This window comes from Rhinopithecus roxellana, chromosome 10 (assembly GCF_007565055.1).
Source record: "Rhinopithecus roxellana isolate Shanxi Qingling chromosome 10, ASM756505v1, whole genome shotgun sequence".
Classification (NCBI taxonomy): domain Eukaryota; kingdom Metazoa; phylum Chordata; class Mammalia; order Primates; family Cercopithecidae; genus Rhinopithecus; species Rhinopithecus roxellana.
In genome coordinates this window covers 123,988,092-124,060,180 of record NC_044558.1, presented here as the reverse complement: position 1 = coordinate 124,060,180, position 72,089 = coordinate 123,988,092, and positions in this window count along the sequence as shown.

Below are 72,089 nucleotides of genomic sequence, written 5' to 3'. Positions count from 1 at the left end.
ACAAGAAAGATTTGTTACAGGGAAGAATAAAAATAATGGCAAAATTAGACTTTCTAATTATTCATGGATTTAAATTATCCTTGCTATTGTGGTCTTTGTCCCGTGACAACTGGCTGTAATTGACGTATTAGGGTTTTCTTTTCTTTAAGGCAAATAGAAGGATGTAGTTAAACATTAGGTTTACCCTTTGGTAATAAGAGCACATGGCAGATAGCCACAAAATAGGGGTTTAAAAGGATTTACTTACTTGGGATAAATACAGTGCCATGGAAGGAATTTAAAGAAAATTCAAAGCAACCCACGGATAACAGCCTTATGTTATATGGACTTAGCACAACTTGATTTAATTTCCCATAAAGGGGAATTAAACAAAGTAGTATAACCTATTATTTTTTTTAGCATTCTCACTGATGTTTTAAAAGAAAAATTAGTTTTTCTCTTTTGTGGAAGTAATGTTTAGAGGGCCGCTGTATAATTAAATCTAATCTTCATTTTATCTTTGGGATATAAAAATATTGTTGGGTGTGTGGTGACATATTCCAAGCCAATCGGAAATGAGTCAAAAATTGTAAACCTACTTGACATGACAAGATATAATATGCTTTAAGGCTTTACCGCATTACAGTATTGTGTCAATATTATAAGGAAGGGTTTCATCTCTAGACTGTTACTTATTATTAGCTGTGTGATCCTGCACAAATCAATCTGCTGGTGCCTCAGGTTTTTGTCCTATAAAATGGGAATGCTTATAGTACCTACTAATGCATAGCAAGTACTCAGAAGAATGCAAGACACATAATAAATATTCAAAAAGTGTTAGTTATTCTTGCTCCCCAACAGTACTCCCAATGACAGAAAAGTGAGAGTAAAATAATAAGTAGAAAACAGTTGCCATTGTGGTGTTGTTGGCATCAACATTCTTTCCCTGTAAGAGTCAAGAAAATCCTATTTAGTTACAAATTACTGCCACTGTGATTGACTGAGTTAGATTTAAAGAATTTAAATATAGTCAGCATCAAATATTTGTGTTTGCTTTTTTAACAGGCAAATTAAAACATTGGCAAGTGCCTTTAATTTAATTTTTAATTCTTATCCCTTTGGAGACTGCACATAAAATATTCATTTGTCTTCAATTTCAGTTTGGTAATATATGCTTGGCAATTAAGAACTTGATGTACTAAAAGATAAATGTATTTAGGTTAAATGTTAGTGCTTTGTGTAAAGTCTACTTTGAAGGAATTTTGTATACTTCTCACTCTTTGGAAAAGGATGAAGCCAACCCCTAATTTTTGGATCTTTGAAAATGCCAATGTGTCCCTTCCCTACCCTCTTCAATAAAACTGCTGACCTGAAGAACTCTACCTTAATTTTACTGTTTAAACACCAAATGCTAAGCACTTAAAAGGCTCACAGCTCACTCTTGATTCATTGCACTGATATTACAGATTTGGTTGGGAAGATTCTATGGCTCTCTAAGACTGGTCTTTGTTGTTGTAGGATATTGGTAATTAGGAACCAATAATGGATTTAGCATTTTCCAAAATTGGTGTCTATCATAAGGATCAGCCCAAGGTTTTTCACTTTCTATTCATATCATTTATGAATGAGTGATTCAAAAGAAAATCACACTCTTTATATAAAAATAAATGAATCTTAACAAATTCACACATACATACAAATAAAAACATTCGTATTTGCTAAAGCAGAATGGCATAAAACTAACACCTGTAACAGTGATGTGCACTAGATTTATAAAATCAATATTACCTATAATTTACCTATTAACTTGTTTTTCTTCTTTTCCTTTCATTATAATTTATTTCACTACAATTTCTTAATTTGTTATAAATAACTAAATTAAAGTTCATTTAAATTATCAAAAAATCAACATGGGTAATCGATCATGTATCAAAGTAGAAGCCAAGAGATGGGGTTTTGTTCAAGGTATTTGTCCTTTCTAAGTACCAGATGGCCTATATGTTGAATGAGTAGTTGGTACTTTGAAATAATTTTAGTTGCTCAGGTATCCCAATGAAAGTTTACATTTCTAAACATAATTCTGCATAAGTTATAATGCATCAGTTTCTTTGTCTTTGGCTGGAATTTTATCACTTATTGGTATCATGTTGGTAATCTTATACTGCCCCAAAACAGTGATAAAAAGCTTAATTTCTTTGATTAATTTTAAATGAGACCAATATTTACCCCATAGTATAACTTGGTGTGTGAGAAAACCCATACTACAGGAAACGAGTTTGAGAAGTAGATAGGAGAAGTCAGAGACAACCTAAGGACTATTTGGTAGTAAAAAGTATGAGAAGCCTGGAATGGGGTTCTAGGATCTCTTCCAACTTACATCCAACATTACTTCAAGAATACCTCAAGGTAGACATAAAAACAGAGTATATTTTCCCCTAAATAGCTTTATTCTTTATGAGGCTATAACATACAGATGTTATAGGCAACCATTAATATATTTATTATTTCCAAAGTTTTGCCTTTTGGGATTGTCATTATAGTTGGAATCACACAGTATATACTCTTTTATGATATTAATGCTCATGTACAGTTCATGAAATTGAAGATGTGTGCATATTTGAATATAGGTTATTGAGTCTTTGGGAGGTTTGACTGTTAGAGGTTTAATAACTTCATATGTGCAAGTGTTAGAGGTTTAATAACTTCATATGTGCACTGAGTGAAGGTAAAATTATTCATCTTATCTTTATATAAAGCCTCCCTACTTTCAACTTACAGTGTACCTGCATACTCAGTTTTATTTGATTGATTTGATTAATATACATGTTTATGTAATATAAATTGTTCTTAATTTTTTCATTATCACATATCCTAAGGAAATAAGCTTTGTTTAAAGATGTTTATGAATATTATTGAGAGTAACACAATTGTGACACAATCTAAACGGTCAATGATTGTTAGGAAAAAAAAAAACTATTGAGTGGAATGTTTCCCATCTACTTAAAACAATATTTCTTTTTAATGGACAAATTCTTGTCATTATGCTAAGTGAAAAAAAAAAATGCCAGGGTGCCAGATTGTAAATATAATAGGAACATAACTATGTAAAATAAAACCAAAGAAAAGACATTAATTTTTAAAAAGCCATAAATAAAGATAGTGAAATGTAAATAGTGGTTATCTCTATGTGTCAGGATCATCAGGACATTTATTTATGTTTCCTTATATTATTTTACAGTTTTTGTGGTGAACATAAATTGCTTTCATATCTGAAATTATATATATACTTTATTTTTATAAAAATAATCCATTGGTTTTAAGAAGTGACTAAAAGAGTATAATATTTAATAGTCGTATGTTATAAACTGTGTATAAGGCATTGTTTTATACGTTGAATTTTCAGCAACCAAATAAGCTAATGTATTATTATTATTTGATAGCTACAAAATTTAGAGCCAAAAAGGTTAAGTAAAATGCCCCAGCTTAAATGATTAGTAGATTATAGAGCCTGGATTTAAAACTAAGATATATGGCTTTGGTCTATGCTATGCAATGACAATGAAGTTGTGCAACTTAAAAATTATATACATATTTACATCTATTTATTTATTTAATATTTAAGCATGACAAAAATATAGATGTTATTACAAATACCCATGTACTCACCACTGAGTGCTGATTTTTTGAAACATGTTTATTTAAATCAGTATTGCCACCTTAAAATGGATCAACGGGAATATGTCACTTTCAGATGATGATGTTATTTTTATTATTTTAGTCAGAATAGCTATTGCTTACTAAAATCTTCAGGCAGATATAAGTCTAACAAAATATGTACAATATCTATATGAGAAAATTGAAGACTCTTATGCAAGAAATCAAAGAAGACCTAAATAAATGAAGCAATATTCCACATTCATAGATAGGAAAACTCAATATTGTCAAGATCTAAATTTTTCTCAACTTAATTTATAAGTTTAACACAATTCCAAACAAAATTTCAGCAAGTTATTTTGGGTATATTGACAAACTGAACTCTACAATTCATATGTGGAAGCAGAAGACCTAGACTAGTGACAATATTTAAGGACAAGAATAAAGTAGGAGGTCTGACACCGTCTACTTCAAAATTTACTCTAAAGCTACTGTGCACAAGACAGTGTGGTATTGGTGAAAGAATAGACAAATAGGTCAATGAGACAGAATAGAAAGCCTGGAAATAGACCCACACAAATATAATCAACTGAGCTTCCACAAAGGATCAAAGGCAATACAATGAATAAAAAAGTAATCTTTTCAACAAATGATGTTAAAACAACTGGACACCTACATGCAAAACAAAAGTATTGAATCCACATACATGCACATCCTTCACAAAACTTAACCCAAAATAGATCTTGTATCTCAATGTAAAACACAAAACAGTAAAACTTCCAGAAGACAACATGGAAGAATATTTAGATGACTTTGGACGTAGTGATGACTTTTCAGAAAAAAAACAACAAAGGCACAATGCTTGAAAGAAAAATTGATTAACTGAACTTCATTAAAATTAAAACCAGATGCGTTGAAAACATATCCACATAGAAAAACCTGCACATGGGAGTTTATAGTAGTTTTATTCATAACTGCCCAAACGTAGAAGCAACCAAGATGTCCTTCGGTAAGTGAATAGAAAACTGTAGTACATCCAGACAATGAAACATTTTTCAGCACTAAAAAGAAATGAGTTAGAAAGCCATAAAAAGACATAGAGAAAACGTAAATGCTTATAACTACGTGAAAAGGTCAATCTGAAAAGGGTACATACCGTATGATTCCAACTATATGAGTATCTGGAAAAGGTAAAGCTTTGGAAACAGCAAAAATGTTAATTGTTGCCAGCAGTTAGAGAGGAGTAAGGGACAGAACGCAAAGGATGCTTAGGGAAGTGAAACTATTTTGTGTGATACTATAATGGTACATACACGTCATTATACGTTTGTTCAAATCCATAAAATGCACAGCAGCAACAGTGAACCCTAATGTAAACCATGGACGTTGGGTGATAATGATCTGTCAATGTAGATTTATTCATTGTAACCAACGTACCATTCTGCTTTGGGATATTCATGGTGGGGGAGTCTGTGCATGTGTCAAGTAAGAGAATATTTGTAACTTTCCGTACTTGCTGCTCGATTTTGCTGTGAAGATAAAACTACGTTTAGGAATAGGAACAGCTCCAGTCTCCAACTCCCAGCGCGAGCGACACAGAAGACCGGTGATTTCTGCATTTTCAACTGAGGTACTGGGGTCATCTCACTAGGGAGTGCCGGACAATCGGTGCTGGTCAGCTGCTGCAGCCTGACCAGCGAGAGCGGAAGCAGGGCGAGGCATCGCCTCACCTGGAAGCGCAAGGGGGAAGGGGATCCGTTTTCCTAGCCAGGGGAACTGAGACACACAACACCTGGAAAATCGGGTAACTCCCACCCCAATACTGCGCTGTAAGCATACAGGCACACCAGAATATATCCCACACCTGGCCGGGAGGGTCCCACGCCCACGAAGCCTCCCTCACTACTAACACAGCAGTCTGCCGCGATCTATCCGCAAGGCAGCAGCGAGGCTGGGGGAGGGGCGCCCGCCATTGCTGAGGCTTAAGTAGATAAACAAAGCCGCTGGGAAGCTCGAACTGGGTGGAGCTCACAGCAGCTCAAGGAAGCCTGCCTGTCTCTGTAGTCTCCACCTCTGGGGACAGCGCACAGCTGAAGACCAACAGGGGAAGTAGCGGGAGCCGGTGCAGATGCGAACGACTCTGTCTGACAGCTTTGGGGAGAGCCGTGGATCTCCCAACGCGGAGGTTGAGATCTGAGAACGGACAGACTGCCTGCTCAGGTGTGTCCCTGACCCCTGAGCAGCCTAGCTGGGAGAAATCCCCCACTAGGGGCAGTCTGACACCCCACACCTCACAGGGTGGAGTACACCCCTGAGAGGAAACTTCCAAAGGAAGAATCAGACAGGTACACTCGCTGTTCAGCAATATTCTATCTTCGGCAACCTCTGCTGCTGATACCCAGGCAAACAGGGTCTGGAGTGGACCTCAAGCAATCTCCAACAGACCAACAGACAGTCCTTCTGACTGTCAGAAGGAAAACTATCAAACAGGAAGGACACCTATACCAAAACCCCATCAGTACGTCACCACCATCAAAGACCAGAGACAGATAAAACCACAAAGATGGGGAAGAAGCAGGGCAGAAAAGCTGGAAATTCAAAAAATAAGAGCGCATCTCCCCCTGCAAAGGAGCGCAGCCCATCGCCAGCAACGGATCAAAGCTGGTCAGAGAATGACTTGGACGAGAGGAGAGAAGAAGGCTTCAGTCCATCAAACTTATCAGAGCTAAAGGAGGAATTACGTACCCAGCGCAAAGAAACTAAAAATCTTAAAAAAAGAGTGGAAGAATTGACAGCTAGACTAATTAATGCAGAGAAGATCATAAACGAAATGACAAAGATGAAAACCATGACACGAGAAATACGTGACAAATGCACAAGCTTCAGTAACCGACTCGATCAACTGGAAGAAAGAGTATCAGCGATTGAAGATCAAATGAATGAAATGAAGCGAGAAGAGAAACCAAAAGAAAAAAGAAGAAAAAGAAATGAGCAAAGCCTGCAAGAAGTATGGGATTACGTAAAAAGACCAAATCTACGCCTGATTGGGGTGCCTGAAAGTGAGGGGGAAAATGGAACCAAGTTGGAAAACACTCTTCAGGAAATCATCCAGGAGAACTTCCCCAACCTAGTAGGGCAGGCCAACATTCAAATTCAGGAAATACAGAGAACGCCACAAAGATACTCCTCCAGAAGAGCAACTCCAAGACACATAATTGCCAGATTCACCAAAGTTGAAATGAAGGAAAAAATCTTAAGGGCAGCCAGAGAGAAAGGTCGGGTTACCCACAAAGGGAAGCCCATCAGACTAACAGCAGATCTCTCGGCAGAAACTCTACAAGCCAGAAGAGAGTGGGGGCCAATATTCAACGTTCTTAAAGAACAGAATTTTAAACCCAGAATTTCATATCCAGCCAAACTAAGTTTCATAAGTGAAGGAGAAATAAAATCCTTTACAGATAAGCAAATGCTTAGAGATTTTGTCACCACCAGGCCTGCCTTACAAGAGACCCTGAAGGAAGCACTAAACATGGAAAGGAACAACCGGTACCAGCCATCGCAAAAACATGCCAAAATGTAAAGACCATCGAGGCTAGGAAGAAACTGCATCAACTAACGAGCAAAATAACCAGTTAATATCATAATGGCAGGATCAAGTTCACACATAACAATATTAACGTTAAATGTTAATGGACTAAATGCTCCAATTAAAAGACACAGACTGGCAAACTGGATAAAGAGTCAAGACCCATCAGTCTGCTGTATTCAGGAGACCCATCTCACATGCAGAGACATACATAGGCTCAAAATAAAGGGATGGAGGAAGATCTACCAAGCAAATGGAGAACAAAAAAAAGCAGGGGTTGCAATCCTTGTCTCTGATAAAACAGACTTTAAACCATCAAAGATCAAAAGAGACAAAGAAAGCCATTACATAATGGTAAAGGGATCAATTCAACAAGAAGAGCTAACTCTCCTAAATATATATGCACCCAATACAGGAGCACCCAGATTCATAAAGCAAGTCCTTAGGGACTTACAAAGAGACTTAGACTCCCATACAATAATAATGGGAGACTTCAACACTCCGCTGTCAACATTAGACAGATCAACGAGACAGAAAGTTAACAAGGATATCCAGGAATTGAACTCATCTCTGCACCAAGCGGACCTAATAGACATCTATAGAACTCTCCACCCCAAATCAACAGAATATACATTCTTCTCAGCACCACATCGCACTTATTCCAAAATTGACCACATAATTGGAAGTAAAGCACTCCTCAGCAAATGTAAAAGAACAGAAATTATAACAAACTGTCTCTCAGACCACAGTGCAATCAAACTAGAACTCAGGACTAAGAAACTCAATCAAAACCGCTCAACTACATGGAAACTGAACAACCTGCTCCTGAATGACTACTGGGTACATAACGAAATGAAAGCGGAAATAAAGATGTTCTTTGAAACCAATGAGAACAAAGATACAACATACCAGAATCTCTGGGACACATTTAAAGCAGTGTGTAGAGGGAAATTTATAGCACTAAATGCCCACAAGAGAAAGCAGGAAAGATCTAAAATTGACACTCTAACATCACAATTAAAAGAACTAGAGAGGCAAGAGCAAACACATTCAAAAGCTAGCAGAAGGCAAGAAATAACTAAGATCAGAGCCGAACTGAAGGAGATAGAGACACAAAAAACCCTCCAAAAAATCAATGAATCCAGGAGTTGGTTTTTTGAAAAGATCAACAAAATTGACAGACCGCTAGCAAGGCTAATAAAGAAGAAAAGAGAGAGGAATCAAATAGATGCAATAAAAAATGATAAAGGGGATATCACCACTGACCCCACAGAAATACAAACTACCATCAGAGAATACTATAAACGCCTCTACGCAAATCAACTAGAAAATCTAGAAGAAATGGATAATTTCCTGGACACTTACACTCTCCCAAGGCTAAACCAGGAAGAAGTTGAATCCCTGAATAGACCAATAGCAGGCTCTGAAATTGAGGCAACAATTAATAGCCTACCCACCAAAAAAAGTCCAGGACCAGATGGATTCACAGCTGAATTCTACCAGAGGTACAAGGAGGAGCTGGTACCATTCCTTCTGAAACTATTCCAATCAATAGAAAAAGAGGGAATCCTCCCTAACTCATTTTATGAGGCCAACATCATCCTGATACCAAAGCCTGGCAGAGACACAACAAAAAAAGAGAATTTTAGACCAATATCCCTGATGAACATTGATGCAAAAATTCTCAATAAAATACTGGCAAACCGGATTCAGCAGCACATCAAAAAGCTTATCCACCATGATCAAGTGGGCTTCATCCCTGGGATGCAAGGCTGGTTCAACATTCGCAAATCAATAAACGTAATCCAGCATATAAACAGAACCAAAGACAAGAACCACATGATTGTCTCAATAGATGCAGAAAAGGCTTTTGACAAAATTCAACAGCCCTTCATGCTAAAAACGCTCAATAAATTCGGTATTGATGGAACGTATCTCAAAATAATAAGAGCCATTTATGACAAACCCACAGCTAATATCATACTGAATGGGAAAAAACTGGAAAAATTCCCTTTGAAAACTGGCACAAGACAGGGATGCCCTCTCTCACCACTCCTATTCAACATAGTGTTGGAAGTTCTGGCTAGGGCAATCAGGCAAGAGAAAGAAATCAAGGGTATCCAGTTAGGAAAAGAAGAAGTCAAATTGTCCCTGTTTGCAGATGACATGATTGTATATTTAGAAAACCTCATCGTCTCAGCCCAAAATCTCCTTAAGCTGATAAGCAACTTCAGCTAAGTCTCAGGACACAAAATTAATGTGCAAAAATCACAAGCATTCTTATACACCAGTAACAGACAAGCAGAGAGCCAAATCAAGAATGAACTTCCATTCACAATTGCTTCAAAGAGAATAAAATACCTAGGAATCCAGCTTACAAGTGATGTAAAGGACCTCTTCAAGGAGAACTACAAACCACTGCTCAGTGAAATAAAAGAGGACACAAACAAATGGAAGAACATACCATGCTCATGGATAGGAAGAATCAATATCGTGAAAATGGCCATACTCCCCAAGGTTATTTATAGATTCAATGCCATCCCCATCAAGCTACCAATGAGTTTCTTCACAGACTTGGAAAAAACTGCTTTAAAGTTCATATGGAACCAAAAAAGAGCCCGCATTGCCAAGACAATCCTAAGTCAAAAGGACAAAGCTGGAGGCGTCACGCTACCTGACTTCAAACTATACTACAAGGCTACAGTAACCAAAACAGCACGGTACTGGTACCAAAACAGAGATATAGACCAATGGAACAGAACAGAGTCCTCAGAAATAATACCACACATCTACAGCCATCTGATCTTTGACAAACCTGAGAGAAACAAGAAATGGGGAAAGGATTCCCTATTTAATAAATGGTGCTGGGAAAATTGGCTAGCCATCAGTAGAAAGCTGGAACTGGATCCTTTCCTTACCCCTTATACGAAGATTAATTCAAGATGGATTAGAGACTTAAATGTTAGACCTAATACCATAAAAACCCTAGAAGAAAATCTAGGTAGTACCATTCAGGACATAGGCATGGGCAAGGACTTCATGTCTAAAACACCAAAAGCAACGGCAGCAAAAGCAAAAATTGACAAATGGGATCTCATTAAACTAAAGAGCTTTTGCACAGCAAAAGAAACTACCATCAGAGTGAACAGGCAACCTACAGAATGGGAGAAAATTTTTGCAACCTACTCATCTGACAAAGGGCTAATATCCAGAATCTACAAAGAACTCAAACAAATATACGAGAAAAAAACAAACAACCCCATCAAAAAGTGGGGAAAGGATATGAACAGACATTTCTCAAAAGAAGATATTCATACAGCCAACAGACACATGAAAAAATGCTCATCGTCACTCGCCATCAGAGAAATGAAAATCAAAACCACAATGAGATACCATCTCACACCAGTTAGAATGGCAATCATTAAGAAGTCAGGAAACAACAGGTGTTGGAGAGGATGTGGAGAAATAGGAACACTTTTACACTGTTGGTGGGATTGTAAACTAGTTCAACCATTATGGAAAACAGTATGGCAATTCCTCAAGGATCTAGAACTAGATGTACCATATGACCCAGCCATCCCACTACTGGGTATATACCCAAAGGATTATAAATTAGTCTACTACAAAGACACATGCACACGTATGTTTATTGCGGCACTATTCACAATAGCAAAGACTTGGAATCAACCCAAATGTCCATCTGTGACAGACTGGATGGAGAAAATGTGGCATATATACACCATGGAATACTATGCAGCCATAAAAAAGGATGAGTTTGTGTCCTTTGTAGGGAAATGGATGCAGCTGGAAACCATCATTCTTAGCAAACTATCACAAGAACAGAAAACCAAACACCGCATGTTCTCACTCATAGGTGGGAACTGAACAATGAGATCACTTGGACTCGGGAAGGGGAACATCACGCACTGGGGCCTATCATGGGGAGGGGGGAGGGGGGAGGAGGGAGGGATTGCATTGGGGAGTTATACATGATATAAATGATGAATTGATGGGTGCTGACGAGTTGATGGGTGCAGCACACCAACATGGCATAAGTATACATATGTAACAAACCTGCACGTTATGCACATGTACCCTAGAACTTAAAGTATAATAAAAAAAAAAAAAAGAAAAAAAAGAAAAAAAGAAAGGAAAAAAAAAAAAAAAAACTACGTTTAAAAATAAAGTCAAAAAGGCCGGGCGCGGTGGCTCAAGCCTGTAATCCCAGCACTTTGGGAGGCCGAGACGGGCGGATCACAAGGTCAGGAGATCGAGACCATCCTGGCTAACATGGTGAAACCCCGTCTCTACTAAAAAATACAAAAAACTGGCCGAGCGAGGTGGTGGGCGCCTGTAGTCCCAGCCACTCAGGAGGCTGAGGCAGGAGAATGGCGTAAACCCGGGAGGCAGAGCGTGCAGTGAGCTGAGATCCGGCCACTGCACTCCAGCCCAGGCGACAGAGCGAGACTCCGTCTCAAAAAAAATAAAATAAAATAAAATAAAGTCTATTCTTTTAGTGGGAGGGAGGTATACTAGAATTGTCACATGTTTATTCATTTAATTCCTACAATAGTCACATTAGTAGGAACCATTGTTTCCCCATATTACAGGTGAGATTATAGACATAAAAGGTTTATATACCTAGGTCATTAGACTCCAGAGTGCATACTTGCTATCCTCACAAATTCAAAACATTTTCAAAACTTTCTTGAAAGTATACAGAAGATTCTTTCTGTGTATCATCAACAAAAGCAAAATATTCACTCTCTAAGGACAGTATCATTTTCTTTTTAATTATGAGTTGCTTTTTGGAGAAAAGCCTAGTGGTGAAGTTGGGTAGTAAAGCTTGTAATTCTGTTATGAATTAAAAAAAAAAAAAAAAAAAAAATGTATTCCTGGCTAACACAGTGAAATCCCATCTTTACTAAAAATACAAAAAAGAAAAAAAATAAAATAAAATTAGCCAGGCGAGGTGGCAGGTGCCTGTAGTCCCAGCTACTCGCCAGGCTGAAGCAGGAGAATGGCTTGAACCCGGGAGGCAGAACTTGCAGTGAGCTGAGATCGCGCCACTGCCCTCCAGCTTGGGCGACAGAGCCAGACTCGGTCTCAAAAAAAAAAAAAAAAAAAAAGGATTAAGGCAGATTCACCAACTTGTGGTCCTTGGGCCGTATTTGCCCTCTGGGTATTTTGTGTTTAGTCTACTCTGCTATTGGCAAGATGTTTCACATACAGCTCCATATATTAGGTTCACCTAAATAACCATGCAGAAATTCTTATGTAGCATCAATGAGCTAAAAATGGGTTGTAGCTCATCCTCTTAAGTGGCATATAATCTCTTCAGTTGCTTGGTACCCACCATCCCCCATTTTCTCTTTGCCACTGTGGTCAAGTATTAGGTATTTTTTTATCATAGTACTCATGCTGTTATTTTTCATCCAGTAAAATGGAAGGAAATTTGTCTTGTATCCATGGCTCTGCAGGAAACATAAGATAAGGCAAGAGGGCCCATGTTTTATGAAAAATGAGAATGTATATTTATTTGTGGAAGTGTTGAATATTCTAAGTGTTTAATATGCCAATGTATCATGTCTATGTCAAAAGATTACCACTTAATTTGCTTATATAAAAAAATTCTGACCAACTCATGAAAAAATGTATGGTAAAATGTTTAATTAATTGAAAAAGACTGATATTTAAACAGGATTTATTTTGAAATGCAAATAAAAGTGGTGATGCTGTAGTAAAATGGAAATGTGTATTAACTGAAAAAAAATGGCTCTGACATCAAAGCCTTTTATAGCTGATAAGTTCATAAAGAAGTGTCTATGGAGGATAGCAGAAATTATAAGCCCCAAATAGAAACAAGTATTTGCAAATACAAGTGTGGCTGAAAATGGAGTTCAAAGTGTAGAAGACAGACTTGAGAACTACGGAACAAATTAGTTTGAGCTATCTCTTACAGTTGATGAAAGTCCAAATTTAAATATTAACACCTATGAAGCAATATGATTCATGCTGTAGATGAGAATGTTGACGTCTCCAAAGGACTTTAAGTCCTTGGTACCATGACAGGCACAAGTTCAGAACATTATTTATTTTGTGAGAAAAATCCTGAAGAGATGAACATAATAATTTAATTGATGAGCATGAATAAGAGCATTGCTCCTGCAGTAGTATGAAACTTCAATCTAAGGCAGCAATGTCTTACTAGGACAGAGGCCAGAGACTTTACATGTGTTCACAGTATCATTCATGAGGCATCTTTTTGAGCTAAAAAGTTAGCAATGAAACACACCATGAAGAGAATAATGAAGAATTTCTGCTGGATATGCTCCTATAATTTGAACCACTGATATTTTGATGCTTTGCTTGATTTGGAAACCCAGTTATTAGTCTGCTCTACTACTCAGAGATTCATAGTTTTTATATGGCACAATGCTGATGACATATGTGTATATACATACACACACACATATGCATGCATACACATAATGGATTGAAAATAATGCTTGTAATTCTAGTAACTTAACACCTGTCACCAGTGAAAACCCAATCAAAAGCATGGCTTTTTTTTTTTTTTTTTTTTTTTTTGGTATTTTATCCGTCAGAATTGCTTAAATGTCTTTGCAATAGTTTTTGCACTAGTTGCACAAATTTATGATTTGAATAACTCACTCTCAGAGAAACTTTATCTTTGGGAAATTTAAATGGCACAGGACATTTGGCTCATTTTTCTATGCCAAGATGGTTCTACAAACACAAAAGATATGGACTGAACACATTTCACAAATTCTGTATTTAAAGACCAAATTCTTGGCCGGGCGCGGTGGCTCAAGCCTGTAATCCCAGCACTTTGGGAGGCCGAGACGGGCGGATCACGAGGTCAGGAGATCGAGACCATCCTGGCTAACACGGTGAAACCTCATCTCTACTAAAAAATATAAAAAACTAGCCGGGCGAGGCGGCGGGCGCCTGTAGTCCCAGCTACTTGGGAGGCTGAGGCAGGAGAATGGCGTAAACCTGGGAGGCGGAGCTTGCAGTGAGCTGAGATCCGGCCACTGCACTCCAGCCTGGGCGACAGAGCAAGACTCCGTCTCAAAAAAAAAAAAAAAAAAAAAAAAGACCAAATTCTTAAACAAAAAGAAGCTAGTATGCATGAAGAGTTACAAATGATCTGCTGCTGAAATACCATGCAATATAGTTCAAAAATCTAAACATGATGATGCTAAAAACCAGAATTCAACAGATTACACAAACTCTTATGAAAAAATTTTATACATGTTGGGAAGTACCTATATTTGAGAAAATCTGTTTTCCATTGTAAACTGAAGCAAACTAAGCATTGCTTAATATTGAAAGATGCCTTTCAACAGAATACACAAAAACCAATGTTGACACTACAACAAAAGAAAGTAAAACATTTTTTGAGTCCAAACAAGATTAGTAATTAATGAAATATAAAGGTAATTGAAGTAATTAAGCATATCTTATATTTTAGGTATTTGCTTCCTTTTTAACTAAAAGTAAAACAAAATATTTAATGTTTTATTTGTATAACATTATACAATAAAAATATCTGGACTGTGTTTTCAGTGGTTGATTTTTTCCATCCATACAATTTTATGCATTTCTATTGTCCGTCTGGCCCAGTGCTAGGAAATGAGACATGACAGTTTCAAATAAAGAGTTTTATTATAACTTGAAAAAAAAAAAACATGCAGTCTACTAGCTTAACTTCTTAGAAAAGGACCACACTAATTTGCATATAACTATAATTTTTACATGTCTTTATTTTATAGTCATGTTTAAAATTGCAAAATTAGTGTGTCTGTTAAAATTACAGGAAAATTTGGGAAATAGAAAATATAAAGTTCCTCAATTTCAAACCTTGAAAAAATTAATATTGTTTGGTCCACATTTATCTGCTAACAATAATTAGAAGAGTGACAATGTGTAAGTGGAGTTATAAATTTGTTACAAACCTGCAGCGCAAACAGTACTAAATACTAACTACAAAAGCCAGAATTTTACACATCTCAGAAATTAGGATTGTTCAAAGATTCTATCCATGTTTGGAAGTAGAACTTTTCTTCAATAAAGAAAAATAGTTAGAGGCCCTTCCAAAGATAGCATTATCTTCTCATTAAAAAACAGATTTTATCTTTGGTTCCAATTGTTCTGAAACTCTATAAGTTTATGTTTCTCTTACATTGACAATTAATGTTAAAGTCTCCATTTAAAATTATAATATTCTTTTCTGTCTAAGAAAACTCTTTCATATATAAATAATATCTCAATTATCAAGGTTATGATGAATTATATTGTAAAGGGTAACATTATCCATGTCTGCTGAAGATAAACTAAATTAAATGAGCAAAAAGATTAGATATAAAGAAGGATATTAAGAGATTATGGAATTGCTTCCCTCAAGATCTTTAAAAACAGTCCAGATACCCATCTGCCTACAATAGTTTAGGTAAAGTTTGCCTGAAGCCAGCAGGATGAAGCAGAAAGATAACCTCTAGAGGTTTTCTGCAACCATATTTTTTTTCTCAAATTTCACTCTTTTGCCCTCTAAATGTACTGACATCTTTTCAGTTTTTTGATGAAGATTCTGGGCAGCATAGATTTTTTTCCTTAATGTTAACACAGTGTCACTCTAGTGTTTAAGTTATGTTTTTCAATGAGAAAGAAAAGTAGCCCAAAGAGAAGCATTAGCAAAGTTCAGACTTTGTGTAAAACAATTAAGTACACTCAGTGCAGGTGAACATTAAGTCAAGACTGCCAAGTTAAACTTTGTAAAACCTTACTGCATTCTTCATTACTAAAACCTCACTGCCAAATATTCAAATGATGCAGTATTTCAATAAATTTTTTAAACTTACATATAAATTTAAAAACATAGATTTAATAAACTGAAATGTAGTTAATGCTAATGCTTAACTCAATCCTATAAAGGGGTTAAAATATCTGCCTTATCAGAAAGAAAATACAAATTTATTGGGTAGTCCTAAGTAATAATAGAATTTAGTCAAGGCAGCCTTATAAAGCCTTTCCATTTGGGTACTTCCAAAAGTCTGAAATAGGGAGGAGGGATTGCTATATACCCAGAAACCGGGAAAGGAATGACACCCCCTGAATTAGGGCAGGCAAGACCATCAGGAACAATTGTGGCGGCACTGAAATGACCGCTCAGTCATGGCCTACTCCTTTCATAATTGTTTTTGTGTTGATTGATTATACAGAATCATAGAAACTTGGTTTGAATACGTGCTGATTATTTATGTAATAAGTTGATCAGTAGTTCAGTATATAACAGAATCTTAAAAGATAGAGTTTCTTTCTAAAAAGCACCTTTTCAAGTTTGGCCAATCCCTTTTTCCCATTAGTCATTCATTCACAAAAATTTTGATCGTAAATTACCTGTGATACTGATAATACTTTTAACTGGGTCATATCTCTAAAATTGTGACATTTTACAAATATTCTGATAGTTTTATTAGCTTCACAGGTAGGAGGAGAAACCTCTTGCTCCATAACATGTATAATAATGGCTTACGTAATGAATTCTTGCACAAGATATTAACAAGTACTTGGCATTTTACTTGGAATGGTTTGCTAGTTATTTAGGTTGTAATTGCACATGTTGTTTAGGACTGAGGTTTTCTATAGTGAAATTTGTTTATTCAGTGAAAGATTGATCAGAAGAGATTGCAAGACAGCACAAGTCAACTACTTAGCAGGTATTACAATGAAGACCCATCCAAGCACATGGATAGTTCAATACATTTCTGCTAGCAAAAACACTGTGAAGTATGTGTGGCTAACAATGGTAAATCACTTGAATATCATATGTGGTTAACATTGTTCAGTGAAGAGGCATGAGGAAAGACAGCATTCCACTGAAAAGTATATGACAAACTTTTCATAATTCAAACGTCCTCATTTTACCTACCTTCAAAAAAACTTTGCTAGCTTGGTGACAGACACCTAGGTAAATGGTGGCTTGTGAAAAATGTATAGGAATCACAGCCTCCAAAAGGCATGATATTGTTTAAAGCTGTTACAATTTTCACATTTTTATTTCATTCATCAGAAGAAAATATTTGTATTTCACAAAATAAATACATATGGTGTAGAATAGAATTGAGGCATTGTCATTTTATAATTATAAGTAATATGTAATAGAAGATGTATGTTCCTACTAAATCATTTGTAATAGTCATGAAAAGTAAAACAGAATATTTCGGTTTCATGTAAGTGCCCAAACTGCAGTTTATTGATAAAGTAAATGACTACAAATGGATATTTCTTTAACTGAAATGGTTGTAACAATTTATTTTTAAAACTCCAATTTTAAAAAGACAGATATCATCACATGCATGACTATATTTCATTTTTAAAAAGACAAGTGAAAGAGCTGCCTATAGTAGTTTATATACAGCTGCAGAAATGGCTTCAGAGCTAGAGCCACTCACTGCCTTGTTTCTCTTTCAGTTATGCTCTAATCATTGAACAAGAAGAAACATTGATCACATCTCTGATCTGATCCAAGAAAAGACCAGTTATCCTTAAGTTTTATACTTTTTTCATAAGGTATTGAATCTATTTATATGACACATTGTAGCCACCTTACTATTTCCACATAATGCACACATCACTTTCTACAAAGAATTCAATAAATTAACAATATTTCTGGCCACTATTCAGAGGAAAAAGAAAACCTAAAGCATACTGTATTAATCACTAGTCCAGTTTAACATGAATTAAATGCATAAAATCCATAAGTGTTTCTGGAATTTTGCCCAAAACATTTGAAAACCACAAATAAAGAAAACGTGATGTTAGTTTGATTTGTGAAAGATTCTCTTTTCCTTTATCTTTCAGAAAGATAAAAACCTTGAGTTAAGTGATAAAAATAGTTTAAATGTAAGACGTAAAATAAGTCTGTTTAGTAAAGTTTAGAACTGGCAGGAGACTTGGCCATTCTATGTTTTCATTTTATGTTGTTCAAGATTTCCTTGTAGTACCTGGAAAATGTGTATATATGCTAAGAAACATGCAGTTTATAGTATTCATTTCAAAACAGCCTGCATTTGAAAACAATGTTTGGCAGAAGAAATCAGCAAAGACATAGGAAAAATATTAAAATCACTGTGGGAATGACAGCAAAAAGTGGAGGGAGACAGCTTCCTCCAGTCTGATCCTTTATGATTCTTTTCTAGTTATTGAGTATATAAATTTCAATCCCTTAGTACAACTGAAGGTGGAAAACATGATTATCATATCACTCAAAGCTGCCCAACTTTGAATTCAGCTCTGAGATAAATTCACTCTGTGTAAAATGACTTTTAATATTTTGTTCCTTAACATAAGTATTAAATTTTGTATGATTAAAAATTTATTTACTCTCTCTTCCTTAATTTAAGTTTTTATTTGCTAGTATTGCCTTTTCTAAGCTAGCTTGGCAAAAATATCCTTCTGTACATGAACAGAGGAAGTTTTAAAGTAAAAGGTATCTTTAGACTTGCACATAGTTAGACTTTCAAAGTAATTTTTGGTAAAATAAATATGTGAAGGGAAAGTGTTGTGACCACTTCAGCATCTTAGCTCCACACACAGGCATCATGATGTTTCACAAGAAAACAGAATTAGGAAGAAATAAATAGACATTATTGAAATTGTTTCTTTTAAAATTTTACTTAATAGTTATTAGCTAGGTAGAAGCTATAGGTCTGAAATGAGGGATTCCTAGTACATCGGCCCCCTACAAAGAAAACATCTTTCTCCCTGCTAGTATAAACAGATCCTGCAAACTGTTTCTAAAACAGAAAAACAGAAGACAGCACTAACAAGTTTCTCAATACAAAAGATAACCTGCAGAACTGAGACAGATCCAGGCACAAGTTAGTGGAGAGCAATGTGGTACTCTTGTTCATTTATTCTTCTAGTGCTCTAAAGTCTTCAATGACCACAAGTAGTTGGCAGTATTTGCAGAAGAGCTTTGGGTACAACCAAATGACAGCATTTTCAGAAGAGCTTCCCTCTTTGTCATTCAGGAGCAATTGCTCTCACTGCTGGGTTAGAGAAAAGGGGTGCCTTCCATTGATTGGATTGCTAACACCTTTCAGTATTCTGCTTATGATGATCTTGAAGACAGTGCTATCAAATTCTAGACATTTTAAATATCTTATCTGTTTAATATACTTAATGTTTCTTAGTTCTTAAAGAGTCTATTCTGCCTCTGATACATGTGCTCGGCTCTCATCAGTGCTAATGGATATTAACAACAAAATGGGCCCTTAATCATTTATCTTACATCATAGAAAGCCATGATTTGCAGACTTGATTAGGGCTGTAACTGAACAAGATATTATAAAAATTTGATTCTCTTCACACATGTCCATTGCAATAATTCAACTGGAAATTTAGTATAAAATTTTTTTCTCCTAGATATTTTACCATTGTGATCCTTATTTAAGCATATGACCAAGATACAAAAACATTAAAGGTGTTTGAATATCTGTTATTTATAAAAATAAAGATATGCATTCATAGTTTATATTTCATTTGACATTCATTTAGCATTTACTTGGTATACATCAGTTTATAACACTTAATGCTTCTGAAAGTGAATAGTTTTTTCTTATTTATCCAGAAAGCATTGTGTGAGAAGTATTTTCACCTGTTCTTACTAGGTTTAAAGTTTTTAAGAGATACAGACTTTTAGAAAACCTTACCATTTGTGAGGCTCATATTTCGAAATTCAAGCTGAGAAAAATACTAATCTATATAAATATACCGTAGGCAACACAGAATGTGTATTCCTTGGAGCATAACCAAGTGAGATCTGGGAATTGTTGTAGATTTCAGTTATCCTGATGCCGATTATCTGAGAATACCTACTTTCCAAGTGGCTTCTTGCTGTCTTTATCTATCCTGCTTTCCTCCACCTAAATGATGCACAGTTTACTTCCCCGAAGACATCTCTGCTCCCACCAAGCTACTTTATTTTACGACCCCCAGCCAGAAATGTTTACTATTGCCAGAAATAATGTTCCTCACTTCCAGTCTTAGATTTCAGTATTTTTCATTGTAGATAGTATATCACCATCACATTGTAGGAGAAAAGAGTTTGGGTAAAGAATACAGATTTTAGAAGATTATAAACATGGTTCAGTTTTTTTCGTTTGATTGTCTTTGTGCCTATTGAGTATTGTTATCTGAAATAATTTTACTTAATCTATTAAATTTCAAAGTCTTTTAAAAGTTCATGCAAAAGAGCTATGCATTAAACAAGAAGCAGAAATGCTGTCTATATGTGGATTCTGGAAAATCTGTTATACCCAAAAAATAGTTATCTAACTATCAGAAAGATGGCTGCAAATTATTATTAAATTCAAATTATTGATTTGCCTCATTCAAAGATTCAAGAAAATGTATTTAATCTCATAAATCATGCAAAAATAGTGAATGTCAATAACTAGAAAGGAAATATAATATAAAAATTCAGGAGATTTCTCATATATTGTTATAGACAGTTAGAAAATTATAAAGATCTCATCCACAATAAAAACAAAACACAAAATTCTCAGTAATAAACTTAACAAGAAATGTACAATATCTACCAAAATAATACTGAAACTTTTATGAAGGAATCTTAAGGATAACTGAAAGAATGTAGAGAGAAACCTTTTACCTGTGAAGATAAAATAATTTAAAGATGTGGACTATCTCCAAATTTCTTTATATATCTGAGGCAATTTCAAAGGCCTAATAGAATTACTTTATTTATTTTTATTTATTTATTTATTTGTTTGTTTGTTTGTATTTATTTTTTTCAGGCAGAATCTCACTCTGTTGCCCAGGCTGGAGTGCAGTGGCATGATCTCAGCTCAACTGCAACCTCTGCCCTCCAGGTTCAAGCTATTCTCATGCCTCAGCCTCCATGAGTAGCTGGAATTACTGGCATATGCCACTTCCAGCTAATTTTTTGTATTTTTAGTAAAGATGGGGTTTTGCTATCTTGGCCAGGCTGGTCTCGAACTCAAGGGCCTAATAGAATAATTTTAAAACATCAATGATTAATTCTAGTTGCCAGAAAACAATAGCTAAAAATAGTCTAGAAAAAATTTAAAATAAAATTTCATTATACTTAGTTAATTAGAAAATAGTTCACAAAATGATAATATGTAGAGATAAGTGCGTAACAAAATGTTCACTTTAGTACAATGGTTTCAGAGTATAAATCAATAATAATTATAAGGACAGAAATTTGGCAGCAGGTTATACTAATAGTTTGATGTACATTAGTATATTTAATTCAGTAATTCTATATTGAAGAATGTATCTTGAGGAAATAATCAGAGCCCCTCACAAGAGTCATGCTCACATGCATAATTATTTTACTACTTTGTTTTAAAGCAAAAATACATGAATAATACCTATATAATGTAAAATAGCATGAAGCATTTTAATGTTTTTAAAATTATTTAATTATATGAAAATGTTCAAAACAATTTGTTGCTAACAAAGAATATTATAAAGGAGTAAATATGCCATTATATGAAATTTTAAAAAAGGGAGAAAGAATTTAAACAAGAAAAAGATTTAATGATTTGTATTTCTTTGTTTTAACAAATGGTATGATGCAAAACAGAAAGCTGGAGTTATTTTTGTCATGCAAACTTTTAAACATACACAAAAGAAGACAGAATAATGTAATGAACCCCCATGTACCCTCACCCAGTCCTAATAAACATCAATTGTCAATTGTCCTTATCTATCTTTCCTCCCACATTATTGTGAAAAAAATCTTAGACATAGAATCTAATTTATAAGTATTTCCATAGACATTTCAGGAAATAAGGACTTTTGAAAACTAACTAAATATAATAACATTGTCATCACATCGAGAATATAACAATAATTTTTACTTTTATTAAATATCTAGTCAATGTTCAAATTTCTCATGTCATTTTTATACATGTTTTAATAGAAAAGGCCATAAATCACGGTTGGTTCATACGCCTCTTAAGTTATCTTGTAATCTATGGCAGTTTCTGAACCTCATCGTATTGACATTTTTAGTCTAATCGTTGTTGTAAGGGACTGTTCTGTGTAAAATCAGATGAATTTCCCCTCTCTCACCTCACTTTCCCCCTCTCTCACCTACTAGATAATTCTTGATTTCTGTCCACTAGTTACCAATAGCATCTCCCCAGGTGTGATCACCAAAAATATCTCCAAACTGCCAAATGTCCTGTCAAAGACAAAATCACCTGTGGTTGAGAGTCACTGATCTATAGGCTTTTCCTTCCGTCTTCATACTTTTCCCACTTGCAGACTATTTGTTGAAGAGCTTGGGAGGTTTGTTGCGTGGAATGTCCCACAGTCTGGATTTTACTGATTGCATTTCCGTGGTGTAATGTAATATATTATTTCACCCTATACACTTCTTGTAAACTCTGTTGGATTTAGAGGATTGATCACATCACAGGCGGCTTGAGTTATTCTTAGTTCTTCCCCCTCTCTCACCTACTGAATCAATTAATCAAGTCCTTTGTCATCAGGTCTCTGCGTCTCTCAAATTTGCGTAATTTCCTCTTTCTTACTAAATTCCACTAGTTCTGGCTGCAATTGTCATACATCTGGATTAATACCACAACCTCTTAACTGGTTTCTGTTCTTTCAATCTTATCTCCATCCAGTCTCTTCTTTACACAGAAGTCAGAGTGATTTCTCTAAAATGCACACCTGATTATACCATGCATGCCCTTGCACCTCTCCGCAAACTCGTAACACCCTTCAATGACTCTCCATCCCTCTTGGGATATTGTCTGAATTTCTTACTGAGCTTACTGGGTATTTTGTGACTGGAGTGCCTCTTACATTTCTAATCTCTTTTTCACTCCCTTATTTCAACACAGGTTTCCATACTGTTTCTTTATGTATGTGTGATTCATAATAATCTACATTCTTATTTTGTGTATTTAAAATCTTATATAAATGGTAGCATATAATTCTTATTCTTGTGTGACTTACCTTTTCTTTCAATTTATTTTTTAATTCATGTTGATCTAATTCTTTACTGTATGGCAATCCAATATTTAAATAAACCAGTTAATTTGTTTATCTTTCTACTTCAATATATTTGTGTCTCTAATGATTGGCATAGGGTGGCTATTCAAAGAATGTTGATATGCATGAAGAGTTTAAGCTAAATAAAGTAGCCAAGAAAGGCCTGAGGTGAAATTAATAAGTGTAAAATAAAACTTGAGAGATATAGCACTTTGTCTTTTCTTAAGCTTCATCTTTTTTTTTTTTTTTTTTTTTTTTTTTTTTTTTTTGAGACAGGTTGTTCTGTCACCCAAGCTGGAGTGCTGAGGTGTGATCATGGCTCACTGCAACCTCCACCTCCTGGCTTTAAGCCATTCTCAACTCTCAGCCTCCTGAGAAGCTGGGACTACAGGTGTGCACCACTCTACCCAACTAATTTTTGTGTTTTCAGTACACATGGAGTCTTGCCATGTTGCCCAAACTGGTCTCTAACTCCTGACCTCAAGTGATCCACCCACCTAACCTCCCAAAGTGCTGGGATTAAAGGCATGATCTTGGTTCACCACAGCCTCTGACTCCTGGGTTCAAGTAATTCTCCTGCCTCAGCCTCCCGAGTAGCTAGGATTACAGGCATGCACCACCACACCCAGCTAATTTTGTATTTTTAGTAGAGACAGGGTTTCTCCACATTGGTCAGGCTGGTCTCGAGCTCCTGACCTCAGGTGATCCACCGGCGTCAGCCTCCCAAAGTGTTGGGATTACAGGCATAAGCCACTGCGCCCGGCCAGCCTCATTTATTTACTATTTGCAAGTTTAGTACTTAAATATAGGCAAATATAAACATAAAGCACATTAGGAAAAAAATTTTAGAATGCTTATTTAGCATCAAAAACAAAAGTTTTGGGGGCCCATGAATTTATAATCTAAGTTATAAGAGAATTTTTAATTAATAGAATAAAAATCACTAAGAACAAAGGGAAAATAAGAAAAATCGGTCACAACATAAGACTTCTAGCATGTTTCTATATTCATTTAAGATATATTGAAGTAATAAGAAATTGGTGAAATCTGACAAATTTCAGACTGCAGTTTAAAGAACTTTTTATTTATCCTGAGCTTGTTAATAGCATCCATTACACATTTTCTGATTTATTAATGTGCTAGACAATCACTATAGACAATTAGCACCTACTAATTCCAGATCTGTTGATTTAAGAATGCCTTTCATTTACTTAGATTTACTAGACTTTGTTTAGAGAGAAGACCTTTGAAAACCAAATACTTAACCGTGTACCTAGATCTAGGAAAGGTTTGAAGAGGTAGGTCTTGTGCATGATTGAGGGAGCACAGAAAATTCCCAGGATCAAGTACATTGTAGATGGCCATTGAATAAAAGGATAAATAGATGTGGTAAAGTGATAGATGATACATGTGTAGATAGATAGATAGATAGATAGATAGATAGATAGATAGATAGATAGATGGATAGATAGAGATATTGGCACATAGATACATAGATAATGAAAATTATCTCCTTCTAAATCAAGTTGTTCCATTGTTCTGGATTATTTTGTGCAAAGAAATTGCTCAAAATATTAGGAAGCCCTTTATTCAACCATCAGTACAAAAAGCGTAGTCCAACCCTAAGTTGTAATTAGTTTTGATAATCCAACACGCTTTCAGTGCCTTTGTGCCTCTGCTGCTGCTTGTATTACAAATACTTAACAATAGATTTAACTATTTTATAATTCTCTAACTCTGCTATGTGTTCTTTTTTTAGTCCATTTGCCACAAATATTATACAAGCAATGTGTATAATTTCATCATTAAAAATTCTTCTAATACGTATCACTGCCTCTTGAGGTAGTTTTCAGTGTAGAGGATACATATAGATTTTTCAGACCAATTTTAGCTTATATTCTCCAAATATTTTAATCATACAGATCAAACTCAGGTAGGTAGTATCAGCTAGATATTTTCATATCAAAGCATGAAAACATTTGACATTAAATTTTGAGATGAAGAATAACCTCGAGGAGGGGAGGACGATTGAGAACAGCCTGATGTATTCTTTAAAATTAAAGGCAAATTCAGATGCATCTTCTGCAAGACGTCAAAGAATACCTGAAATAAATTTCTGCAAAAATATTTTTCTTTCATTGAACTCAGGTTCCTCTTTCTTTAATTTCTTTTTACTTGAACTATGCACATTTTATCAAAAAGGAGTTATATTTAGTATCCAATTATCCAATAAACAAGTATAGCATTAAATCAATAAATACATTTTAATTCAGTGGAACGCGTCGATTTTTATTTCAAAACAAGAAATTGAGGTTACCGTGGTCATCCTTGTCAACTTCCTCTTTCCACAAATTTCCCTGTTCACCTCCAATCTCACAAAATGGGGAACTCTCTTCATTCAGCTGTATTCTAGACTCTATTTCCACACCTTCACGAACATCCTCTACCAGGTATTCCTTCCAACTCCCCTATCTTCACACTTTCTCATTCTTGGTAACATTCTTCAAGCTCTTCAAGTTTCTCTCCTGTTTCACAAAAATAGATGACATATATAGAAAGATAAATAATTATCTTAAAAGAAACACCTTTCTTTAACCGAATATACTTCTAACTAGATTATTGCTGGTTCCAAAGACAGAGGAAGGGGCCACATGCCAAGAAATGTATTTCTTTCTGCAGCCTCCAGAAAGAAATACAGCCTCCCAACACCTTAATTATTTAAAAAATTATGGGAGTTTATTTTCTAGAGAAGTTTTAGTTTTACAGTCAACTCAGCAGATAGTACAAAAGGTTCCCACAAACCATTTCTCCCTGCTTCTCAGTTACTCATGTTACTAACATCTTGCCTTCATGTGATACATGTGTTACAATTGATGAACCAAGATTGATACATTATTATTTAAATCTCACAGTTCACCCTAAGGTTTACTCTTTATGTTGTGCAATTATATGGGATTTGACAAATGTATCGCATGTATTCCTTGATAAGGTATCATAAAGAATGATTTAACTCCCCTAAAAATGTCCTGTGCTCCATCTAGTCAGCTCACTCCTCCCCTTGAAAATCTAGCAACCACAAATCTTGTATTGTCTCTCTAGCATTTTCTAGAATGTCATAGAGTAGAAATCATAGAGTATATAGTCTTTTCAGGTTGCCTCTTTTTACTAAGCAATATTCATTAAATATTCTATCATGTTTTTGTATGGCTTCATAACTCATTTATTTTTACTGCTGAATAATACTGCTGAATAAATTGTATGGTTGCACCACAATTTAGTTACCCATTCACCTCTTGAAAGCTATCTTGGTTTCTCCCAGTTTTTAGCAATGATGAATAAACCTGCAATAAACATTCATGTGCAGTTTTGGTGTGGATAAGTTTTCAACTCATTTGAGTAAATACCTACAAGTACATTTTTAGAGTATATATGTGTGTGTCTATTGGGGGGCTAACTATTCTACTGCATTGATCTACTTGTCTATTCCTTCACCAGTGGTCACACTGTCTTGATTATAATAGCTTTATAGTAAGTCTTGAAGTTGAGTACTGTCCATCCTCTTATTGCTGGATTTTATAAGACTGTGTTTAGCTTTGCAAGAAATTACTAAACCACCTTAAAAAACTGTCTGTATCATTTTGCATTCCCACCAACGAAAAATAAGAGTTGCTCCACATCTTTACTAGCATTTGGTACTATCATAATTTTTATAAATTTTAGACAGCGGTATCTCATTGTTGTTTTAATTTGCAATTCCTTCATGACATATGGTATCACACATCATTTTATAAGCTTATTGACATCTGTGTATCTTCTTTGATGGGGTGATTTTTCATGTATTTTGCCCATTTTTAATTGGGTTATTTGTGTCTTTATTGTTGAGTTTTAATAACTCTTTGTATTTTTTGAATAACAATATTTTATCAGCTGTCTTTAGCAAATATCTTCTCCCAGTCTGAGGCTTGTATTCTCATTCTCTTGAAGGTAACTTCTGCAGAGCAGGAGTTTTAAATTTTAATAAAGTCCAACTTATCAATATTTTTCTTTCATGGATCATTCTTTTGGTGTTATGTCTAAAATCTCATCACAAAACCACAAAGTCATCTAGATTTTCTCCTACATTATTATCTAGAAGTTTTATAGTTTAGTATTTTAGCTTTAGATTTGTCATATATTTTGAATTAATTTTAATGAAAGGTGTAAGGTCAGTGTCTGGATATTTTTGTTGTTTTGCATGTAGATGACCAATTGTTCTAGCATCATTTGTTGAAAAGACTATCCTTTCTCCACTGAGTTGACTTTGCTCCTGTGTCAAAGATCACTTGACTATATTTGCTTGTGTCTATTTGGAGGCTAACCAGTCTGCTGCACTGATCTACTTGTCTATTCTTTCACCAATTCCACACTGTCTAATTATAGATTTATAGTAAGCCTTGAAGTTGAGTACTGTCTGTCCTCCTACTTTCTTTCTTTTTTATTTTATTTTATTTTATTTATTTATGTATTTATTTATTTATTTTTGGATGGAGTCTCGCTCTGTTGCAAGGCCGGAGTGCAGTGGCACAATCTTGGCTCACTGCAACCTCTGCCTCCTGGGTTCAAGCTATTCTCCTGCCTCAGCCTCCTGAGTAGCTGGGACTACAGGTGCCCACCACCACGCCCAGCTAATTTTTCTATTTTTAGTGGAGATGGGGTTTCACCATGTTGGCCAGGATGGTCTCGATCTCTTGACCTCGTGATCCACCTGCCTTGACCTCCCAAAGTGCTGGGATTACAGGCGTGAGCCACTGCACCCAGCCTGTCCTCCTCCTTTCATTTTCTTCAATATTGCACTGCCTATTCAAAGTTTGTTACTTTTGGATATAAATTTTAGAATCAGTTTACCAATATCAAAAAGAAAAAAGTAGTGGCTGGGATTTTGATAGAAATTGCTTGCATCAGGAGAGGAGGCCAGTTCATCTCACACAGATCTAACCCACCTGCCCAGTTCATCACCAGGCAGGGAACCTCTGACTTGGACCCACAGCACATATTCCCCATCCCAAGCTTATTACACTGTGTGATTGCTGACCTGCATCTCTCTGGGGTGGAGCCCCCAGGAGACAACAAAAGACCCTTGACACAACCATTACTAAAGTCGCTTCCTCTGCTACCTCAAAGTTCGGGAGGAAACATTACCCCAGAGCTGCAGTGGGCAGCCCAGGAGTACCAAGTCATGATCAATAGCCAGCATTCAAGTGGGAGAGGAGCCCACACTTTCAGAGCATTGAGAGCTAGAACTGTGAAGAAACACAGGGGAGCTACACAAGTGAGCAAGAATCTACCAACTGCTGACTATGCCTAAGTGCCACCTACTGAATCACATACCAAAGCTTCAATGTCAAAAATACCTCACTAACACACCCCTCTGTGAAACCAAAGACAAGAAATCAGCTACAAATAAAGACCCTGCACAAAGCCTTGGCCCTGTGAAAACATCCAGAAAGGAAGTCTACTGATTATGCTCAATCTACACTGCAGCTAAAGGAACACCCACATGCAGAGATGAGAAAGCACCAATGCAAGAACTCCAGTGACTCAAGTGGCCAGTGTCTTATGTCCTCCAAACAACTGCACTAGTTCTCCAACAAGGGTTCTTAACCAGGATGGGTTGGCTGAAATGAAAGAAATAGAATTCAGAATATAGATAGGAATGAAGATCATTGAGATTCAGGAGAACAACAAAGGAAATCCAAGGAAAGTAAAATTCACAATAAAATGATACAGAAATTGACAGACAAAATAGCCAGTGTGAAAAAGAACCTAACTGATAAGATAGAGCTGAAAAACACATGACAAAAATTTTGCAATGTGAGCACAAGTATTAACAGCAAAATAGACCAAACTGAGAAGAATCTCAGAATTTGAAGACTGGCTCTCTGAAATATGACAGTCAGACAAAAAATAAATAACAAAAACTGGAAAAGAATCAACAAAACCTCTGAGAAATGTGGAATTATATAAAGAGCTCAAATCTGTGAATCAATAGCATCCCTAAAAGGGATGGGGAAAAGGCAAACAACTTGGAAAATATATTTCAGGATATGGTCCATGAAAAATTCCTCAACCTCACCAGAGAGGGCAACAGTCAAATTCAGAAAATACAGAGAACCCCTGCAAGATTGCACACAAGAAGGTCATCCCCAAGACACACAATCATCAGATTTGCCAAGGTCAAAATGAAAAACAATGTGAAAGGCAGCTAGAGAGAAAGGCAGGTAGCCTACAAAGAGAAGCCCATCAGGATAATGGCCGACTTCTCAGCAGAAACCCTACAAGCCATTTGAGATTAGAGGTCTATATTCAACATTCTTAAAGAAAAGAATCTTCAGCCGAGAATTTCATATCCAGCCAAACTAAGCTTACTAAGCAAAGGAGAAATAAGATATTTTTCAGACAAGCAAATGCTGAGGGAGTTTATTACCAAAGACCCACCCTACAAGAAGTTTTGAAAGGCACACTAAATGGAGAGGAAAGACCATTACCAGCTAATATAAAAACTCAGTTAAGTACACAGACCAGTGACACTATAAAGCAACCACACAAACAAGCCAGAATCATAACCAGCTAACAACACGGGACCAGATAAAATCCACACATAATAATACTAGCCTTGAATGTAAACAGGCTAACTGCCCCATTTGAAAGGCATAGAGTGGCAATCTGGAAAAAAAACCAAAAGCCAATGTGACACTGTCTTCAAGAGACCAATCTCACAAACAGTAACACCCATAGGCTCAAAATAAAGCAATGGAGGAAAAGTCTACCAAGCAAATGAAAATCGGGGAAAAAAGCAGAGGTTGCAACCCTAATTTCAGACAAAACAGACTTTAAACCAACAGAGATTTAGAAAAAGACAAAGAAAGGCATTACATAATGGCAAAGGCTTCAATTCAACAAGAAGATCTAGCTATTGTAGATATATATGAACCCAACACAAGAGCACCAAGATTCATAAAGCAAGTTCTTAGAGACCTACAAAAAGGCATAGACTTCCATGCAATAATAGTGGGAGATGTCAACACTCCACTGACAGTATTAGACAGATTATCAAGGCGGAAAATTAACGAAGATATTCAGGACCTGAACTTAATATTGGACCAAATAGATCTGATATACCTTTACAGAACTCTCCAAAAAAACTAATTAATTAATTTTAAAAAATAAAAATATATATACATTCTTCTTATCATCACATGGTGCATACTTTAAAATTGACTACACAATTAAACATAAAACAATCCTCAGTAAATGCAAAGAACCAAAATCACACCAAACACACTTTCAGAACATAACACAATAAAAATAGAAATCAAGGCTGAAAAAAAAATCACTCCAAACCATGCAATTACATGGAAATTAAACAACCTTCTCTTGAATGACTTTTGGGTAAATAATGAAATTAAGGAAAAAATCAAGAAGTTCTTTGAAACTAATGAGAAGAAAGATAAAACATATTAGAATCTGTGATACACAGCTAAGGCAGTGTTAAGAGGGGGAATTTATAGCACTAAATACTCACATCAAAAACTTTGAAAGATCTCAATTTAACAACCTAACATCACAACTAAAAGAACTAGAGAACAAAGTGCAAACTAACCCCAAAGCTAGCAGAAGACAAGAAATAACCATCATCAGAGCTAAACTGAAGAATGAGACAAGATAAACTGTTCAAAACATTAAAGAATCAAAGAGGGTTTTTTTGAAAAAAATTAGTAAGATACATAGCTGACATGGTTTGGTTGTGTCCCCACCCAAATCTCATCTTGAATTCCCATGTGTTGTGGGAGGGACCCAGTGGGAGGTAACTGAATCACAGGGATAGGTCTTTCCAGTGCTGTTCTTGTGATAGTGAATAAATCTCATGAGATCCGATGGTTTTCAAAAAATGAGAGTCTCCCTGCACAAGCTCTCTTTTCTCATTTGCTGCCATTTGAGGTGTGCCTTTCACCTTCTGCCGTCATTGTGAGGCCTCCCCAGCCACATGGAACTGTAAGTCCAATAAACCTCTGTCTTTTGTAAATTGCCCAGTGTCGGGTATGTCTTTATCAGCAGTGTCAGAACAGACTAATACAATAGGCCATTAGCTAGAGTAATAAAGAAGAAAAGACAGAAAGTGCAAACACACACAATTAGAATTGATGAAGGGGATGTTACCACTGACCCTACAGAAATACAAATAACCACCAGAGACTACTATGAATACTTCTATGCACACAAACTAGAAAACCTGGAAGAGATGGATAAATTCCTAGACATATACACCCAAGACTGAAGCAGAAAGAAATTTATTCCCTGAGCACACCAATAATGAACTCCAAAATTGAATCAGTAATAAATAGTCTACCAACTAAAAATGCCCAGAACAGATGAATTCAAAATAAAATTCTACCAGATGTACAAAGGAAGTATCAGTCCTACTGAAACTATTCCATAAAATTGACGAGGAGGGAATCCTCCCCAACTTATTCTATGAGGCCACCACTATCCTGATTCTAAAACCTTGCAGAGACACAACAAAAACAAAGAAAACTTCAGGCCAATATACTTGTTGAACATTGATGCAAAAATGCTCAACAAAATACTTGCAATCCAAATCCAGCAGTACATCAAAAAGCTAATTTACAACAATCAAGTACTCTTTATTCCTGGGATGCAAGTTTGGTTCAACATGTGCAAATCAATAAATGTGATTCATCACATAAACAGGACTAAAGACAAAAAACACTTGATTATCTCAATAGATGCAGAAAAGGCTTTCAATAAAATTCAACATTCCTTCATGTTAAAAACTCTCAATAAACTAGGTATTGAAGAAACATACCTCAAAATAACAAGAACCATCTATGACAAACCTGCAGTCAACATCATACTGAAGGGGCAAAAGCTGGGAACATTCTCCTTGAAAACCAACTCAACAGAAGGATGCCTTCTCTTACCACTTCTATTCAACATAGTATTGGAAGTCTTGACCAGAAAGGATTCAAGAGAAAAAAATAAAGGCTATCCAAACAGGAAGAGAGAGAAAAGTCAAGCTATCTCTGTTTGAAGGTAACATAATTCTATGCATAGTAAATCCCATAGTCTCAGCCCAAAAATTCTATCAGCTGATAAACAACTTCAGCAAAGTTTCAGGATACAAAAGCAATGTACAAAAATAACTAGCATTTCTATATACCAACAACAGCCAAGCCAAGAGGCAAATCAGAAATGCAATCCCATTCACAATTGCCACAGAAAGAGTAAAATACCAGGAATACAACTAGCCAGGGAGATGAAATATCTCTACAGCAAGAATTACAAAACACTGCTTAAAGAAATCAGAGATAACACAAATAAATGGAAAAACATTCCATGCTCATGGATAGGAAGACTAAATATCATTTAAATGGCTACACTGTCCAAAGCAATTTACAGATTCAATAAAATTTCTGTCAGACTAGTGATGACATTCTTCACAGAACTGGAAGAAACTATTTTGAAATTCATGTCGAACCAAAAAGCCCAAATAGTCAAGCCAATCCTAACCAAAAAGAACAAAGCTGGAAGCATCACGTTACCTGACTTCAAACTATATTACAGGGCTACAGTAACCAAAAGAGCACAGTGCTAGTACAAAAACTGACACGAAGACCTATGGTACAGAATAAAGAGCCCAGAAATAAGGATGCATACCTGCAACCATTTGTTCTTCAACAAAGTTGACAAAAACAAGCAATGAGGAAAGGACTCCCTATTCAATAAATTGTGCTGGGATAACTGGTTGGCCGTATGGAGAAGAAACTAGACGCCTTCCTTATACCATACAAAAATCAAATCAAGATGGATTAAAGACTTAAATGTAGACTATAAAACTACAAAAACCCAAGAAGACAACCTAGGCAATACCATTTTGGATCTAGGAACTGGCAAAGATGTCATGACAAACACACCAAAGGCAATTGTAACAAAAGCAAAAATTGACCAATGGGATCTAACTAAACTTAAGAGCTGCACAGCAAAAGAAACAATCAATGGAGTAAACAGGAAATGAAAAGAGTTGGAGAAAATATTTGCAAACTATGCATCTGAAACAGGTCTATAATCCAGCATCTATAAGGAATTTAAACATAATTATAATAGAAAACAAACAACCCTATTAAAAAGTGACCAAAGGACATGAACAGACACCTTTTAAAAGAAGACATACATGTAGCCAACAAGCATATGGAAAAAAGCTCAATGTCACTAATCATTAGAGAAATGCACATCAAAACCACAATAAGATGCCATCTCACACCACTCAGGATGGCTATTATTAAAAAGTCAAAAAATAACAAATGTTGCTAAGTTGCAGAGAAAAGGCAACATTTATACACTGTTGGTGGGAGTGTAAATTAGTTCAACTATTGTGGAAGACAGTGTGGCAATTCCTCAAAGACTTAGAAATAGGAATACCATTCAACCCAGAAATTCCATTACTGGGTATATATCCAGTGGAGTATAAATCATTCTATTATAAAGATACACACATGTGTATGTTCACTGCAGCACTACTCACAAAAACTGGATAAACAAAATATGATACATATACACCATGGAATTCTATGCACCCATAAAAAGAATGAGATCATGTCCTTTGCAGAAACATGGATAAAGCTGGAGGTCAATATCCTTAGCTAACAAATGCAGGAACAGAAAACGAAATACTGCCATGTTCTCACTTGTAAGCGGGAACTAAATGATGGGAACACATGAACACATAGAAGGAAATAACACACACCAGATCCTATTGGAAGTTGAAGGGTGAGAAGAGGCAGAGGATTAAGGAAAATAACTAATAGGTACTAGGCTTAATGCCTGGGTGATGAAATAATCTATACAACCCACCACCATGACACAAGCTTACCTTTATAACAGACCTGCGTGTGTACTCCTGAATTTAAATTCAAAGTTTTAAAAAGTGGGTAAAGAACATAAACAGACACTTTTTAAAAGCAGACATACATGTGGCCAACAAACATATGAATAAAAGCTCAATATCACTAACCATTAGAGAAATGTAAACCAAAACCACAAGATACCTTCTCAAACCAGTCACAACAGCTATTACTAAAAAGTCAATAAATAGCAGATGCCGGCAAGTTTGCCGATAAATTGGAACATGTATACACTGTTGGTGTGTTCTTGGGAGTGTAAATTAATTACACCATTGTGGAAAGCAGTGTGGCAATTTCCCAAAGAGCTAAAAACAGAACTACCGTTTGACCCAAAAATCCCATTACCGGGTGTGTGGCCAAGGGAATATAAATCATTCTACCATAAAGACAAATGCACGTGTATATTCACTGCAGCACTATTCACAATAGCAAAGACATGGAATCAATCTAAATGCTCATCAGTGGTAGAGTAGATAAAGAAAATGGTGCATATATATTGTGGAATACAATGCAGTCATAAAAAAAAAAAAAAAAATGAGATCACGTCCCCGGCAAGAACATAGATGGAGCTGGAGGCCATCATGCTTAGCAAACTAATGCAGGAACAAAAAACCAAATACTGCATGTTCTCACTTATAAGTGGGAGCTAAATGATGAAAACACATGGACACAAAGAGGGGAACAATAGACACTGGGGGCTACCTGAGAAAGTAGTGTGATAGGAGAGAGAGGATCAGACTACCAGGCTTAGTACTTGGGTGACAAAATAATCTGTACAAAGAACCCCTGTGACTTGGGTTTACCTAAATAACAAATCAGCACATGTACTTCTGAATCTAAAATGAAAGTTTAAAAAAAATTGCTTGAACCTATAGCTCAGTTCGGGAAAGAACTGACACTAAATAATATTGGGTCTTTCTATCCACAAAACAGATATCTATTTATCTGTCTTTTTATTTCTTTTGTCAGAGTTTTGTAGTTTTTTTATAGAGATCTTATAAATATTTTGTTAGATATTGACATGGCTTATATCTGTGTCCCCACCCAAGTCTCATGTTGGATTGTAATTTCCAATGTTGGAGGTGGACCTGGTGGGAGATGATTGGATCATGGGGGCAAATTTCTCATAAATTGTTTTGTATCATCTTTTTGATACTGTCCTTGTAATCGTGAATGAGCTCTCATGAGCTCTGATTACTTAAAAGCACATAGCACTTCTCCCCTTCCTCTCTTGCTCTTGCTCTTACCATGTGATATTCCTGCTCCCCCTTCAATTTCTACCATGATTGTAAGTTTTTTGAGGCCTCCCCAGAAGTCAAGCAGATATCAGCATCATGCTTCCTGTACAGCCTACAGAACCGTGAGCAAATTAAATACTTTTTCTTTATAAATTACCCAGTCTCAGGTATTTCTTTATAGCAATGTGAGAATAGAATAATACAGATTTATAAATGCTATTAGGTTTTTAATTGCAAATTGCATTTTTTTATTTCTAGTATACAGGAAAGCAATTGACTTTTGTATATTAACCTTCCATACTGCAACTGTGCTATATTCACTTATTAGTTCCAGAAGGGAATTTTTGGCAATTTGGGGGAGATTTCTACATGGGCGATTATGTCATCTGCAAATATACAGTTTTATTTCTTCTTTCCCTATCATATATTTTAATCTCCTCTTCCTGTCTTATTGAATTGGCTCAGGCTTTCAGTACTATGTTGAATAACAGTAGTGAGAATAGACATCTCTGGCTTTTTCTCAATCTTTGAAAAAGAAGTACCTAGTTTCTCACCATTAAATATGACATTAGCTGTAAGTTTTTTGTAACCTTCTTCACTCAGTTGAAGAAGTTCACCTCTATTCCTAGTTTGCTGAGAGTTTGTATCAAAAAAGAATGTTACATTTTGTCAGTTGTTGTCTGCATCTGTTGATATAATTATGTGAATTTTCTTTGGATCATTAATGTGATTGATTACATTAATTGATTTTCAAATGCTGACCCAGTTATGAATACCTGGAGAAAATTTTATTTAGTCATAGTTTATAATTCTCTCTTTAGATTATTGGATCTGGTTTGTTAATATGTGGTTGAAGATGTTAATATTCATGAGAGATTTCAGTCTATAGTTTTCTTTTGTGTAATTTATACAGTTTTGATATAAGGTTAAAGTTGGCCCTATATAATGAATTAGGAATTGTTCATTCTGCTTCCATTTTCTAAAAGATGCTGTAGAAAATTTATATCATTTCTTTCTTAAATGTTCTGTAGAATTTATGAGGGAACCCATCTGGGCCTGGTGCTTTCCATTTTGAAAGGTTATTAATTATAGATTACATGTTTTTAATTGACATGCACATATTCAAATTATGTAGTTTACCTTGTTGAGGTTTTATGGATTATGACTTTCAAAAAATTGGTCCATGTCACCTAAGTTATCAAATTTGTGGGCCATAGTGTCATTCATAATATTCTATTAGTATCTTGCTAATGTCCATAAGATTAGTAATAATGGCCCTTCTTTCATTTATGATATTAGTAATTTGTGTCTTCTGTTTGGTTTCTTTGGTGAGCCTAACTAGAGATTTTTTCAATTTCATTGATATTTTCAAAGAACTACATTTTGGCTTCATTGATACCATCTACTGTTTTTCTATTTTCAGTTTTATAGATATTGCTCTTTTTTCTCTATTTTCCGAAGATGAAAACTTAGACTATTGATTTTAGGTCTTTCTTCTTGTCTAATACATTCATTTAATGCTATAAATTTCCCTCTTAGTGCTGCTTTTGTTGCATTCTTCAGACTTTTCTTATTCATTTAGTTCAAAATATTTTTAAATATTTTTTGAAATTTCTTTTTCAGACCCATGTGTTATTTAAAAGTGTGTTGTGTATCCTCCAAATAATATTTCACAGCTATCTATCTGTTAGATTTTAATTCAATTCCATTGTGTTCTAAGAACATTCTTTATACGATTTTAAATACGTCTTTATACGTCTTTTAAATATGTTGATGTGTGTTTTATAACCTCAAATGTAGTCTATCTAGGTGAATGTTACACGTGACCTTGAAAAATGTGTGCATTCTGCTGTTGTTAAATGAAATATTCTATAAATGTCAATTAGATCCACTTGATTGATGGTGCTGTTTAGTTCAATTATATCCTTACTAATTTTCTGCCTGCTGTATCTATCAATTATAGATAGATGGATGTTGAAGCCTCTAACTATAATAGCGAATTTGTCTATTTCTCATTGCAGATCTTTCCATTTTTGCCTCCTATATTTTGAGGCTATCGTGGTAGGAGAATACCCATTAAGGATTGTTATGTCTTCTTGTTGAATTGACCCCTTATCTTTATGTAATATCCTTCTTAATTTCTAATAATTTTCTTTGTTCTTAAATCTGCTTTTTCTGAAATTAATATTGCTACTTTTTCATCTCTTTACTTTTAATGCATCTTGTGTTTTATACAGTGCATTTCTTGTCGATAACATATAGTTAAATCTTGTTTTATGTTGTTGTTGTTGTTGTTTTGAGACGCAGTCTCTCTCTGTCACCCAGGCTGGAGTGCCGTGGCACAATCTTGGCTCACTGCAATCTCTGCCTCCCAGGTTCACGCCATTCTCCTGCCTCAGCCTCCTGAGTAGCTGGGACTACAGGCGCCCACCACCATGCCCGGCTAATTTTTTTGTATTTTTAGTAGAGACAGGATTTCACCGTGCTAGCCAGGATGGTCTCAATCTCCTGACCTTGTGATCTTTCTGCCTCGGCCTCTCAAAGTGGTGGGATCATAGGCATGAGCCACCACGCCTGGCCTAAATCTTGTTTTTTAATTACTTGGTCAATCTCTGTCTTGTAATTGGTGTATTCAGACCTTTCACATATAAAGTAATTGGCCAAGCACAGTGGCTCATGCCTGTAATCCTAGCACTTTGGGAGGACGAGGCAGGTGGATTGCCTGAGCTCAGGAATTCAAGCCCAGCCTGGGCAACATGGTGAAACCCCATCTCAACCAAAACACAAAAAAAAATGACCAGGCATGGTGGCGTGTGCTCGTGGTCCCAGATAGTCGAGAGGTTGAGGCAGGAGAATGCTTGAATCCAGGAGGCCGAGGTTGCAGTGAGCCAAGATCGTGCCACTGCATTCCAGCCTGAGTGACAGCACGACTCTGTCTCAAAAAAAAAAAAGTAATTATTGTTACAGATTAATTAATATTTACCATATTGGTAACTATTAAAACAGTCATTGCACTTATTGCACTTGTTTTTTGCTTTTTTTTTTTTTTTTTTTTTTGAGACGGAGTCTCCCTCAGTTGCCCAGGCTGGAGTGCAGTGGCGCGATCTCGGCTCACTGCAAGCTCCGCCTTCTGGGTTCACGCCATTCTCCTGCCTCAGCCTCCCAAGTAGCTGGGACTACAGGTGCCCGCCGCCACGCCCGGCTAATTTGCATTTTTAGTAGAGACGGGGTTTCACCGTGTTAGCCAGGATGGTCTGGATCTTCTGACCTCGTGATCCGCCCACCTCGGCCTCCCAAAGTGCTGGGATTACAGGCATGAGCCACCGCGCCAGGCCTATTTTTTGCTTTTTTATATTACCCTTTCGTTCTGTCTTTTCTAATTTTAACTGATCATTTTATATGATTCCATGTTCTCTATTTGCTTAGAATATTATCATCCTTTTTAAAAATATTTTTAGTGATCTTTATAGATTTTGCAGTATATATTTACAATTAATATAAGTACATATTCAAGTAACAGTATATTAATTCATGTGTAATGCAAGTTATTTTATTGTAGAATACGTCCTATTTCTTTTTCCAGTTTTTTTTTTTTACATTTCTGTTATTTATTTTACTTGCCCATAGCTGTAATCATTCGACACATCATTGCTATTATTATTTTGAACCCAGTTATCTATAACACCAATTAGGAATAAGAAAATTAAAACTATTTATTTTACCTTTTTTTATTCCTTTCTTAATGCTCTTCATTTTTACGTATATATGTCCAAGTTTCTTAGTAATGCCATTCTTCTCTTTGTAGAACTTTTACCATTTCTTGCAAGGCAGGTCTACTGATGACAAATTTCCTTTATTTTTTCCTGAGAAAGTTTTTATTTCTCCTTTGCTTTAAAATATCAATTCCTTTAAACAAAATTTTAAGCCGGTGGGTATTTTCTCTTTCAATATATAAATATTTTACACCATCATCTTCTAGCTTACATGGTTTGTGATGACCTTGATTTTAACTCAGTGAGATACATGTTAGGCTTCTAACCTATGAACTATAAGATAATAAATTTGTGTTGTTATGACTCACTACGTTTGTGGTAATTTGTTTTAACAAGCAATAGAAAACTAATATTCTAGTTTAGATCTTCTATATCTTTTAGCTTAAATAGAATCTAATTGTTCATTCCCTCTCAAGGTTTATTCTCTTCAAGTCCATCTTTAATAATGCTGTCAGAATGATTGATCAAAAACTAAAATTTGACAGAGTCTTCATTTTATTTCCTAAAACTCTGTAAGCTACAAAATAAATACTAAGTATATAACATGAAAAAAGAAGCCCTCTATGACCTGGCCCCACTCACTTATTTAGCTTCAGTTTTCATCATATACTTAAATTTTGTCTGCTCATAATACCAAATTGCTCATAGCTTCTACTAGAGAAATTTCTTTAGTTTTAAATAAATGGAAATAAAAGCTGGTTAACTTAAGTGAAAATGGAGCTCACTGAATGGATTCTAGATTAATTAATGCAAAACCCTTGGAAGACACGAATCACCTCTCTAGAGAGCTGGCCACAAATGACTCAGCACAAATACCAATTGCCATTGGTTTCCATGTGCTTGCTCAAGGCTTAAATTTCCGGAATAGGCCGGGTGCAGTGGCTCACACCTGTAATCCCAGCAATTTGGGAGGCCGAGGCAGGTGGATCACCTGAGGTTGGGAGTTCGAGACCAGCCTGGCCAATATGGTAAAACCCCGTCTCTACTAAAAATACAAAAAATTAGTTGGGTGTGGTGGTGGACTCCTGTAATCCCAGCTACTTGAGAGGCTGAGGCAGAAGAATCCCTTGAACCCGGGAGGCAGAGGTTGCAATGTGCCGAGATCATGCCAATGAACTCCAGCCTGGGCAACAAGAGTGAATTCAAAAAGAAAGAAAAGAAAAGAAAGGAAAAGAAAAGAAATTTCTGGAATAGAGAGGAGTAGATTCACTTATTTTATATGGAAAGTCCTCACTTATCTCCAATCTTGCTACCTCCACAGGACAACCATGTGGCCAAGGAGAATAGGATAGATTAATTATTTCATGCCTTTGATCCAAGAACTGCAATCTGTAGCACAAAGGAGAGAGAGTGAAAGCTACTAGGCAAATAAAAATAAAAATTCTATACATATATGTGGTTCATAATTTTATGCCATTACCATCTTTCTTCACCTAGAATAACAACACCAGGTTCCCTCATTTTGTCTCCAATAATACCTTAGGTGTAACCTTATCTCAGCCCTGAACTCTTTATATTGACTTTCTCTTCATAGATGTCAGTTTCCTAAACTAGGCTTTAAAATGAAGATTTTTCCACACTGGTTTTGGAAGATTAAGCCTTCCTCTCTCTTTCCCTGTCTACCTCTCTTCTTTCTTCTTTCCTTGCTTTCTTCTTTCCTTCCTTTCTTTCTCTTCATACAAAGGTCCAGTTTCAACTTTGGTGCACTAATGCATAGGTCTGAGGCAAAGAGAATTGGATGTCTTAAAAGATGTTGAATAGGGATTCGAGTCAATCATTTGTAGATTTTAAGCTGTCTTAGCTGACATCAGGATTATAAAATCTAGTAATAAAGACATATGCGTAATTAAATAAAAACATTAGGGTATACAAACTACATAAAAAGCAAATCATAGAATTCCACTCCAATAATAGCTATATGTTTTTTAATGTTGATATTCAATAAAAATTTTACTAACTGCAACAGAACATTGAGAAGGGCACAATTCATGACATACTCTCCAGAGAAAACAAAAGTATCTCTTTTACATCTGGACGAACAACCAAAAACATTTATTAAATTATATAAAACATCAGATTTTAAGTCACTGGACTTGAAGCAATAAATTTCAGTGATCCCAGAGAGATAAGAAGCAAATCAAGTGAGCCCAAGGCCAATGTGCTGCCTTGAAAGCATATTCCTGTTGCTGCACAGAAAGAAGGGAACCCAGCCAGATCCCACCAGAATCTATAAGTCTGGCAAACAGAGTTGATAGTCCAGGGAACGAGACCAAGGAGGCTAAACATCTAAGGACAGAGTATCAAACAGAAAAGAGCTGCATCCAGAGGCAACTCTGATGACCTCCAGATGTCTCCGTTGTATATTCAGCTGGATACCTGTCAGCCCATGAATGTGAGAAAACTACCCAAAGCTGGGGGAAAATTTCCACTTTACAGAGCCAGATACAGTGTCTGTTTCCACCAGTCAGATTGAAAAAAAACCTCATAATTCATGGAGCATAGAGTAAAATATGCAGAGGGTCTCACCTCATTGGTGGGGAATAATAGGCTATAGATTAAGCACTGTTCCAGTCTCACATAACAAAGCTAGAATGCAAGACCTCAATATGGAAAACATCTCAAAAATAACGTGTGTCTCAGAACAAAGCTCAAGAATAAGTATAGAAATACAAAAGCATCCAGCATTCAATAAAGTAAAATTCACAGTGACTGCCAATCAACAAAAAATTTATAGAGGTATTTAAAATAGCAGAAAAATAAAATCTATAAAGAAGAGGAAAAATCTGCCTTTCACATGTTTAAAAAGTTATGTAGATAAATGCAAGATATCAAAAAAGAGACCCAAATCAAACATGTGAATGAATAAGTGAATTCTGGCATATCCAAACAATGGAATACTACTTAGCAATACAAAGGAATAAATGATTGATACATACTACAACATCCATGAATCTCAGAATAATCATGCCGAGTTAAAGAAGCCAAACAGAAAATAGTGCATTCTATATGCTTCTATTTATGAAAATCTAGTAAATAAAAACTAATCTATAGTGACAGTGGTTGCCTTGGAATGGGAGGGAGGAGAGAATACCAGGGAAAGGTAGGAAGAAAGGGTCACAAAAGGGCATGGAAAATTTGGGGCAGTGATAGATATATAATTATATTTATTATGGTGATGGCTTCTTGGCTATACACATATATCAAACTTATCAAATTGTGTTCTTTAAATATTTGCAGTTTTACTGAATGTCAATCAAAGTTTAATAAAGCTGTTTAGAAAGCAGTATCCACTGAAGGATACAAAAGATTGCTTTGTGGCTAGACATAATTATAAATTTACCCTTCCACCTCTTCTATTCCAACTTAACCAATAAGCAGATCAGAGAAAAAAAATGGCAAGAAGACAAAGACAGAATCCTGGGAAATCTTATTAATACTTCATTTTAGGGAGAAACATATTGAAGGGCTGATGTTTCTCTCTTGACTCTCCCAAAGGGGTAAGATTCCCAACTAAGTGGCATAGATGTATCTCAGAAGATTAATGAAATCTTGGATAAGAGAGGGAGAGAGAGGAGTTGAGTTCTTCAAACAAATTGTACATGACTTCAGATAATTACCAAGCATGCTGCCATGCCCTTAGGTTTCAGAAAAATAGGTTAAGCATGCAATACTGTCATTTGAAAGATTAAGAGGTCTCATATGTGGTGAGAAGCAAGTCAAATAGAGTTTGGGCTCTGACCATGTTAAAAAAGAGCAGTTAAAAGAAATGTCAGATATGCAAACTATAACAACCAAAGGGGAAAAAATAGAGGAAAAAGGCAAAGAACGGCAGGAGGGGAAGAAAAAAAAAGAGAAAGGATGAGAAATACTGGGGAAAAATATAACTAAAGATAATGAAGAGAATTTTCCACGAATACTTTCTTCTGCATCATTACTTAATCAGAACACAAATTTGATATTTTTAAATCCACAGAGATAAAGTTATTAAAATACAGAATAAGAATTAGAGAGTAATTGTAAAGCTAAGAATACAAATTGAAGAACACAGTTTTATAATTAAATTTTTAAAAATAGAGAAAAGCTGTTTAAGATTTTTACTTTTGGGCTGAGGATAAAAAACGTATTTGGATTCCTTTTTGACATGTTTTTTACTTTTTCATACACACATAAAATTAGTACCATTAAAATGCAACAAGTAAATTTTTTTATAAATAGGAAACAGACTAGACAAATCCAAAATGCGAAGTGAGACCTAGGAAAAGCACTCAATAGAATCACAGTAAATTCATTAAAAATCAAGTGATTAAGACAATTAGAAAGACAATAAAGACACGGAGTACAAATATGATTCAACCTAAACATTAATAGTTTTCCTGAATAAGCAATTCAGCAAATGGAGCAGAAGAAGTTTTTAATGATATAATACAAGAAAATTTTCTAAAATTAAAGAACTGGATCTGCACTTTATAAGGAGACATTGTATTCCAGGGAAAAAATGTATCATCAATAAAAATATAGAATGTACTAAATAGTATAAAATTACACTGTACCACCTCAGTGCAGGGGAGGAAGATATTAAATTCTACCAATAGAATTGGAGAAGGATTCATGACAGGGATGTCATTTGGGATGTGCCTTGAAACCCAGATTTCTTTGGAAAATAATGGTGGAGAAATATGCAACCAAAAGTATGAGCAAAAATAAAAGGAGAAATTATAAAAATTATTTGGGGAAAATGCCATGAATGGAAGGTTGACAGAAAGGTAAATGTGGAAGCAGAGCTGAAGAGCAGAACTTACTTGGGAAAAAACTTCACTAATATGCTAAATCTGAATTTCATTCTGTAAGCAACAGGAAATTGTTAGAATTTTTTGAATTACACTTCAACAGTTTCCTGAAAAGTAATTTTCAGTAATTGGAATATTTAGCTTTGGAATATTACTACTCCAATGTACAATTCCTCACCTAAGCCAAGAAGTTTTAATAAAAGCTGTCATTAATATTTCAGATTTAATACCACTTCATCCTGCCCTGCAAAATTGTAGAAGAGCTTAGTCCACTGGTTTTCAACCTGGGACATTTGGCAATGTCTGGAGATATCTGGGATTGTCACATCTGGGAGGATAGTGCATTGACAACTAGTGGATAAAGGCCAGGTTTGCTGCCGCTTGTTCTATAATGCAAAAGAGAGTCCTCTTACAACAAAGAATTATCAGGAAAAAATGTCAATAGTCTCAAGGTTGAGAAAGGCAGGCCTAAAGCTAAGCTAATCAGAAAAATCAAAACAAATATTTACCAGTTTTCTCTCAAGACGTCCAAACAATTGCAACACTGCTGACTGATAAGAGGCTCTAAATGCAACTCTCCACCATTCATAGACTCCTAGTCCCAACATAAAAACATCTTTCTACTAGAATTCTGTTCAAAATTCTAGCCTGCCATGCTACCCATCCTTGATATCCAATGACACTGGCCAAGTAAAGTCCCTTTCTATAATCTATCACCTTTTATTTCTTAATCTGATGTAATTCTATACTTCACACCAACATTCCCTATTGCTGCCTTTTCACCTCTTCCTTTTTGCCTTCTGGAATCCCATTTCCTTATAAATAATTTTTTCTGCATCTTCTACATCTTCATAAATGATTCATAGAGTTTTCTATAGCTTTCTCAAATGTCCAAAACACCATGAGGGCTGGAAGAGAGTAGATAGTCATCTTAATTCCTATTTGTGTCTTTTTACACCATAATGTCACTCACTTGCAATTTCTTTTAGGCTCATGACACCTGACTACATACTCTCAACATCTCTATCTGCCATTTATTACCCTCTTTGACTATGTCCCCACCCAAATTTCATCTTGAATTGTAGCTCTCATAATTCCCACGTGTCATGGGAGGGACGTGTCATGGGAGGGACCCATGATTCAACCCAGTTGAATGCAGTTCTCATGATAGTGAATAAGTTTCATAAGATCCGTTTTATAAAGGGGAAGCTGGGCACGGTGGCTCATGCCTGTAATCCCAGCACTGCAGTTTGGGAGGCCAAGGTAGGTGGATTATTTGAGGTCAGGAGGTTGAGACCAGTTTGACCAACATGGTGAAACCCTGTCTCTACTAAAAATAAAAAAAAAAAATTAGCCAGGTGTGGTGGCACATGCCTGTAGTCCCAGCTACTCTAGAGGCTGAGGCAGGAGAATTACTTGAACCTAGGAGACAGAGGTTGCAGTGAGCCTGGGAGGCAGAGTGAGAATCCATCTCAAAAAAATAAAAAAATAAAATAAAATAAAATAAAATAAAAAGGAGTTCCCTTGCAAATGCTCTCTTGCCTGCCACCATATAAGATGTCCCTTTCCTCTTTCTTCATCTTTGCCACATTGTGAGGCCTCCCCAGCCATATGGAACTAAGTCCATTAAACCTCTTTCCTTTATAAATGACCCAGTGTCAGGTGTGTTTTTATTAGCATTGTGAGAACAGTAATACAGTAAATTGGTACCAGGTTGTGGGGTGCTGTTGTAAAGATACCTAAAAATGTGGAAATGACTTTAGATATGAGTGACAGGCAGACATTGGAACAGTCTGGAGGGCTCAGAAGAAGATAGGAAAATGTGGGAAAGTCTGGAACTTCATAGAGACTTGGAGATCTCAGAAGACAAGAAGATGTGAGAAGGTTTGGAACTTCCTAGAGACTTGCTGAATGGAATGGCTGTGACCAAAGTGCTGATTGTGATATGGAAAATAAGGTCCATGCTGACAAAGCATGCAATACTAAGTTGTCTCAGATGGAGATGAGGAACTTCTTGAGAACTGAATTAAAGGAAACTCTTGCTATGTAAAGAGACTGGTGGCATGGTGTCCCTGCCCCAGAGATCTGTGGAACATTGAACTTGAGAGAGATGATTTAGGGTGTCTGGGGGAAAAAAATTCCGAGTGGCAAAGGGTTCAAGAGGAAACAGAGAATAAAAGTTTGAAAAATTTACAGGCTGACAATGCAGTAGGAACGAAAAACTCATGTGCTGGGGAGAAATTAAAGCTGGCTGCAGAAATCTGCATAAGAAACAAGGAGCCAAATGCTACCAGCCAAGAAAACGCAAAAAAATGTCTGCAGGGCATGTCAGGGACTTTCATGGCAGCCCCTCCTATCACAGGCCCAGAAGCCTAGGAGGAAAAAATGGCTTCCTGGATTGGGTTCAGGGCCCCACTGCTGTGTGCAGCCTTGAGACTTGGTGCCCTGCGTCCCAGCTGCTTCAGCTCCAGTCATGGCTAAACAAGATACAGTTCAGGCCATGGCCTCAGAGGGTGTAAGCCCCAAGCCTTGGGGGCTTCCATGTGGTGTTGAGCCTGCACATGCACTGAAATCAAGAACTGAGGTTTGTGAAACTCCTCCTAGATTTCAGAGGATGTATGGAAACACCTGGATGTCCAGGCAAAAGTTTACTGCAAGGGCAGAGCCTTCATGGAGAATCGCTGCTAGGGCAGTTGGAAGGGAAATGTATAGTGGGAGCCCCCACACAGAGTCTCCACTGGCACACTGCCTAGTGGAGCTGTGAGAAGAGAGCCACAGTCTTCCAGACCCCAGAATGGTAGATCCACTGACAGCTCATATCACGGGACTGGCAAAGCTGCAGACACTCAATGTGAGCCCATGAAAGCATCCAGGAGGGGAGCAGTACCCTGCAAAGCCAAAGAGGCGGAGCTTCCCAAGGTGATGGGAGCCCTCCTCTTGCATCAGTGTGCCCTGGATGTGAGACATGGAGTCAAAGGAGATCATTTTGGAACTTCAAGTTTTAATGACTGCCCTATTGGATTTCAGACTTGCATGGAGCCTGTAGTCCCTTTGTTTTGACCAATTTCTCCCATTTGGAATGCATATATTTACCCAATGCCTGTACCTCCATTGTAGTGGAGAAGTAACTGACTTACCTTTGATTTTAAAGGTTCATAGGAGGAAGGGACTTGCCTTGTCTCTGATAAGACTTTGGAATGTAGACTTTTGAGTTAACGTTGAAATGAGTTAAGACTATGGGGCTGGTGCAGTGGCTCACGCCTGTAATCCCAACACTACGGGAGGCTAAGTCGGGCAGATAACAAGGTCAGTAGTTCGAGACTAGCCTGGCCAACATGGTGAAACCCCGTCTCCACTAAAACCTCAGCTGGGCATGGTGGCATGCACCTGTAGTCCCAGCTACTCAGGTGGCTGAAGCAGGAGAATTGCTTGAACCCAGCAGGTAGAGGTTGCAGTGAGCCAAGATCATGTGCCACTGCACTCCAGCCTAGGTGACAGAAAGACTCCGTCTCAAAATAATAATAATAATAATACTTTGGGGACCATTGGGAAGGCATGATTGGTTTTGAAATATGAGGACATGAGATTTGGGAGGGACTGGGGAAAAATGATATGGTTTGGCTGTGTCCCTACCAAACTCTCTTCTTGAATTACTAGCTCCCATAATCCCCACATGTCATGGGAGAAATCTGATGGGAGGTAATTGAATCATGGGGGTGGGTCTTTCCTGTGCAGTTCTCATGGTAGTGAATAAGTCCCATGATAGCCAATGGCTTTATAAAGGGGAGTTCCCCTGCACAGGCTCTCTTGCCTGCCACTGTGTAAGAAGTCCCTTTGCTCTTCCTTAATTTTCCACCATGATTGTAAGGCTTCCCCAGCCATGTGGAATTGTGAGTCCATTAAACCTCTTTCCTTATAAATTATCCAGTCTCAGGTATATCTTTATTAGCAGCATGAGAACAGACTAATACAGCCAAATACCCAAATTCATTAAAAACACCAAACCTCGGCCGGGCATGGTGGCTCACACCTGTAATCCTAACACTTTGGGAGGCCAAGGCGCGTGGATTATCAGAGATCAGGAGTTTGAGACCAGCCTGGCCAACATGGTGAAACCCCGTCTGTACTAGAAATACAAAAATTAGCTCAGTGTGGTGGTGGGCACCTGTAGTCCCAGCTACTTGGGAGGCCGAGGCAAGAGAATTACTTGAACCCAGGAGGCAGAGGTTGCAGTGAGCTGAGATCATGCCACTGCATTGCACACTCCAGCCTAGGCAACAAGAGCAAGACTCCATCAAAAACAAACAAACAAAAAAACCTTTATTATCCCAAATACAGTCATGGTCATGAGTAATTCCAAAACTCATATGAATAATTTACCCAACACCCTAGTCCCACAGACCTCCTCAATCCCAGTGTCTCCACTGAACTGTCTTTTAGTGCAATACACAAAAGCACATCACTCTGAACTGTTCCACCTCTGCAAAAAACAGCCACAAAATTCAAGACTCCTGTTCTTTACTGCTGCAAGAGCCAGTGTCTCTAGGTACAGCAGAAACTAACTGTTCCTATGTTTAGCAAAAATGAAAACACATTATTGAAAGGAAATTGGATAACTAAGGGAATAATCTGGAAGATTGGAGTGAGGCTTTAAAAGTGGCAGGACAAAATGAAACTAGGTAGACAGAACAGTAGCTGTGATTATACCATTTAATTGATCCAATAAGTGTATCACTGCACATTATCAATGCCACTGATGGCTGTGTATTGAAGCTTGATTCAGTGCCACTATCCCCTGAATATTGGAGGTAGCTACTATCTTCATGAAAATGAATTTTCTATTGACTTCAACTCTTTGCAAAACTAGTTCTTTATTCAAAATAGAAGCAAATGTGTTTCACGCCATCACGTCTTGGCACAAAACTCCTCATTACTTTCTTCATCTGTAGAGTTCATTTTTCAAAATCTAACTCAGTGGTCTCCCATGAAGTCTTGTCTGCCCCGACCAACAGAGTTAACCACTTCTATCTTTGTGTCATCTATGTATCTAGTATCTCAAATTACAGCATTTTAAATATCTTATTGCAATTACTTACTTGTATCTGCATTTCCTACCAAACAGCTGGTGACTGGAAAGCATAGACCATAATCTACTTTTTAGTGAATTCTCTAATATAGTGCTCACCACATCATAGGGGCAAGAAAGATTTTGATACTGAGACTATCCCATCTTTTTTCATTTTCACACTAATATTGAGGACTTCCTAGTTTGTTTTATAAAGTACCTTCACATAATTTCTTTCTTATGAATGAATGAAGTTGATTTTTGGATTAAGTAAAAATAAAATATTGTAATGTGGACCCAGCAGAGCTACTCCTAGGTATAGGCAGAGTGGGTTTGGGCTTAAGGCCACCAACCTTAGATATCACCTCTACTCACTTTGAAGATAGCCAATGGATTCTGAAAAAAGTTCCTATTCTAATACAAATGTTGACATATACAGTCCTTAGGTTTTTAGATTAATATAGAGCAGAACAGGGTGTGAGGAGTGGAATCAGAGAGAGAAAAGGAAGATAGAAAAGCTCTGGGGCTTGAGTCCTACAAGGAAAGGAGAGGTGAATGTGTACCCAATGCGGAGACCTAGGTCTCTAAAACACTATTGGGTGATTAACAAAATGCTAAGGTTTGACTTCATCTATGTCACAATGTTCCTTGATCCACTCAATTCTGACTGAAGGTAAGGCTTTTGGAAGCCTACAAAACAAATTCCAACCAGTTTCCTCAATCTCTAAAGTGAGAACACATTTACATTTTGAATGCTAGCATAATAATTTCTGTTTCCCAGGTTGACTTTTTTGTTTGTTTTTTTGTTTTTGTTTGTTTTTTGTTTTTTGTTTTTTTTTTTGAGACAGAGTTTACCTCTTGTTGCCCAGGCTGGAGTGCAATGGTCTGCCTCCCAGGTTGAAGCAATTCTCCTGCCTCAGCCTCCTGAGTAGCTGGAATTACAGGTGCATGCCACCACACCCAACGAATATTTGTATTTTTAATAGAGACAGAGTTTTGCTGTGTTGACCAGGCTAGTCTTGAACTCCTGACGTCAGGTGATCCACCAGCTTCGGCCTCCCAAAGTGCTGGATTTACAAGCATGAGTCATCATGCCCAGCCCAGGTTGCTTTTTAAATAAAACATAGAATAATACTAAGAAATGTTTATAGTTTAGAGTGAAAATAGAGAAGCATAGTATATTTTATAGCTGGGATGAAAATAAAAATACAGTAAGAATATGAAACTGAGATTTCAAACCATGGCATAAACTGGACTTGTGATTGTAATGGTGTAGTTCTGAAAAGAAATCATGTGTTAGGGGGCAGTTCCAAGATGGCTGAACAGGAATAGCTCCAGTCTACAGCTCCCAAAGTGAGCGACACAGAAGACAGGTAATTTCTGCATTTCCAACTGAGCTTTGAAGAGAGTAGTTTTTCTCCCAGCATAGAGTTTGAGATCTGAGAATGGACACACTGCTTCCTCAAGTGGGTCCCTGACCCCCGAGTAGCCTAACTGGGAGGCATCCCCCAGTAGGGGCAGACTGACACCTCACACAGCCAGGTACCCCTCTAAGATGAAGCTTCCAGAGGAATGATCAGGCAGCAACATTTGCTGTTCAGGAATATTCGCTGTTCTGCAGCCTCTGCTGCTGATACCCAGGTCTGGAGTGGACCTCCAGTAAACTTCAACAGACCAGCAGCTGAGGGTCCTGACTGTTAGAAGGAAAACTAACAAACAGAAAGGACATCCACACCAAAACCCCAGTGTACGTCACCATCATCGAAGACCAAAGGTAGATAAAAACCACAAAGATGGGCAACAGAGCAGAAAAGCTGAAAATTCTAAAAATCAGAGCGCCTCTCCCCCTCCAAAGGAATGCAGCTCCTGGCCAGCAATGGAACAAAGCTGGACGGAGAATGACTTTGACGAGCTGAGAGAAGAAGGTTTCAGACGATCAAACTTCTCTGAGCTAAAGGAGGAAGTTCGAACCCATCGCAAAGAAGCTAAAAACCTTGAAAAAAGATTAGACGAATGGCTAACAAGAATAACCAGTGTAGAGAAGTCCTTAAATGACCTGATGGAGCTGAAAACTCCATGAGGAGTTTTTCTCTCCATGAAGAGTTACTCTCTTCAAAGCTCCGCTGGAAATGCAGAAATTAACTGTCTTCTGTGTCGCTCACTTTGGGAGCTATAGACTGGAGCTGTTCCTGTTCAGCCATCTTGGAACTGCCTCCTAACACGTGATTTCTTTTCAGAACTACACCATGAGGCATGAGAACTACATGATGAATGCACAAGCTTCAGTAGCCGATTTGATCAACTGGAAGAAAGTATCAGTGATTGAGGATCAAATGAATGAAATGAAGCCAGAAGAGAAGTTAAGAGAAAAAACAGTAAAAAGAAATGAACAAAGCCTCCAAGAAATATGGGCCTATGTGATAAGACCAAATCTACATGTGATTGGTGTACCTGAAAGTGACAGGGAGAATGGACCCAAATTGGAAAACACTCTGCAGGATATTATCCAAGAGAACTTCCCAAATCTACCAAGGTGGGCCAACATTCAAATTCAAGAAATACAGAGAACACCACATATTCCTCGAGAAGAGCAACTCCAAGACACATAATTGTCAGATTCACCAAAGCTGAAATGAAGGAAAAAATGCTAAGGGTAGCCAGAGAGAAATGTCGGGTTTCCCACAAAGGGAAGCCCATCAGATTAACAGTGGATCTCTCAGCAGAAACTCTACAAGTCAGAAGAGAGTGGGGGCCAATATTCAACATTCTTAAGGAAAAGAATTTTCAACCTAGAATTTCATATCCAGCCAAACAAGTTTCATAAGTGAAGGAGAAATACAATCCTTTACAGACAAGCAAATGCTGAGTGATTTTGTCACCACCAGGCCTGCCTTACAAGAGTTCCTGAAGGAAGGAACAACTGGTAATAGCCACTGCAAAAACATGCGAAAATGTAAAGACCATCGATGCTAGGAAGAAACTGCATCAACTAATAAGCAAAATAACCAGCTAACATCATAATGACAGGATCAAATTCACATATAACAATATTAACCTTAAAAGTAAGTGGGCTAAATGCTCCAATTAAAAGACACAGACTGGCAAATTGGATAAAGAGTCAAGACCCATCATTGTGCTGTATTCAGGGGACCCATCTCACGTGCAGAGACATACATAGGCTCAAAATAAAGGGATGGAGGAATATCTACCAAGCAAATGGAAAACAAAAAAAGGCAGGAGTTGCAATCATAGTCTCTGAAAAAAGAGACTTTAAACCAACAAAGATCAAAAGAGACAAAGAAGGCCATTAAGTAATGGTAAAGGGATCGATTCAACAAGAAGAGCTAACTATCCTAAATATGTATGCACCCAATACAGGAGCACCCAGATTCATAAAGCAAGTCCTTAGAGACTTACAAAGAGACTTAGACTCCCACACAATAATAATGGGAGACTTCAACACTCCACTGTCAACATTAGACAGATCAACGAGACAGAAAGTTAACAAGGATATCCAGGAATTGAACTCAGCTCTGCAGCAAGCAGACCTAATAGACATCTACAGAACTCTCTACCCCAAATCAACAGATTATACATTCTTCTCAGCATCACATCGCACTTATTCCAAAGTTGATCACATAGTTGGAAGTAAAGCACTCCTCAGCAAATGTAAAAGAGGAGAAATTACAACAAACTGTCTATCAGACCACAATGCAATCAAACTAGAACTCAGAATTAAGAAACCTACTCAAACCCGCTCAACTACATGGAAACTGAACAACCTGCTCCTAAATGACTACTGGGTACATAATGAAATGAAGGCAGAAACAAAGATGTTCTTTGATACCAATGAGAACAAAGACACAACATACCAGAATCTCTGGGACACATTTAAAGCAGTGTGCAGAGGGAAATTTATAGCACCAAATGCCCACAAGAAAAAGCAGAAAAGATCTAAAATTGAAACCCTAACATCACAATTAAAAGAACTAGAGAAGCAAAGCAAACACATTCAAAAGCTAGCAGAAGGGAAGAAATAACTCAGATCAGAGCAGAACTGAAGGAGACAGAGACACAAAAAACTCTTCAAAAAATCAATGAATGTAGGAGCTGGTTTTTTGAAAAGATCAAAAAAACTGATAGACCCCCAGCAAGACTAATAAAGAGGAAAAGAGAGAAGAATCAAATAGACACAGTAAAAAATGACAAAGGGGGTATCACCACCGATCCCACAGAAATACAAACAACCATCAGAGAATACTATAAACTCCTCTACGCAAATAAACTAGAAAATCTAGAAGAAATGGATAAATTCCTGGACACTTACACTCTCCCAAGGCTAAACCAGGAAGAAGTTGAATCCCTGAATAGACCAATAACAGGCTCTGAAATTGAAGCAATAATTAATAGCCTACCAACCAAAAACAGTCCTGGACCAGTTGGATTCGCAGCCAAATTCTACCTCAGGTACAAGGAGGAGCTGGTACCATTCCTTCTGAAGCTATTCAAATCAATAGAAAAAGAGGGAATCCTCCCTAACTCATTTTATGAGGCCAGCATCATCCGGATACTAAAGCCTGGCAGAGACACAACAAAAAAAGAGAATTTTAGACCAATATCCCTGATGAACATTGATGAAAATATCCTCAATAAAATACAGGCAAACTGAATCCAGCAGCACATCAAAAAGCTTATCCACCATGATCAATGGGTTTCATCCCTGGGATGCAAGGCTGGTTCAACGTATGCAAATCAGTAAACATAATCCAGCATATAAACAGAACCAAAGACAAAAACCACATGATTATCTCAATAGATGCAGAAAAGGCCTTTGACAAAATTCAACAGCCCTTCATGTTAAAAACTCTCAATAAATTGGGTATTGATGGGATGTATCTCAAAACAATAAGAGCTATTTATGACAAACCCACAGCCAATATCATACTGAATGGGCAAAAACTGGAATCATTCCCTTTGAAAACTGGCACAAGACAGGGATGCCCTCTCTTGCCACTCCTATTCAACATAGTGTTGGAAGTTCTGGCCAGGGCAATCAGGCAGGAGAAAGAAATAAAGGTTATTCAATTAGGAAAAGAAGAAGTCAAATTGTCCCTGTTTGCAGATGACATGATTGTATATTTAGAAAACCCCATCATCTCAGCCCCAAATCTCCTTAAGCTGATAAGCAACTTCAGCAAAGTCTCAGGATACAAAATAAATGTGCAAAAATCACAAGCATTCTTATACACCAGTAACAGACTAACAGCCAAATCATGAGTGAACTCCTATTCACAATTGCTTCAAAGAGAATAAAATACCTAGGAATACAACTTACCAGGGATGTGAAGGACCTCTTCAAGGAGAACTACAAACCACTGCTCAGTGAAATAAAAGAGGACATAAACAAATGGAAGAACATTCCATGCTCATGGAGAGGAAGAATCAATATTGTGAAAATGGCCATACTACCCAAGGTAATTTATAGATTCAGTGCCATCCCCATCAAGCTACCAGTGACTTTCTTCACAGAATTGGAAAAAACTACTTTAAAGTTCATATGGAACCAAAAAGGAGCCCACATTGCCAAGACAATCCTAAGTCAAAAGAACAAAGCTGGAAGCATCATGCTACCTGACTTCAAACTATACTGCAAGACTACAGTAACCAAAACAGCATGGTACTGGTACCAAAACAGAGATATAGACCCATGGAACAGAACAGAGCCCTCAAAAATAATGCCACACATCTACAGCCATCTGATCTTTGACAAACCTGACAAAAACAAGAAATGGGGAAAGGATTGCCTATTTAATAAATGGTGCTGGGAAAACTGGCTAGCCATATGTAGAAAGCTGAAATGGGATCCCTTCCTTACACCTTACACAAAAATTAATTCAAAATGGATTAGAGACTTAAATGTTCGACCTAAAACCATAAAAACCGTAGAAGAAAACCTAGGTAATAGCATTCAGGACATAGGCGTGGGCAAGGACTTCATAACTAAAACACCAAAAGCAACGACAACTAAAGCCAAAATTGACAAATGGGATCTAATTAAACTAAAGAGCTTCTGCACAGCAAAAGAAACTACCATCAGAGTGAACAGGCAACCTACAGAATGGGAGAAAATGTTTGCAATCTACTCATCTGACAAAGGGCTAATATCCACAACCTACAAAGAACTCAAACAAATTTATGAGAAAAAAACAACCCCATCAAAAAGTGGGCAAAGGATATGAACAGACCCTTCTCAAGAGAAGACATTTATGCAGCCAACAGACACATGAGAAAATGCTCATCATCATTGGCCATCAGAGAAATGCAAACCAAAACTACAATGAGATACCATCTCATACCAGTTAAAATGGCGATCATTAAAAAGTCAGGAAACAACAGGTGCTGGAGAGGATGTGGAGAAATAGGAACACTTTTACACTGTTGGTGGGACTGTAAACTAGTTCAACCATTGTGGAAAACAGTGTGGAGACTCCTCAAGAATCTAGAACTAGAAATACCATTTGACCCAGCCATCCCATTACTAGGCATATACCCAAAGGATGATGAGTCATGCTGCTAGAAAGATACATACACACATATGTTTATTGAGGCACTATTCACAATAGCAAAGACTTGGAATCAACCCAAATGTCCACCAATGGGTTAAGAAAATGTGGCACATATACACCATAGAATACTATGCAGCCATAAAAAAGGATGAGTTCATGTCCTTTGTAGGGACATTCCAGGGATGCTGGAAACTATCATTCTGAGCAAATTATCACAAGGACAGAAAACCAAACACTGCATGTTCTCACTCATAGGTGGGAATTGAACAACAAGAACACTTGCACACAGGATGGGGAACATGACACACCAGGGCCTGTCGTGGGGTCGGGGAAGGGGGAAGGGATAGCATTAGGAGATATACCTAAGGTAAATGACAAGTTAATGGGTGCAGCACACCAACATGGCACATGTATACATATGTAACAAACCTGCACGTTGTGCACATGTACACTAAAACTTAAAGTATAATAAAAATAAAAGTAAAAAATAAAAGAAATCATGTGTTAAGCAGTTACGAAGGTTAAATTCTCAGTACTCTCAGTCATTCTCAATTCTCTACATGTTGTGAGCTATAATAACTTAAAAAGACAGAAGTGAAAACTACACAGAAAGCTTTAAAAATATTAACTATCTTTCTATATTTGGCACTCAATTTGCTCTTACAATAGTGGAAAACTTCCCCTTACCACCCCACCCCCCGCAAAAAAAAAACTGATGGAAGTCTTTTAATCCTAATTACTTTGTGGTTTTTGGTATCCACAATGGGCACCTGAATAAATGTAGAAATTACGAAGCTTTGGCATCCCTATCCCCTGAAAAATCAGTTGATGAGCACACTTCATGCAGAACTACAAATAATAAACAGAAACTAGAAGACTTACTGTCAGAAGATCACTACTTAAACCTAGATGTAATGAAAGCAGAGGTCAGGACCTGCTTTGTAAAATAGACATAAATACATTTTATGCTTACAAAAGATCTTGGCTGGATAAATTTTTGTTTATGTTTCCATTTATTTCATAATGACAAATAAAAGAGTAGAATTTTTATAGACATTGACAGAATATAGGCATGTAAGTTTTAAAGCATGAAATAAATAAACTTTCATAATGATTTAACCAAAATATACAGTCAGGTGCAGTGACTCACTTCTGTAATCCCAGAACTTGGAGAGGCTGAGACAGGCAGATTGCTTGAACTCAGGGGTTTGAGACCAGCCTGGGCAACAGAGTGAAACCCCATCTCTACAAAAAAAGTACAAAAAAAAAAAAAAATTAGCCAGATGTAGTGATGTATGCCTCATCACACCACTGCCCTCCAACCTGGGTGACAGAATGAGATCCTGAGATCTGGTCTCAAAATATATATATATATATATACACATGTATATTTTTATATATGTGTGTGTGTATATTTATCTATATATAAATAAATGTGTACTTTTATACCTATCTATATATAGATAGCTAGATATCTCTATGTATATGAGAGATAAATTTTATATATTTTATATTCTATAGATAGCTAGATATCTATATATAGAGAAATATATATTTCATATATAGAGAGGAAATATTATATATTATATATAGATATCTATCTATAGAGATAAATATCATATATTTTATATATATCTGTATATATAGATAGCTAGAGATCTCTCTATAGAGAGAAAGAGAGAGAGAAAATAAGTTTAGCATTTAGATGGATAGGGGTCTGTAAGCTCATATAATCCAATTGTCCCACCGTAAAGAAGAAAATCAAGGCCCAGAAGGAATGCCACCTGCGCAGCGTCACCTAGTTGTGAATAAGTGCTGAGCAGAGAAATCTTGAATCCCAGACTTGTGCTTTTAAGCCCGGCAAACTACGATGCATGGATTAAGTTGAAATTGCTGCTTGATTTTGTTAGGGCTGAATGACTTATATACATTTAATGGTTAAAAATACTTAAAAAGAATAATTTTCACTACAACAGTAGAATGGAGTAGCTGTGACAATGATTGTACTACCTACCATGCCAAAAAGTACCATCTGGCCTTTGACAGAAAATGTTTGTTGACCAATGGCTTAAGAAACGAGTTTAAAAATTAAATCCTGGGCCGGGCGCGGTGGCTCAAGCCTGTAATCCCAGCACTTTGGGAGGCCGAGACGGGCGGATCACGAGGTCAGGAGATCGAGACCATCCTGGCTAACATGGTGAAACCTCGTCTCTACTAAAAATACAAAAAACTAGCCGGGCGAGGTGGCGGGCGCCTGTAGTCCCAGCTACTCCGGAGGCTGAGGCAGGAGAATGGCATAAACCCGGGAGGCGGAGCTTGCAGTGAGCTGAGATCCGGCCACTGCACTCCAGCCCAGGTGACAGAGCAAGACTCCGTCTCAAAAAAAAAAAAAAAAATTAAATCCTGAGGTCTGCTTTCTTTTTTTTTTTTGAGGCGGAGTCTCGCTCTGTCGCCCAGGCTGGAGTGCAGTGGCCGGATCTCAGCTCACTGCAAGCTCCGCCTCCCGGGTTCACGCCATTCTCCTGCCTCAGCCTCCCGAGCAGCTGGGACTACAGGCGCCCGCCACCTCGCCCGGCTAGTTTTTTGTATTTTTTAGTAGAGACGGGGTTTCACTGTGTTAGCCAGGATGGTCTCGATCTCCTGACCTCGTGATCCGCCCGTCTCGGCCTCCCAAAGTGCTGGGATTACAGGCTTGAGCCACCGCGGCCGGCCCTGAGGTCTGCTTTCTATAGTCACCAAAAAAATAAACTGTACAAAATTTCTCATTTGTCAAACTCAGATTTTTTTTTTTTAAGCATATTCAGAAAGCTCCTAAACACTTATTTCCTGCATTATTTGGGCTTGAATAGTTCTTTGTTTTGGGCAAGTTTAATTTGGTTGCATGGACTAGAGACACATCCAAGCAAGCTTAAGAGAATTGACTAAGGATGGAGCTGAAATTCATGGAAATCTAACATCAAGATACCACTGAAAAGCCCTCCCAGAGGCTGGAGCTAAAGGGTGTTTCTGAATTTTAGTTAGCCCTAGCTACTTTAGAAACAAGAATTCAATAACCTTTTTCCTGGTGCTCTGTCTTACTTGACAGCCATACTCCTCTTAAGTGTTTCTTTTCTCCAGTATCAACCGCATCTTTTGGTTTATTTTAGCTCTGTGCTACTTCAAAACTTGACTTTTGATGTGGTCCCACACAGGCACCTCAATCTAAATTCAGCTTTCGTGGCCTGTTAAGAGTAGTAAATCTGATTAGCTAAGTTGATTCTTGAGGCATTAACCTAATTACTCAAAAATATATCTGCTTAGCTTTACTCATCCTTTATTGTAGCTAATTGGCTGCTGGGAAATCTGTGATTTGGCTTCTCTAAGATCAAGAATTCCTTCATTCCAAGCATTCCTGATTCAGAAGATGGCAGCCTGGGAAGAAGCAGCCCCCATGAGGGCTAGCACAGTGATGTTTCCTTTAGAAGAAGCTGTGTTTGGGGCACCATTGCCCAAAATAGTTCTTCTTGGTTTCCATATGTAATACTTTTCTCTACAGCTAGATTTGAAATCCCTTAAGGGAAAAAAAATACTTCTACTTTTATTTCCATGGTCGTTCTTGATAAATCTTACTTAAGGATGCTCAGAATAAGTTGTGGCCTGAATGACCAGTCTACCAACTAGTATAACAAATAAATCAACAGACTTTAGATTATTCAAGACCAAAATATAAAAAACAAACAACTGCAAAAATGTATTAGGTTTTTTGTAAGGAAAATGTGATTTGTGTGTATGTGTGTTTCCTGAATAGCTAGGTATTCAAATCAGCTCTCTACTTTAGTGCAGTTGAAGATATTTTGATTTTAATTTTTCACATTAAATGTATTAATATAGTTTCAATAATAAATAGTTTAATAAAGCATAAAATTTATTAATATAGAGCTTAATCCCAGAGAAAAATAGGGAACCTAGAAATAAGTTAAAAATAAAACAAAGTCAGGGGAATATTTCCATATTAATGACTAAAATTTTTTACTCAAAGTAAGAGTGAGAATAGAAAGAAACTGTCCACCTGGGCTTCTCTCATAGAATGTCCCCAAATTTGAGAATCCTTATATTTGGTGGCCCTGAATCTAAAGCTTTTCTTTAAAACCAAAGCTTTTAATATCAATGAATGGTTGCAAAATGCAATAATACTTTATAGTGTAACTTGACGAAGAATCATTGGCTAATGCAATGCTTTTTTCTTTCACAAAATTGTTGACAACCACAATCCAGAATTTATAACAGATAAGAGTCTCATGTGTTAGAACATTGAGGGAAAAATTTCAGGTACCATTTCCACCATTCAGGATTAAATTTTTATTTCAAGTTAAAAGCAAAATATAATTTTATAATATTGTATATTTATTGTCTCCCCTCAGCTTATTTTTTTTAAAAATCTATTTAATGAAAAATATAGTGTAACTTAATTCAAGCTCATTTAGGACTTCATATTTGTACTCTACAAATAAAATTCAAGACAGTGATAGCAAAAGCATAATAAAAATTAATCTAAATTCAGCTCTTTCAAAAATATTATATATATATAGGCTCAGCAAAGAAACAAAGGCAAATATTTAAGTAACTATATATAAGATGATGAATTTTTTAAATTAATTTAGATAACCAGAATAATAGTAAGTGTTCACACACAATGTTACAGATTTGAAATAGAGAATGCACTCATGTGTATTATAAGTAATAAAATTGATTTTCTTTTAAAAGTACCTTAAAATAGGTGACAATAGTGATTATATATCTATTCCATAATATCAGTTAAATGTATCCATCTCTCTCTGACATATAAATAACACAATATAGCATTATTCTTCCTAAAAGAAACTGACTATATGAAAGTTCAACATATGGGGAAATAATAACATGCCTACAAAAGTAAAGAAGCTCTTATGATATGACATTAAATTCTAGATCTAAAGTTGTTCTGGGAATAGTTATTTACACTGCTGGTAAATTTCATATTAGAGGTCCTAGTCTATTGAGTACTTTCCTCCTATTCCCATCATAAAAAAACACACACACACATAAAACAAACATTTCTCTAAATACAAAAATCCTGTCCTGGACTTCTAATATCTCTGTGTTTAAAGTCCCCACAAACTGCCTCTACCGATAATGAAATATCTATATATATTCATTGTTATCTAATAATTTATACCATTATTCTGATAGCTTTATTTTATTATAAATTTTGTAAGAAAGATTTTAAAATTGATTTGTTCCATAAGAAGAGTTGGTATCTTCTGGAGGATTTGGATACAGAAAGTCTCTGTGAGTGGATCATAAAAGAGTATTTTATTGAAGGCAGCCATATTTTAATGCTGAGTTGGACACAAATTATTTAAATCATTTAATTTTTTATTTGTTATACATTTATCTTAATGTTAACATAATATAATATACTACAAAAGACAATGTGCTTCATTACTGGCCAATCAAATCCTGTCCTTATGTAAATTTGGTATTATAATTGGCCATCTTCCACCCCTATTCCCCACTTTTCCTCTGCAATGTGACTATGTATAGGAATAGCCCAATATCAACATAGTTCACCAGGAAATTTGTCTTAGTCCTCTCCATATACATGTCAATAAATAGCTCAACATCTACATAATATATATGGAAATATTATACTAATATGGATGTTTACGTATTGTATATGTGTGTGAAACATTTCATAATATCAACTTTAGAAATTCTTCCCCTCTACATATACTTGTACTCCCACATATTTGAAATAATTCAAAATATGCGACTTAATTTTTGTGATTAAGTCCTATCAATGAAAGAGAATCTCAAGTCACACTAGAAGAAAAAATATTGCAAGTAATTTGTATATAAATAAGAATTGTGAGTATATTGAAGTTAGTAAATTTTTTATAACATGTAGCCAGGCACAGTGGCTCATGCCTGTAATCCTACCACTTTGGGAGGCCAAGATGGGTTGATCCCTTGAGTCGAGGAATTTGAGACCAGTCTGGGCGACACAGTGAGATCTCATCTCTAAAAGAATAGAAAACTTAGCCGAGCATGGTGGCACATGTCTGTAGCCCCAGACATGGGAGGCTGAGATGAGAGAATCATTTGACCCTAAGAGGCTGAGGTTGCAGTGAGCCAGTATCGCACCGTTGCACTCCAGCCTGGGTGACAGAGTGAGACCCTGTTTCAAAATGTATATATAAATAACATTTTGTATATGTGCATGGAATAAAAACAATGATTTTTTACCAGCCCACCTGGTAAAAGATTTTACCTGCCTACTTTCTTCCACTGAAGCAGCAAGTGAAAGAAACAGCTACTATCATTTTATTCCCAATATAAATTCTTACTCATTCTGTGCAAGGGAAGAGATGTAATAAATATATTCTTTTTTCAGAGAGCAAAAACTTATGTCCTTCCCAGTTACACAAATTGGCGGTAAAGTAGAATAAAATGAGGGATCCACCATGTTGCTTTTGTTTTCACCATTAGCATTAGTTAACAGTTGCCTGCTTTTAGGAAAGTCAAATACTAGAAAATTAAATAAGCTAGAGATGAGCAAAATTTAAAATTCACCCCAGACCTGCATGAAATCTAGTTGAATATATTCTGACTGGTTGTTTTGCTTAACACATTATTTATTGTGAAACACAGGGAGTCTCTGGGAAACTAAAATAAATATAACAGTACTAGTACCCATAGAATTTTAAAATTTCCAAGTTATATGTCACAAACTTTGTAATTTTTAGGTACAAGGGATTAGAGGAGAATGTTAAAAATCAAGAGATAGCTGGACGTGGTGGCTCACGCCTATAGTCCCAGCACTTTGGGAGGTGAGATAGGAGGATCACTTGAGGCCAAGAGCTGGAGACCAGCCTGGGCAACATGGTGAAACCCCATCTCTACTAAAAATACAAAAATTGGCCAGGTATGCTGGCATAGGCCTGTAGTCCCAGCTACTCAGAAGCCTATGGCAGGAGAATTGTTTGAACATGGGATGGGGAGGTTGCAGTGAGCTGAGATTGCACCACTGCATTCCAGCCTGGGTGATAGAGCAAGACTCTGTCTCAAAAAAAAAAAAAAAAAAAAAAAAAAAAAATCAAGAAACAAGGAAAAAGATGGGGAGAGTGGGAAAATAAGGCAAAATCAGGGAAATTATTTTCCATTGTGAAAACCAATCAATCATAAACTTTGATTGAAATTCTCCTTAATAGACTAAAACACAGTGTTTTTGTTTGGATAGACCTGTATTTATTTATTTATTTATTTTTGGTGACAAGTAGTTTTCCCGCTAGATAGCTATGATCTTTACTCATGTTATTCTTTCACAAACTCATAGATTTCTATCATAGAGATATAGGCCTTGGGAAATTCTCTTCTTTTTCAGGTACATTTGGCAGAGCAATGGGCACAATGCTTTTTCTCTGTCCTTCTAACCTCATTTTTGCCTTCTAACCTCGTTTTGCAAAAGCAACATGGTGGATCCTACATTTGACAAAGGAATGGGCACAGTGCTTTTTCTCTGTCTAACCTCATTTTGCCACGTCCTGACCATCTTCATGTCAAAGTATTCATGTCCATTCTCAAAAAATGAATAAATAAAGCTTTTTTAACATTATAAATTAAATCTACTGTCCATATATTTTTTTTTAGCCAAATACTCTGTATAAAGTCTTGAAGTTATATACATTGCATTTTTCAAAAAATGGTTTTCAAAGGATCATACATTGTTTTCTCTGGATCCTGAAATTTGTACAATTTATTGACATTTCCTGTGATATGTGTTTGACTTGTGATTTGGAGCCCACTACTCCGAATGGGTTGGCCTGTGAACATGGACCCACACAGGATCTAGCCCAAGATGCATGCAGAGGGGCTTTACTGGGATTTAGTGCACCTTTGAGCAAAAACATCAGAGTACAAAGTGTGGAGGCTGTTGGCCCATTGTGGCCTGTGGGAATAGTGAGAAGTTATTGTGGCAATCCTCAAAGACCGAAATCTATTTTGTGTTGTGGTTAAATCATAGGAAGATACACTAACCTAATGTGCCCAACAGCAGCTCCTGGCCCAGATCACAGATCTAGAACCTGGGTGAGGTACTGTGCAAAGATTTTGATCCTAGAAATCAAATGGTTGATTCTAGGCTCTACTTTTTAAACAAAGGTATCACCCCTGACAATGTAGATAGACTCTCTGAGCTCTAGTTTTTTTATTTACAAAATAAAAATTATACCCAGGCCATGAAGTGGTGGTGAGGTCTTAAGAAAAGTCATGTAAAGAAGCGGCTCGCACACAGCAAGTAGATAGTTCACACAAGCCTATAGATAGTGCTAACCCCTGTTTTCTCCCCTTAAAGAACTTCCCTAGAGGGGCTTAAGAAAAATTCCAGGACAAGTTCACATTTGCAACAGATAGAGAAAGAAGCTTATTAAAAGACAAATCCGTGTTTCTTAACGAATGGCATAATATGGTAGGAGGATGCACACCAAAGGTTGTGTGGACTCATGAGGGAGGGCCATATAACTCGCTGTGATTATTCATTGTGAGGCATGGAGTCATTGGAGTTAAGTCTGGAGCGGGTGATCATTTACCTGAGAGCAGCACTGAAAGGTAATAAAAGAGGAAGTAATCAGATCAGATTCAGATTTTAGATAGATAATTCTGGTAGCAAAATAGATCATAAATTGGGGAATGGAAGCAAGAATGAAAGTGGAAAGCACAAAGTTGTTTGTTTGTTTGTTTTGAGTCTGCCTCTGTCACCCTGGCCGGAGTGCACTGGAGCCATCTCCGCTCACTGCAATCTCTGCCTCCTGCGTTCAAGCAATTCAGGTGCTTCAGCCACCGGAGTAGCTGGGATTACAGGCGTGCACCACTATGCCTGGTTAATTTTTGTGTTTTTAGTAGAGACAGGGTTTTGCCATGTTGGCCAGGCTGGTCTTGAACTCCTGGGCTCAAGTAATCCACTGGCCTTGGCTTCCCAAAGCACTGGGATTACAGACAGGAGTCACCGTGCCTGGCCTAGAAAGCACAGAGTTTACTAGTTCTCTTCAAGAATACCAAAAGCCTGAATGAGAATCAATGACAAAAGGGCACACAGACAGACAGAAAATAACATCAGGACTTGCTTTCTAGTCCTGTGGAATAAAAGGCATAAGGAACATAGGAAGAGAAGATTTGAAAGAAAAGAGAAAATATATCACTGAAGGCTGAACAAAGCAAATGTTTTTCATCCCACCCACCTTGTTTAGGTGGTTCGTTCTTTTCTTTCTTTCTTTCTTTCTTTCTTTCTTTCTTTCTTTCTTTCTTTCTTTCTTTCTTTCTTTCTTTCTTTTCTTTCTTTCTTTCTTTCTTTTTCTTTCTCTTTCTTTCCTTCTTTCTTTCTTTCTCTCTTTCTCTCTTTCTTTCTTCTTTCTTTCTTTCTCTTTCTGACTCTTTCTCTCTTTCTGTCTTTCTCTCTTTCCTTCTTTCTTTTTTGCTGGAGGACAGTGGCACAATTTCAGCTCATTATAACCTCCACCTCCCGAGTTCAAGTAATTCTCCTGCCTCAACCTCCTGAGTAGCTGGGATTAAAAGTGTGTGCCACCACGCCAGCTAATCTTTAGTAGAGACCAGAGTCTCGCCATGTTGCCAAGGCTGGTCTTGAATTCCTGGCCTCAAGTGGTCCTCTCACTTTGGCTTCCCAAAATGCTGGGATTACAGGTATGAGCCACTGTGCCCAGTCAGTTTGGGTTAAATTCAGACTTTAAACATTTCTTGTTTGCAAACAGAAAATAATAGCTCAGAACCTTAGAGATTATAGCTTCATCAATATTTAAGGGGTATGATGTATGTCAATAATTAATGAAAAAAATATTAAAATAATATGGTATTAGGCTGTGGATAAAATATTCATATATCTGACCCTAAAACCAAAATATGTGATCTGATAATAGACTTTTTTTCTTCTTTCTCATTGTGAAGTTAAATTACACAAAAATAATTCAAAAGGGAATTACCTTTTGAATTACCTTTATTTTAAAAAGAACATTTTTATGAAATCTAAACTGATCTGGAAAACTCAAACTATGCAGTCACTAACCATAGAAGAATTGATCACTTAAAAAACACATATCAACATAATTTTAGTCATAAAACCTTCAGCCATTTTATGAAAAAATATCGGTGTTTTTCTGGGACTGAGCTAAACTTCATTATCATCACTATCTCTTTGAACCCTACAGTTTGAAAATAACTGTGTGACTCAACACACTAATGTATGTTACCTCTTTAGACCAGTTCAGATATTAATGTCATTAGTCAGTGAATTAGTCTCTTTCCATACCCGGTCTAGGCATTAAGGATCCAGGTGCTGCTTATACTATTCCAATGCCACTTGGTCCACAGCGGCTTTGGGTAAGTAATACAAAATTTTTGTTCTAATTTTATTTGTTTTCTTCTTTTTTTCTTCCTAGAGAAACGTGGAAATCCATGAAATTTCATTTTAGAAGCTGTAACCTAATTGCACATGGCTTATCCTGCTAGTCTATATGTCTTCATATATTTTGAACTGTATTTTAATTTATGGCCAGTCCCAGATTTTATTAAAATACTTGAAGAATTATACTACAATATATTGTAATATTTTCCACATGTTAATTTGGTTTCTAATATAGTAGACACACAGAAATACCTAAAACCTGGGCAAATTAAAACCTGGGTCTATCAGCTTTTAATTTCAGTAGTTACATAGGAAAGCTTACATGCACAATTAACCTCTATGATTGAACCATGACCATGTCATTTAATTTGACCATAATTGCGTCATGTGGATTCATTGATATTCTTAGAAATTTTTAAGGAATATGTGAGATGACAAAATAATCCTCAGAAACTTTTTAAATAAAAACTTCCTACCATAGGAAAGTCAATGCTTAAGATGACTCTGTTGCACTCATTTTAATAACACGCATGATTACCATTTTTTAAAGTTTTATCATTAAGAAAATTTAAGATGCCTCTTTCCAATGCAATGAATTCAAATACTCTCAACAGTTAATCTTAGCAACAAAATTTGTTCTACTGGGTTATATTATTTTATTCCAAGTCCCACTGAAAATAAAATTGATCATGTAGCTGAGTTATGGTCACTATAATTTACTTCTTACAGTTATATCTTAAATGTCATCCATACTGTCTCAAATATAAATTACTGAATAATCTTCATTCCTTCTTCTCTGTCCTTGTTTCACTATTGCTTAAAACTTTCAAATAATCATACTCATTTATTGAAAGCTTTGAGGTTTAATATAAAGCAGAAAACCAAACCACAATGACACTAATTCAATGGGTCATTGAATTGCTAGCTTTGCCAAGGAAGAGAATCTTCAATGAACTACATTTGGCATGTCTTTTGCTAGAGTTTCTTAGAAAAAGGAAAATAATATTTGCATGTCATGTTTTAAAAACATAACATATAGAAAAATCTAGAGTGATAATGAATTTTTCACTCTACTCAAAATTTCAAAGTAGAACTCCTTAAAATCACTTTATTGTATGTAAAATAGAATATCATTTGTAAAAAAACAAATCAATTTCTGCACATTTTCAGAAATATGTCTGTTATAAAATGAGATAAAGTTATAACTGAGTAGCAGTTGAGATGTGACAACAATTTGGTTATCACATATAATCTGGTTGATTAGACTATCTGGCTCTATTTGGCTTCTATAATCATGATAGAAAAGCAGTTAAAAGGAACTCAAAAAAAATTTAAAAATAAAAATAAAACAAAGAAAAGAAATGCTGAGGTTTGAACCCTTAATTTTGAAGAAGTGTTAGAATTGTAGTATCATTCACAGGGTGAGCAAGTCATAGAGAGGGGTTCGCTTTTTGGGAAAATGCCCTGTTTGATTTGGGCCAGTCATACATTCAACAAAGAATGTTTAACAGGCAGTTCAAAATAATAACTACCACTAAATAATGCTTTAAATTTAACAAAGTGCTTTTGTAGTTATCATCTCATTCGATCTTCACAAAAACCCTATGAGTTGATAGTCAGGACAAATCTTATCATAATCGAATTCATGTCATAAATAGACTTAGGAATGGAAACAATAGATTTGAGGAGAACACAAAATATTTCAACCCTGGTGCTTTTACAGCTTTTAATTCTTTTAAACTCTACTTATAAAAATAAGTATTTTATCCCAGCCTGGGCAACAAAGCAAGGCCCCATCTCTACAAAAAAATACAAAATTCAGCTGAGTATGGTGGTGAGCACCTGTAATCCCTGCTATATGGGAGGCTGAAGTGGAAGGATCACTTGAACACAGGAGGCTGAGGTTGCAGTGATCTACGAACAGTCCACTGGACTGAGACTGGGTGACAGAGCAAGATCCTATCTAAAAAATTGTTTTTAAGAAAATAAAATAATTTATCATTATTCAAATATTTATAAACTTTTATCAGAAGGTTATTTAGAGTAATCCATGAACCAATTAATCCAATGGTCAACTTCTTACAGACTGTTGTTAATTTCCTCTTGTCAATTGCCATTTTTCTTTTACTGAAAATATTTCAATGTCGATTAGTTATTTGCCATGTAAATTTTATGACAGAAAGCTGATTAATCAATCAGTTTTGCTCATATAAAAATGTCTTAATGTTTAGACTTTCTGATTGCTTGTTTTTGGTCATTATTCTACTAAGACAAATTTTCCTGGATCTAGTATTATAGATGAATATTTCAATAATATGTTATACTATATCCAATTTTATTTAGTCACATTTTATTTCTTGTGCAGTTATGGCCTTTCTGTTTTATTTGGTGTTGATTATTCCTAGCAATTTCCTTTATTAGAGGTCACCCAACCAAAACACTATTGAGGTTAAAATGGTAGCGTCAAAACCGAGATTACTTTGAATTGGGTGCTATCTGCATTTAGGGGGTACTTACTGCAAAATCTGAAGTAATACTCATTTTAGGAAGCAAAACGAAAAGATGAAACAGAAAAGGATTTAGAGATCACTAAAATTTAAGCCTCATATATGGCAATCTCTAGCAACCAATATTTCTTCAACAGATTATATTTTCTACATCAGTGCACTTCTTTTATGGTAAGAAGTAATGAGTGAAACTTACCATCTCAAACCAATTGGCATGGAGCAGAAGTCCTGAATTGAATGAGATATAAGAAATCATTTCATTGGTATAAAGAATTTCAGATGAAATTTTTAACATTGAAAAATAGATGGAACAAAACAAGTAGATGCAACCAGATAGGGTTTCAAAAGTACCCACATGGATTGGTGAGCAAAATAATTTGTCAATAACTGTATTCAAGTTTTTTTAAGCCACTGCTGAAAATGTTTGATGCCCTAGACTACTTTCTTCAGCTTTCAAATAGAGTAATTCCATACCTTCTCAAAAAATGGCTCTTATTCTTTAGCAACAATAATGACATTTGTATTTAATATATGGAGATATTCAGGCATTAAGATGATTAGGGTAAGTGACACCATGAGAAAATAAATTAAAACCCTTTACTCAGAAAAATTTGAAGGGTAAGGGTTTTAGAGTCATAAGTTTTAGAGTCAGATATGTATATTCAAATGCTTTCTCAACCACGTGAATCTCTTATGCAAGTTACTGTCTCCTTCAAGGCCTCAATTTCTCCATTTATAAGTTGGAGACAATCATAGTTCATATTTCATAGGTTTTTGTGAGGGTTAAGTATGATAATACAGAATATTTAGATCAGCTTAAGCAATGCATTAGATGTTTAGCAAATATTATTTAACTAAAGTATACAACAATACATGTCTTTAAAGTTTTTTATGTGTTCAAAGGACTATGATGTAAAAATTTTACAGTAAATTGTGGCTGGTATTATTATAGCATCACTCTCTATTAGTATAAACATGGACTATAGGATCTAGAAAATGCTGTTATAAAATACCACCATCCTACATGCTATAAAAAATATGTTATTTTAAAAATATACTTGTGAGGGAAACCATAAAGAGTTTTACACAAACATCTTCTTCTAATAGAAATGATTTTGTGTTTTAGCTTTGTCAACATACAGCAAGTGATATCAAATATTTCCTACATTGTGTTTTAAATTCAATTTCAATTTCAAATTATCATTCTAAATGGTATATAAGATTTTACAAAGTAAATCTTTTTATATTCATTTTTATAAATTATACTATATGTATTATCTCTATAGGACTTTAGAAGGATTTTTGCTATTTGTAAGTGAAGTAATTTTTCAAGCTCTGTTGCCTAGAGTAAAATCTTAGTTTCATAGTATAGTACAGAATATTTTTTAGCCTTTATGTACACACAGAATTGTTTTAACATCAAGAGAAACAAATTATAATGACAACATGTTGAAGAAGAAATTAAAGCTTTACAAGAATCAACCTAATCTTACAGTTTCTATATTAATCTATTGTACTCTTGAATAATTGTAAATAGATATCAGAATTACAGCCAAATTTAAGAAGCTCTAGATTTTTAACTATTCCTCAAAGAGTAATTATATTGCTTGTGAAATATCAGTGCCTCATAAATATATTTTTAAATAGATCAAGGTGATAAAGAATGCATAAAGTAAGAAGGAGAAAAATAAACTAATGAAATAGACAATTGTATTTGAAGTAGTCATTTCTAATTACAGAAAACCTTCATTGATATCTTCTACCCTTAAAGAAATCAAACAGAATTAAGTAAAACACAAACTATATACTCTAACAAGAAATGCAGATTTATTATTTTCAAATTCACACTGTATATTTAGCTGCTAATAAAAGCACTTCTAAGTAACAGTCTTTCATTGTGTGCTTTAATAAATAGGTGGGGATCATTTGAAATTAGGCCCATTTGTATCACACAATGTGTTAAAAATCTTTAAAAACAGCTTGGTTAAAAGCCTCAAGCAATCTTGTTTACACTATTAGCAAATCCTTGCTTCATAGATCATACAAAAGTAAATTTCAGCCTTGCCTAGTTCAAATTATCATAAATTCTGAATTATATTCAGCATTTTAAAGCTGGAAGGGACCTCAGAGATCTTCCAGTGAAGTCTACAATAATGAGATTTTCCTGACTGTTACATCTAAAATGCATGCCATATGTATAAACAAATTCTAAACATTGTTGACTATTTTCAAAAATGTTAGTGACACTGTATTGTTACTTCAAATGGTATATTTTTTCAAACATATCAAGAATTTCATGAGATATTCAGAAACTTTTTGTCAGGATGATTTAAAATCATTAGCAGTGTGTTGCCTTGTTTGTATTCTTTGCTTTATCATTTTGTTTTCTTATCCCACTCAGCTCTAGAAAGTTCAGGAAAATAGTCTTTACACTAACAGTTTGACTACACAGTATATATGAATAACATAGCCAACAATTTCAAGAACTTGTAAAAAGTCAAACCAGAACTATTACACAGATCTGAAATCACTAGTGGTGGGAGCCACCATGTGGCTTTCTACACACATGAGAGAAAGCCTACAATTTCACTCCAGTACTCTGTTCTGCTGAAGTGTATTTTATACTGGGAGGAAATCAGAGGCCCTTGTATGCAACATACTGCAATTGTATAACTATACATTGCAAGTTCCATGAAATTGGCTCTCTCCTTGCCAGCCTCCTTAACTGCACATTCTAGTTCTCAGAGACTTTTCTAGGACCTTATGGGAAATTTATCAAAGTATGCCGTCACTTTGAGCAGGAAGAAGTGGGGCTTTTGTCATTTGGGCACCATCTGCCCAGTCACCCTACTCCCTGATGTAACCTACTTTATTTATCCATGCAATAAATATTTATAGAGCAACAACCAGGTGCCCAGCATATGCTAAGTTGCCAAGAGAAATGTTAGAGTTTCTGACCTCAAAGAGTTTTAAATCTGATTATGGAGAAAAATCACACTTTTGTGAAGCAGACAAATTACAATGCATAATAGTCTGCTCTAAGTGCCAGAGGCATGGTACACTTAACGTTTCAGGAAAAAGAGGATCAGTACAGACTCAAAGGCAAGAAGATACTCTGTAAAAGATAAATCTGGATCTAGATCTATTAGACTGGGTAACATTTTTTAAGGCTGGACATTCCATGTGTAAGAAATATCTGTGTCAGAAAGTCAAGAAAATAACTCTTCAAGTGCAAAATCACTACTCTGTCTGCCATTACACTGCCAGTACATGGTGGCTATTAGTCATACATAATTATTTAATTTAAAATTAATTAAAATACAGGCTCACTTTCTCAGTCACACAAAATATATTTCAAGTGCTCAATATCCACATGTGGCTAGAGACTAAAGTATTATACAATGCAGATTGAGAACATGTCTATCATCCTAGAAAGTTATTTCAGACAACTCTATACCTTATTT